The 71602-nt window shown below is 40.0% G+C and overlaps 3 protein-coding genes and 2 long non-coding RNA genes across 11 annotated transcripts; 3 read left to right on the plus strand and 2 right to left on the minus strand.

Annotated features, from left to right (window-relative positions):
• Positions 1 to 6060: 6060 nt before the first annotated feature.
• sgk1 (serum/glucocorticoid regulated kinase 1) lies at positions 6061 to 41674 on the plus strand. 5 transcript variants are annotated; one of them, XM_004541936.5, is made up of 14 exons: positions 6061 to 6461; positions 6902 to 7094; positions 11265 to 11504; positions 24790 to 25005; positions 28583 to 28646; positions 37425 to 37500; positions 37717 to 37792; positions 37900 to 38088; positions 38205 to 38336; positions 39111 to 39347; positions 39468 to 39563; positions 39692 to 39847; positions 39930 to 40019; positions 40220 to 41674. In XM_004541936.5, exons 2-14 carry the CDS (start codon positions 6954 to 6956, stop codon positions 40385 to 40387), a joined length of 1881 nt encoding a protein of 626 aa, XP_004541993.3. In that variant the 5' UTR covers positions 6061 to 6461; positions 6902 to 6953; the 3' UTR covers positions 40388 to 41674. The 5 variants fall into 5 exon arrangements, with proteins under 5 accessions (XP_004541993.3, XP_012772031.1, XP_012772032.1 ...); XM_012916577.4 differs by lacking the exons at positions 6061 to 6461; positions 6902 to 7094; positions 11265 to 11504; positions 24790 to 25005; positions 28583 to 28646 and adding an exon at positions 32380 to 32578; XM_012916578.5 differs by lacking the exons at positions 6061 to 6461; positions 6902 to 7094; positions 11265 to 11504; positions 24790 to 25005; positions 28583 to 28646 and adding an exon at positions 32665 to 35429.
• On the minus strand, positions 9068 to 18024 carry LOC143412593 (uncharacterized). The gene is made up of 2 exons (XR_013093111.1): positions 17759 to 18024; positions 9068 to 11457 (listed from the first exon to the last, which is right to left on the minus strand). It is a non-coding gene; the product is annotated as an uncharacterized LOC143412593 (long non-coding RNA).
• A 4161-nt stretch (positions 41675 to 45835) lies between the features above and the next one.
• On the plus strand, positions 45836 to 47813 carry LOC143412796 (uncharacterized). The gene is made up of 3 exons (XR_013093334.1): positions 45836 to 45903; positions 46056 to 46673; positions 47627 to 47813. It is a non-coding gene; the product is annotated as an uncharacterized LOC143412796 (long non-coding RNA).
• Positions 47814 to 51554: 3741 nt separating this feature from the next.
• On the plus strand, positions 51555 to 62471 carry slc2a12 (solute carrier family 2 member 12). Its single transcript, XM_004541935.4, has 6 exons — positions 51555 to 51681; positions 52449 to 52566; positions 56192 to 57487; positions 58049 to 58171; positions 60212 to 60344; positions 60604 to 62471. The coding sequence occupies exons 2-6, from the start codon at positions 52470 to 52472 to the stop codon at positions 60746 to 60748; spliced, it is 1794 nt and encodes a 597-aa protein (XP_004541992.2). The 5' UTR covers positions 51555 to 51681; positions 52449 to 52469; the 3' UTR covers positions 60749 to 62471.
• tbpl1 (TBP-like 1) lies at positions 62039 to 67375 on the minus strand. 3 transcript variants are annotated; one of them, XM_004541933.5, is made up of 8 exons: positions 67282 to 67375; positions 66579 to 66678; positions 66084 to 66329; positions 65903 to 65985; positions 64752 to 64815; positions 64340 to 64443; positions 63727 to 63821; positions 62039 to 63347 (listed from the first exon to the last, which is right to left on the minus strand). In XM_004541933.5, the coding sequence occupies exons 3-8, from the start codon at positions 66216 to 66218 to the stop codon at positions 63265 to 63267; spliced, it is 564 nt and encodes a 187-aa protein (XP_004541990.1). In that variant the 5' UTR covers positions 66219 to 66329; positions 66579 to 66678; positions 67282 to 67375; the 3' UTR covers positions 62039 to 63264. The 3 variants fall into 3 exon arrangements, with proteins under 3 accessions (XP_004541990.1, XP_004541989.1, XP_004541991.1); XM_004541932.5 differs by having other exon boundaries at positions 67210 to 67323; XM_004541934.5 differs by having other exon boundaries at positions 67296 to 67315.
• Between the last annotated feature and the right edge of the window lie 4227 nt (positions 67376 to 71602).

A 71602-nucleotide genomic window follows, 5' to 3' on the forward strand; every position in this document is an offset into this window, starting at 1 on the left:
GCTGGTTGGGTTACTCTTCAACATCCTTTTACCGTCAGAACTCCTTAATTCTTTGTGGTATCATTCAACAGGTCTCTGGAGACATTCATCAGAGATTTTTGTCCATATTGACATGATTGCATCACATAGTTTTACAGATTTGTTGGCTGCATTTCCATGATGTGAATCTCTTACTCCACCACATCTCAAATGTGCTCTATTGCATGACAATCTGGTGACTATGGAGGCATTTGAGTACAGTAAACTCAATGTAATGCTAAAATACCGTGATCTTAAAAAGAATGGACATGGTCACCAAAAATACTCAGGTAATGCTGTGGCATTTAAACAATGATCAGCTGATACTGAGGTGTCCCTAAAATATGGCACAGATTTATCCCCCATACCATTACACCACTAGCAGCAGCCTGAAATCATCAAGATGAAGCAGGATCGGTCTATGCTTTTATGTTGTTTACGCTAAATTCTGACTCTACTGCCTACCAACCCCATATCATGACAAAGCATCCTAAAAAGAAATTGTCCAATTTTGGTGAGTCTATCCAAACTGCATCCTCTTTTTTGTGTTTAAGATCGGCACCTGGTGTGGTCTTCCACTCTGTTGAGATTCAGAGATGCTCTTCTGCATACCTTGGTTCTAGCAAGTGGTTATATGAATTACTATAACCTTCCTATCAGCAGGAAACAGTCTGGCCATGCTCCTTTGACCTCTGACATCATCTCTATGAACTGCCAATGAGTATTTTCTCTTTTTCAGACCATTCTCTGTAAACCCCACAGACAATCTGAAGATCAGCAGTTTCTGAGTTACTCAGAAACTCCATTTTCAAAGTCATTCAAATCTCATTTCCTCCCCATTCTCATGTTCTGTTTGAACTAGAGATGGACCGATCCGATATTACGTATCGGTATCGGTCCGATACTGACCTAAATTACTGGATCGGATATCGGAGAAAAATAAAAAATGTAATCCGATCCATTAAATATCACGAAAGCACCTCACAAAACTTGCAACACGCCGTAACTCGCCTCAGAACGTTAGCACGTCGGAGCAGTATGCATCACGTGATAGAGCGGCTGTGGGATGCGGGACCTGTGGTGGTCTGGATAGCATTTGGAGCTTCGCTAGCAACCCGGCATTTCATCTCCGACAAAGTTATCCCCGAGAGAAGTAAAGCAAGTATGTAAGTCCATCTCTGAATGTTTGTAAAGCATTCCTGCGTCAAGCTTAACAAGCGATATATGGAGCGACTGCCTCCTCTTGCTGCTACTTCAATCATGAAACTGCTTAACGATCAGCTGATCGGCCTTTCTGTCGCGAGTCCGTCTCTCTTGTTTGCTTTTGGCCCACTTTGCACCAGAAAGAGGAAACCAGCGGCTGAACAACAGCAGCACGTTTAAGCTTGATAAGCTGTTGTTAGAATTTATTTACTTTCTACACCAGGATCTTTTTCTACGTAGCTGACGCTGGTAACTGTGCAGGGGCGGATCTAGCAAAGTTTAGCCAGGGGGGCCGATAGGGCATTGACAGGGAAAAGGGGGCACAAAGACATACTTTTCTTTCTTATTCTCATTTAAAATGTCTAGCTTTTAATAAATAATTATCTGACACCCAAAGTTTTAATTTGATGCAAAATGAATAGAAGTCCATTACTGTATATAGTAACTATTAAGTCTAATATATATACCCTAGTAAGCTATAGTACTTTTTCCTTTGGGAAGGTACCATCTGTGCAGTCTGCAATTTTGTTGAAGAAAGATGTTGAATCTATTTAATATTTCTTGAAAAATAATTGATTTCTGTGCATTTTTTTTCACACTGCATCAAATTAAGGTTGATTACGTCGATTAAGCATCATGAGGTGGAGCGTGAGGGGTGGTTCCCTATTTTTTATTTATTTATTTTTGTTGTTGCTGGCAGTTGGAACCCTATTAGTTAGGTTGCTTAATATTTATGCTAAGTACTCTTTAAAATACCAGAATAGGGAGGATGGTGTAGGTTTAAGTTTATTAGATTGATCAGTATTGCTGAACTATGAAATATTTTTTTTTTGCATACAGGTATAACATAATAGCTTTAGTGTAGTTGTTCTTTTAAACTTGAGTATGAACTTATACAAAATGCAGCAAGATATTTAAAAAAAAAACAGTTGTGTTGATTAAAAAACACTATATCGGATTCATATCGGTATCGGCAGATATCCAAATTTATGATATCGGAATCGGTATCGGACATAAAAAAGTGGTATCGTGCCATCTCTAGTTTGAACGTCAGCAGGTTATGGACTTGCTGCATGTGACTGGCTGATATTTGCGTTGAACAGATGCACATAATGAAATGTGTCTGGTGAGTACTGATCAACTGCCTGCAGATGCATACAAACCTTTATGCTAAAGAGGCAAATACATATTATGCTGATTATGATTTCCATTTATAAAATTACACTACTAATGTTTATTTCTCTTGTTCTCATATCCAGAAAAGACTGCATCATTTTCTTTCCTTTTTTTTTTGACATTTTAAAAGTTTAAAATTGGCTCCCAATGTTTTCTCACTTCTTTAGTGTTGTCGGTGCTGCTTGAGTCAAGTTGGGGTGTTTTTCTCTGTAAAGTAGCTGAAAAGACTTAAAAGGAGATTTTTTTTTCCTTTTTCTTTTACCAGGTCTCGTTCAATATACAATCAAAACATACCCAGTGGAGCTCATTAGCAGTCTGAGATCGCAAGTGCATATTATCTCTGACCATCACAGAGGCTTGAAACAGCTTCACTTGGCTTTTAGTTGAAAGTTGCTGTTCTCCAATGTAATGTCTCATTACTTTCAGTAAATAATATGCTTGAAAAGGCATGTGAACGCCACGTGATATGTAGGGTTTGTGAGCTGCAGCTCCCACACAGGCGATAATATCTGTAAGCTCTTTGGAGGAGGGCCTGGTTGTATATGACACTTCACTGCATTCACATAACTTTGAGGAAATTCTATAATTTATAGACTTTGCATTCATTTTGGCAAGTCTGTGAAACATTTAAGTAGCCCCATTGTCAATTATTTATTGGTCGGATTTGAATTCATAAGAGAAGCACACAATCTTTTGGGAGATCACAGAATTATTCATGTGCCATGCAGCTATATATTTTAGTGAGAATCTGTTAAGGTTATGTAAGTCTGTTGCTGCTGTCAGACTATGTAATAGCACCCTGGAGCCCTTACAGCTCTGGATGAGGAGATATTTTAGCAAACTAGGTTTTTGTCTTTATTCCCCCGACTGGATTCAGTGAAGCAAATCACTGGTGCTTTAATGCTTAAAACCAGAATAGGCTTCTTCCCTTTTTCTTCTATTGACTAGATGCAGTGAGGCAAATATTAAAATGCACATCAAAGAATAAACAATCTCTCTTAACTTTGGTGCTACATATGAGGCTTTCAACCTAAATTACCACTGGTGTGATTTGTCTCCTCTCTCTGATACGATCTTCAAGAGCGCACAAGCAGGAGGACACAGACAAGCTATTAAAAATCAGTGTAGTGCTGTGCCGACAAAGCCATCCACCCTGAACCCCTCCCCACTGTTGCTTTATAACATGCCATTGTTTTCCTCTGTCAACAACTATGCTGTATATACAATCAGAGAGAATATTTTAGAGACCAATTAAATGTGAAGGCATTCAAGAAAAACAAAGCTCAGAGGTTTCCAGATGTTCCTTCCATCTGTAGAAGCTAAGCCCAGTAAAGTCCACACTTCATTTCATCATTAACCATTTTGTGTCATTACTGCTGAGTCATATGACCGATCTTGATTATTCTGCACAGTCACTGATTCCCCTCCGAGAAAGAAATGCATCCCTCTCAATTTGTAGCTGAGGCAAACAGACTCACTTGCTGCCTAATTAGAGTTTCATTTTGTCTGAATGCTTGCCACGTGTACAGCAGGGTGCCTTTTAATTTGCACGCAGTGCAGAGGTGTTTTTTGGTGAAATTGGTTCTTAATCTTTCCTTTCTAATGTTTTTTTTTTCATCAATACAGCCACTCAACACAGTTGCACCATTGTTCTCCGATAAACACAATAGTTAATCAGTAAAACTTGTGTGTTTCACAATCAACTGGTATTTTAAACACATAAAGTACTTTGCTAACTAATGGGTGAAGTGATTCTGTGCATCTCTTATATACAGTGTGTCCTAGACAATTATACTGTCAATTAAAAGAATCCTTCCTCCCTGCAGCTGTCAGACTGTACAATCAGAACTGCTGCCAACAAACATAGATGTTTAATCTGCGCTGTAACTGCAATAATTTAATCAACCGATTTGCACTACAACCTGGTTTGCCTCTTATCTGTAGTTATTTTTATTTAATTTAATAACTGTACAGTACTCTGTTTATAGTAACCATTGTCCTTAATGTAAAAATTTTAATATGTCAGAAAAATTGTGTATGTTTCTGTTCTGTGTCCTGTGTACTGTTTGTTCTATATGTGTCTTTCTGGCTGCTGTTACAACCAAATTTCCCCTTGTGGGACAATTAAAGGATTATTCTATTCTATTCTATTCTATTCTATTCTATTCTATTCTAAATGCACTCTTTTATGTAAACAAACAATCAAAAACAATATGTGTTAGTCTCTGATTAGTTCAAAGCAGTGAGTGTACATCTGATATTTTAGACAGTAATATTTTTATGTCTTTTGTCCTGTCTCCTCCAAATGCTCACAGCAGATGGCTGCCATTCTCTGAGCCTGATTCTTCCTGTTATCAGGGAGTTTTTCCTTCCCTCACCAAGGCCTTCCTCAAACGCAGTCGTCTGATTGTTGAAGTTTTCTCTCAATTATTGTATGGTCTTTACCTTTCAATTTAAAGAGGTGACTGTTGTGTTGGGTTGTGATTTGGGACTTTATAAATAAAATTTAATTGAATTAAAATATCACACAACCAATTATGCTTTAAAATTCTGAAACAAAATTGGAGTTATAAAAACTTTTAAAAAGTAGTACAAGAACAAGAGCGCCAAGATGTCATGTGATGACATCTTGACGCTCACTGCACAGGTCTTTATTTTAGCACGATGACATTCGTGCTAAAATAAAACCCACTCATGTAGTCATGGCTTGGCTTTTCTGTCATAAGTGTATATAAAACACCACCTTCTAAGATGCTACTATGGAGATATGGCAGCCAACAGGTGTTGGATGCTACTTCCTATAATCTTTACCCTAACCTAACATAATCCTGGTAATCGTGTTGGTGGGGTGGGTCAACAAAAACACTGCCTTGTAGCTCTTCCTACTTGTAATTCAAGTCACACGTTGACATTAGCTGCTAGAAATGCCGTTGAGCAATATGAATTTCGAGATGAAGGTCAAGTAGAAAGTAATTTTCTCATCAGTGCAGCAGAGTGAGTAAACATTTGCTTCTAATTGCTACACGAAAAGCCATGAAGCCTATCGTATATAAAGCGTATGTAATGGTTAATAATTCACGTGTTATTGTTTTACTTTAAAGACAGCAGCCAGCTCGCAACTAGAAACACAGCTTTGTTTTTTGTTTTTTACAGGACACAACATCCATGAAAGCGTAACCAGAAAGTGATTCAGCTTTATTGTACACGGGTGTCAGATCAGGAAATTAAACTGCTCCTGCCTTATTGGTACAGAGGCAAGGGCATATGCATAGACGGGATGAGATGTGTGTCAGTGTGAGCGTGATGTCCGGCTGGATCAAAAAGAGCCAGTAACAGTGGTTCACTACCATTATCCCTCACATGCAGGCCTGCTGTGATGGATGTCACTGTCCTCTTTGGTCCTCAGTGATACAGATTAAGAAAAAAGGGGAGAAAACAAGGGAGGACTGAGGTGAGGTGAAGGAGGGAGAGAGAGTGGGAGGAGCCAGCCCTGACTGCAGCAGAAAAATGAGTGAGCGGAGGGAAAAAGGGGGAGGGCAGAGTGGTGATGAGGAAACAGTGAAGGATTTGGAGGAAGGGAGAGAGACAGAGAGAGAGAGATGGGAAGAGAAAGAGAAGGGGAGGGGAGGCAGCATCTGCTTGCTGCAGAGCCTTTCATTGATAAAGTAGCACCGGAGTGAGCCAGAGGACTGCAGCTGGACTCATCACACACACGCTTCATCATGCTTTCATTCATATACTTCGCGAGACTTCCTCTGTGCACCCACCCACAGTGCACCTCAAGTCTTTGCACCAGTGAGGACGCACACGCTCACCCACTAATCACACAGTGACATGCTCTTTATTTAACAACACCATCGCCTCAGACTTGCTTCTGTTCTCTGCATCCTATTTTTGGGAATGTAAGCTTAGCCCAGAGAGGGACACTTGTAACTGGGAGTTGTTGGTGTTGGTGGTGCATCTGATCTGGGACCGGGCTTCGGAGGAGTCTCCGGACAACAACAAATAAAAAAAGACAGGCTGCAGCAGGATCGGGGGAAACCAGCCAGCGCAACGGCATAAAGGTAGGGATGGAGAAATTAGGCATTCATCTAGACTTGTAGAACCGTGCTTAAACACATCCATCTTGTAAATACACTCGTGGATGCACGTGTAAACTTCACACACAGCTGACATTCACTGAGATGCTGAGTGTGGGGTGCTGTAAACAATGCTGTTTCCTGCCCACATCAACAGGAGCCGGTGTATTTGTCTCTCCATCTCTTTCTTTTCTGTGAATTTCTCACTTTCTTCAGCCCGTCTTCATCTCTGTTCTGACAGGTTGGTTTTGAGGTAATCTCATTCATATCACAGTGTCTCACCCTCAAGTTTTTGGTCCATCTGCATCCTCCTGCTGCCTCTCGCTCTCCTCTTGCATCTCAAATCTTCCTCTCATCGCAGAGGCATCACTCCTGCTTTCGTTCCCGTATTGAACTCTTTCTCTTGCTTTCTCCCTGTCTGCCAGTCTGCCCGTCATCCTGGGATCTACAGAAGCAAGCGGTGTGCCGGTGTCGGCCATGAAGCTGGTTAATGGGGGAGGAGGAGGCGGCGGAGGAGGAGGAGGAGGGGGAAGCAGTGGCGTGGGAGGTGGAGGTGGGGGAGAGAAAACTGCCTTCTCCTTTAAGAAGTGCTCAGCCTTCCAGTTTGTCAAGAGAAAGGTGAGTTTGGATAACAAGCAACATTTTGGTGGGGGTGCATCTTTGTGCATATTGGCTGTAAGAGGTGGTGACACAGAGCCAGAGTGTGTGTGTGTGTGTGTGTGTGTGTGTGTGTGTGTGTGTGTGTGTGTGTGTGTGTGTGTGTGTGTGCAAACCAGAGATGATGTCATTGTGAAGGCTAAGCTGCTCTAATCAAGCGTAAGATTGGACTCCCTGCTTGTCTGTGTTTACAGCGTGTGTTAGGTTTTTATCTTTTTTTGCTTGCGTGTTTGTGTATTCCAAAACACTGTTGCACTTCGGGACCCACAAGTGTGTGTTGTGTTGAAATCACTGAGTGGAAGAGAGGTCCTGTGGTTAGGATCTAGTCAGCATATCCTGGGTTCTGCTGCAGTGCTGCCACAAGGCTCATTACTGGTGTGTAATGTTGATGGTTCGTATTAAATGTTTTCTGTGATGGTTTGTTTGTGTAGGTCTAATGAATGTGTGCCCTGGCTTTTATGAAAGCATCACTTAAAACTGTACTCAAAACTCAAAACGGTACTTAGGTCTCACTGTCTAATAAGGTTCACCTCACAAGGATACATTATAACTGTCACCCTCACTAGAGGTCAATAAATCAGAATTATGCATATTGCATATTACTGTTAAATTGCAGAATAATTACATCTGTGGGCTGCAGAACATCTGCAAGACTTTGCATTGCATATTTTAGACTATCATAGCTATATGTTGTAAAACTCAAGTTCTAGCTAAATAAATAATTGAACAAATAAATGTGTACTCATTAAGTTATTACATTTAATGGGGAACTAAACACAAAAGTGAACAACACCTCGTTCTCCTTCTTCTTTCGGCTGCTCTCTTTAGGGATCCCCACAGCAGATAATCTGCTTCCTTCCATCACTTCGTCCCTAGCATCTCTGCGTGTCCTCCTTCGCTACATCCATGAATTTCTCTCTTGTCTTCCTCTTATCCTCCTGCCTGGCAGCTCTATATTTAACATCCTTTTGTCCAATATCCCTCCTCTGCACATGTCCAAACCATCACAGTCCCCACTCTTGCTTCTACACTCCTGTCCTTCTTTCTCTCTCACTGCCTCTAAACATGCCTTCCCTCCCTCTCCTACTCTTTTGTATTTGTTCAGCAGTAGCGCACTATCCACTGGGCCCCTGCTGGTCAACTGCATTGGTTTCAGTCATCGTCAACCCAGGCTTCAACCAGTATGCAGTATGAAAAGCTCATTCTTATTTCATTTTTGCACCAGTTTTATACCGAATGCCCTTCCTATCTGCACTAGCCTAAACCTCGCTTAAAACAATAACGAATATATTACAACAATAGTTTGTACCACACTTTTTCAAGTTTTATAACTGATTAATTATTAGTAAACCAGTCATTAGTTGTAGCCCTAAGAAACTAGCGGCAAGATTTACTAAATGGGGCAAAACAGAAAAAAAACACACATAATTCGTTTTATGGGTGATTTACAAATGTTGTACTGTTTTCTAAACACAAGCACAGAAGGTTCACTTCGACATCAAGCACAAAAATAAAACGTGCTTTTTATCTGCATTACATATCAGGGCAGTTATCAGTAAATTGCATGTCACAGACGTTAATAAATCAGTTTGCATACTTGATTGCATCTTGAGAAATGACCGTGTATGACTGCCGCAGCTTTGTTAGATTTCGAAAAGTCACTGTATGCTGTAATCTGACTAAAACATGTCAATCTTAAAAACAAATTTAATTATGCTCCCTGAATAATTTGCAGTCGATTTACATGAGATCAAAACACAAAACAGCGCGCGGTGCCTGCAGGCCATAACAGGAAGGATATGACTAACATTACTTCCCGCTTGTGGAAGAGAGGTAATGCACTCAGTCAATAATCACATTGCTGCTTTGGGGATACAACAGAACTTTTTTTTTTTTTTTTTTATGTAGTAAAATAATTCAAATGACAAGTTAAGGGCTGATTGCAGCTGTTATTTACTTCATGTTGCCACAATTTCAGCCTTAGGCAGCGAACATCTTCCCAGATAGCAACAAATCAGCAACAATCACTTAAGCTCTTGATTCATATTAGTTTCTTATCCGCTGGGTTACTGGATAGATTTACATACATATCTGATCTGATTGTGTCACTGCTGTGTTTTTATTTTGTTTTTTGGTTGTTGTTTTTTTACTCAGAATATGAGTGGTCCAAAATGTCTGTGCTGGCTCAGATGGAGTACAGTATGGTGTGGATTACTGATGAATCGCCTAGTGAATAAGGACAGATTGCGTTAACACCCACACACACACACAACTACGCATGTACTCCCACAGGCGCTCTATGCTGCAATGAATTTCCCACAGAGTATCTATCGATGTAAACTTAACATTTTTCTTTTCAATTTTTCCAAAATGGTTTCAATTTTGGCTTCCCTTCTGCTCCATCCAAGCGATGATAAAAAAAACCAAAAAAAAAACCAGAACCTTGCAGGACATTCCCGAATCCCGGTTGATGTTATTGCTGCCCTTCAGGGTTTATTTATTTCTCTAATTGCTTCAGAATAATCCTAATTGCATAATAAGGAAAGCATGAGTCCAAACAGAGCCTTGGGTCATGCAGAACAAGGAATAGAAATGTAAAGTCAATACAGCTGCATTCTGCATGTAACTGTACTTTTATCTGTCACTGTATATTTGAACATTTACAACTTGTTACACAGGAGCAAATACGTAACAGCAATGATGTCGTGCAGAGCTTTTCAGTGATCCAAACAAAAGCTAACATTTTCACGTTCCAATGAGCGATGGATGACTGTGTTTTTGTGCCAAATTCGGTGGATTCAGCACCTATAATTAGTTTCACTGTCAGCGTGGCGCGGTGAACAACAGGTATGACAGAACACTGTTTGATCTGTCACATTCCGTTACCTCTTTGAACCTGATCTCAAAAACAACAAAGGGAAAACTCATGTAATTAGATGGAACTCCAATCACGTGCAGCCAGTTCATGACTCGCGATGTGTGAAGAAGCTTGTGTTGCTTTCTTATTTTAGGTGTGCGTCATCCGTTTTCTGTGGCAGCCCTACAGCAGCTGGCTTGTTTTTGTGTTGACCTGCTGGAGTGTTTTTCCAAGTCTGTTTTCTCTTCGACCCGACATGCCTTGACAGGCTGTCGAGGCCGCCCTTCGACTTAGGCGTTCGATCTCAGCGTGTGTGCTGTATGTGTGTGTGTGTGTGTTACTGCATTTTGGACTCTGTGCTGCTCAGCTGCCACAGGCTACAGCCCTGTGGTGTGTGTTTTCTAAATTTTCGAGTCACGCAGCAGGATGAAATTTCACAAGGTTCCTCTCACTGTCAATCTCCTTCTGTTTCTCTGTCTGTTTATCGGTTTCCTCTCCACTTTCACCAAGGTTTTTTTTTGTTTCCTCCACACTCACACACACACACACACACACAAACATAAACACACCAGTGTTTCCTGTAAGTGACAGTGCTTCTCTGGTCTTAGTCACTGAAGGAGCACGGTGTGTACAGTATGCATTGTTCTTGCGTGCACCGACTTGTGCTGCGTTTGTTGACAGCATAAGGGTAATAATTAGAACACGTGCTCATGACGTGAATGCATGAAGGTTTGACTTGTGGTACTTCATCACAAAGCACACTTGAAGACTGATGTTCTCCTCAGCTTTTACGAAGTATCGGTGAAGCAACACTGGTGTTGAAAAAAGACACGAAAGCCAAAAACATACCCGGGAGTAGACAAACAAGGCTGTTCTTTCATTCTTCATCAAAGACAGACTCAACATCATACTTTGCGCCATCAGATGTCTTTGTGTGTGCTTGCATGTGTGTGTGTAATACATATATGTCATCGTGTGAGTGCACCCCCTCTGATTAATGTGTGGCAGAGTGGAGACACAATCTGTGCCTCTCGTAAGTGCATTGTGTGTATCTCATTCTAGCCAACATGTAATCATGGATAAGATTACAAACAGCTGATGATGAGTTGCAGCTGGTAAGGTGTGTGTGTATATGCACTGTATGCACATTTCCGTCTGTGGAGATCTTGCGCTGTTACCTTTAACAACAGAGGAAGAAACTGAGATGTTATAAGTCAGATCAGAGCATTTTTTTTCTTATTTAGAATAAATATTGTTCTTTTTTTCCTGTGCAGGTACGGAGATGGATGAGGAACCCGAAAGTGAGTGTGGAGAAAGCTCAGGGGAAAGGCCTCCTTTACTCCTGTCCAAAGTGTCCGCTGGCTGAAGACCTGTGGTACACCCACTTCCCATCACCGTATGGCTGCTGTCATTATGCAGGACTGCAGGGTGGCCTGTATTACCACCAGGAGCCCTGCTCACCTTGTCCTGCAAATGGGAAAACGAGTGGCCATGAAAAAAGCAAGGGCTGCAAGGTAAATGGAAAAACAAACAGTCGCTAATCGTGAATTCTACCTTGGAATTCCAAGCTATTAGCTATTAGTTCACTTTGGTAATTTGACTACAGAGAAACTGTATCAGAAGAATCTAGTTTGGTAAATAAAAGCTACTTAGAAGAAATTTAAAACTAGAAGAAGTAAAAAAAAATATGGCAAAAGACACATTTTAGCAAAAAATTTCAGCTTGACTAAGTTACAGCAAAGGTCCAATGTTTTTCACAGGTCGCACATTTAAAACGTGCAAGTAATATTAGCTTTTGATCTTTGGTCTCACTCTGGCCTGTCATATATTTGCTTATTCAATGTGATATTTGGAAAGTTTGTCCATGTTGATGTCACTGTGTGAATAATGAACAGAGCTCACCCTTTTGCACATGCAGTACACAAAAGTCAAATTTCTGACCGATGAAGGGACTGCCTGTACGTGGACAATGAACAAACGTACTGTGCCACCTACACATTATCCCAACAGGGGCTGTGCTTCCATGGAAAGCAATGCCATGAAGTTAGTGCTGGAGGAGGTTTGGAACTGCTTAGTTATCGAGTCACCAGTGTGACTTTTATGGACTATGCTGCTCATCACTCTGTAACTTTCCATGGTCTCCCACTGAATTGCTGTGGTTCCTAAATAGTTTCTCTTTGTAAAAATTTTTTCTTTTTAACTGATCAGACAAAACTTGAACTTTTTGGAAGTTTTGAGCTGGTGTCTGGTGTAAAACTAACACAGCATTTCATAAAAAGAACATCATACCACCATTGAAACTCGGTGGCGGTAGTGTGATGGTCTGGGGCTGCTTTGCTTCTTCAGGAACTGAACGACTTGCTGTAACTGATGGAACCATGAATTCTGCTCTTTACCAGAAAATCCTAAAGGAGAATGCCTGGCCATTGAAGCTCAAGTGCTTCAAGGGTTATGATCCAAAACACACCAACAAGTTCACCTCTGAATGCCTCAAAAAATAAATAAAATGAAGGTTTTGGAGTTTACTATATAAGCCAAGACACTTTAACATGACCTTAAACAGGCTGTTGATGTTCAAGAGTGGGCTAAAATTCTCCCACAGCAATGTGACAGATTATTCCCCAGTTATCACAAAAGCTTGATTGCAGGCTGTTCAGGCTAGGGTGACACAACCAGTTATTAGGCTTAGGGGGCAATTACTTTTTAACACAATAGGTGAATCATAATTTAAGAACTGCAATTTGTAATTCCTGCAGCTTTTTGATTTTTATCGATTATCGTACCACGCAAAGTCAAGGAACAAAACCAGCTTTGTGGAACTTTTTGGGCTTGTGCCACTAAATAAGTCATTGTTTACTTATGACCCATTACTTTGACTAGCTTTAGATTAAGTGTGCGCTTTCAACACATTATGGGGACATTTGGGGAAGTTCAAAGGATTTAATGTATTTATTCTAGATCTAAAGAGAAAAAAAATGTTTCCACATTTGAAAATCTCATAAATCAATTTTCTGAGCACCAAATTCTAGTGTCAGTTCAACAAGAATGATTTTCTGCCCCACAAAATTAAAAGTTAATAAAATTCCAATATTTGTCTTTAGCTTACAGAAGGGAAAAAAAACATTTTCAATCTTGAATTTAAATCAAATATGTGTGAAACGGTACAGCCATTACAAGAAACAAGAAAAATCATCACCATCTGTAGACAAACTAAATTGGATTAATGTCTCTGTCACATAAGCTTTATTCGTACATGTGAACAAATTGTTAATTTAAAGAGCAAGCGAGAAGTTAACAAGAAGAATGTGACCTATTTCATGGTAAGGGAGAGGCCGCCCACTCACCTGGTGCCTTTTCACCTAAAATCTCCTCATGCCTGCAGCAGGAAGCATATCCCCGATACACTCCAGAACATCACTTGACTCATTTCACTGATGTCCCACCGAAGGCAAACAAACAAACCAAATTAGGCTTTAGAAGACTCTAGATAATGTTGTGATCCTCATGTTTTCCCTTTAAGCTCCTTCACGAGTGCTGTTATGTAACATAAACAATAAGGCAACTGAAGAAAGGGGTGTTTTTCCAAAGTCCACCTTTGTTGTTGCTGTAAATTAGTGCAGGAGGCCTGCATTTAGCACAGAACACGGATACTCTGTTAAAAATCTTTACCAAAGAGGAAGTAAATTCACACCTGTGCACTGGAGGAAAAGTAACTGTCAACACACACGACTTGCCCAAACATGCATGGCAGGCCTTTTATGTCGATGCTGCTGCAGATGTACTTGGTTATGCAACTACGATTACAATAGCTATCCCACTGCCTATCAATCATTTTAGCCATCAGATGGTTCCCTGCTTGTGTGTTTTTCCAGACCCATGGGCATCAGTAGGGAATGAGTCATCACTATCCCACTGAGCTAAACTGTGTTTGTTGAGAAACCATGCTAAAGGTGTGTTTGGATATGAAACAGCACGCTATTGTTGCCCAGCACTCTATTCCCTTTCCTGTGTTGCTTTTTTGTTTCGCTGACTCTCCATCTATTCCACCTCTTGACCTCAAAACCAATAGATGTGTCTTCAGTAGTACTGATGTGTCTCAGCGGGTGTAATTGGTGTGTGCGTGTTTGTGTGTGGCTCTGGGGTTAAAGAGGAGGGGGCTCGGTGGTGAGTCACAGCTTGTTTATAGTGTAGTGTTTGAGCTGTGGTAGTTGTTCACATTTCAGACATAGTCGAAAATGGGTTTTGATCCAAGATTTAGTTCAATGATTGACGGCATGCAAACAGTAGCCCTTACTATGTGTCTCAATATGAGGGATTCCACCATTCGACTTGTTCTACTATTGCCAAACACTACACAAACATCATGTTTGGTCTTGTTCCCGGCATACTGTGCTGTATCTTTGCACACATTGTCCAAATACTTTACAACTCAGGGCATCAGGCGTAGCTTGCCAAACACTGGCAGAGCGTGATGCTTGTTCAACAAATGGAACACTGATAGAAACATTTCCCTCGCACGTCAAGCTCGCTGCTCTGTTCTCCAGGAGGCCAACTTCAGCCTGACTCAAATTTAAATGAGAAAAATCTTCACTATGAAATTTCAACAGCCCGTCAAAGCAAACAACAATTTAGACAGCTCTCTCAGACTGGAACTTCAAAAAGTGGGATGATGACGCTGAGAGACTGCTGTCACTGCTGACACCAGATGATGGAAACGCTCTCAGGACACTTATCGCGGTCTGATACGTTGCTCCTTGTTCTTCGCTTTTTGTGCTCTTCATTGTTAAATAGGAATGTTCAACTTTAGCCCGGCTTACTGCAGCTTTTCTCATTCAGAGAAGAGCCTTTTGAAACTGTTAATCTGCGCTTGGCAGCAAAATATCATTGCAGTTGTTTGTTGCCAGATGAGCTGTGCTGAACTTGAATTAAAGTTTTAACCAACCCACAAGAGGTCAGAGCAATAAGTAAAATATGAACCGTGCAATATCTGAATTGATAAGTTTAGAAAAGGCAAAAGTTTAAGTGTTGTTCTCTCTCCAAGAGAGTCCTCGCTGACAGAATGCCCACCTCCTCTAATAACAAAGCATCAGTACCATTAAAAATGCAGGTAGCTCAGCTTGGCCTTGACACAGTGCGCTACATCACCTTCACCCCACCACCACAGCGCCTGTGAGCGATGCTAAATATAGACCGAGCTTTATGGTGCTGATTATGTCATAAAGTGTGAGTGTGCTAAATTTATGACACAGCAGTTTTTATTGAGGGGCAATGAGGCTTACTGGAAGCAAGAGGAAGGTGGGGGAAGTGAATGTAAGAAAACAGAAGTGGAAAAAGGTGGAAATATAATAATATTGTTGGAGAGAAAAATAAAAGGGAGGGGCACAAACAGAGGAAAACTGTGATAGAGAGAGAGATGAGAAGAGCTGAGAGGATAGTTTTATTACGAGATTGAAGATGAGGTCAGCGTTTGTGTCCCACTGCCAACGCATGAACAGAAATCAAAAGTATATAAATCCTCCTGATAAGGAGGGCCTGCACTGTCCCGTATACACAACAGCAGACGACCAGATACACTCACGAACACACACACCCGCACACACATGGCTAAATGCAAATACAGCTTTTCCACTAATCTCTTAAATCGAGCCTGCACCATTCTTGATGAAGACTTAATGAAAAATGAAAACAGCGTGAACCTTTGGTGACTCCTGGTTGTCCCAACATGTGATTTCTCTCTCTCGGCTTATGATTTCAAGAGTGCCTAATGTGCTTTATTCAGGTTTTCTCAGAAATCTTTGAAATTTCGTTACATAAATAGATTTAAAAAACCCCAAAACAACTGTCCAAACTGTTATTTTCTAAGAATTTGACAAAAAATACAATTTCACAACATGGACAATCTTATATAACTCATTAATATTTAAGTTTTATACTTAATCTTATCTCATTTAAAGGGCTAATCGTGAGTTTTAGATCAGGGAACTTTAAGGAAGTACTGTGTTGTATTTATTCACAGTTTGGAAGAGTGACTCCTGGATTACCTTGACACTGAAAAAGCCCATATGGAAAAGAAATAGTAAAAACTTATATGATTTAACTCATGAAAGTGGCCACTTTCATGAGTAAATCATATAAGGTGTTACGACCCGGCTCAAAAGCCGCAACATAAAAAAGGAGACGAATACTAGAGTGTAGGTGAAAAGAGGTTTTATCTTAAAATGGACTATCAGGTTGGCTAAAGTGGCTAGTGCCACCAAGGCAAAGACTAGTAAGCTCCCCGGGAAGCTTGCCTCAGGTATGCTTTTATCCACACCTGACTAGGTGTGGCCAATTAGCACCAGCTGAAAACATTGAGATGATTAGGGGCTGCAGAGGGACGTAACAAAGGCTTACATGATTTACTCATGAAAGTGGCTTTTTTCTCATTACTTTTATATATTGTTTTAGTAAGTATCCAAAACATACAAGTTTCATTATATAATTTTTCAAGGGATCTTATATCTGTTTTCACTCTTGTATGCTTTTCATACAAGTTTCACACAAGACAGATACAAACTTTATAAGATTTATATATATCTTTTCCATATGGGAGTCTTTAAAACGAAATAATTATTAAGCAAGTACTGGAGTTTTAAGGGGTCCCTTTTTTGTGTTTTTTGAAAAAGTGTATATTACGTCTGTGCATTGAGATTTGACTACATTTTGACTAACAGAAAAAACCCACATGCAATGTTAACTGCAGCGATGGCAGGATTGAGGATCATAACTGACCTCCATGAGCTAATTGTCAGCCACTGCTATAGAAGTGCATCTCATCCCTGTTGTTTCCTAAACCGTTCTTTCCTTCTACTTATTTGTCCTCTCGCAAAGCCCCTAACATTATACTGTATAAAATAATTACAGTTTAATAGTATAATATAAGAGCAATATATTGTTATTAATCACGAAAAGTAATGTATTACACATTACTTGTTACTTTTCTTAAAAGTAATGCTGAATGTTACCTAATTAGTAAGTTGTTACAAGACTTGTTACTTTCTCATTACTCCGTAAAATGACCTGAAAAGCACTGTCTCATGACTACCAGGTAATTATATAAACCTATAGGCTACTGTCCCGCACACCAACACAATTCCCTATCCTAATGAGGACACACACAAGATCTCTCCTTCAGTTTTTAGGTTTGAGCACAAAGCTGACAACGCAATCTTGGCTAGCTTAGCATTAGCATGCTGGTTGTGCAAATGTAAGCAAAGAGATAAATTTGTGTTAGCAGTATGATACAATTGCTCCATCCTGGATGCAGTTTCCACTTTACCTTCATGCTGTCCTTTTGTGCAATAAAAATAAAAGTAACGTCCACAGTCTTCAAAAGTTGTCTTGCTGGACCAACTTCACCATTTTATTCCTGCAGCACCTGAACTAAAATCAGCTAACTGTAGCGCAAGTGCGCAGGAAGGAGAAAAGAGCATGTTTGTTTGATGTTTTTTTCTTTCTATCCACCTGGTGCGCAGATAACTCAAGAATATACTATTATAACACAAGTTACAACATAATTGTAACTGTAATGTGATTACTTAATTTTGCACAATAATGCATTACTTTGTAACGCTTAACACTGTATATGACTTCATTTCTCATAAGAGAGGCTCTGATTTGCTCTGTGGGATTAGTGTTTAGTAATTTCCTTACATCCTGTTCTGGAAGCTGATCAGGTGATATTGTTAATAAGTCCATCTACTCAGTATGTTTTAAACACCAACCTTACCCAGAATCGCCTGGCCCAGTCTATTCCCTTTTCTGTTTACTGTCCAAAACTCATTCATGCAAGAGAAAAAGAGAGAGTGCATTAGACCAAAGTAGGAAGGAAGGAAGGAAAAAGCAAAAAGGATGAGGGCCGGCCGAAGAAATCCTGAGAGATGAGGGAAGTCAAGAAGAACAGTGATATTTATCTACGCTGATGCATCCCTGTGAGACAGGATTCACTATCCATTAACTCACAGCAAAGCACATTTCAAAAGGTTTCTTTTGAAATGTTCTCGGACCCAGAAAAAAGCCTCATTTGACAGTTAGTAAGTTCTTCTTGTTAATATTTTGTCAGAGTCAGCTAGATCATAGTGTACCTTTGTACCGGCCCAGATGATACTGGTGTCATCTGCATTTTAAAGCAAATGTCTCATGGGTCAGTTGGCCGTGACGTTTTGTTCTCCACAGAGGGAGGCGGTCTATCATAAATCTACCTTTTCTGTTCTCCTTTAGCAAGTGACAAGGCCCTGCGGGCTAAAGTCCTCTTCCACGAATGCTGATGCATTGTATCTGAGTCAGAGAAGGAGATCAGGGAGGAAGCATGATGCTAGAGTTAATTCCTTTGCAAGATCCTGTCAAGCGACTGTAGGGGTGATCACGAGTACAGCTGCATGTAAGGTGTTGAATCACACATGCTGGCAGACTTCAGAGGTAGAAATGGCCCTGTTGTAGGCCCACATATTGGCTGTTGACACTGACTTCTCAGATAAGTGGTATTTTCTTTTTAAAGTGTAAATGTTCTATTGCTGCACATTGCACTCGAGACTCTGGCTCCTGACGTAGTGTTACCTAAGAAGAGCCCTTGCTGTACACTCTGTTACTTTTTGATGACGCTGATAGTTAATGACTTGTGAGACAGATTCCACTGATTTACTTGTGACCTTTTCACTGGCACACAAACTCACTCTGGATTCCAGTCTGATCTCCCAGCTGGGGGATGTGACCTGTGAAAACTGGATAGAAACCCTCAAGCTGCTGCATTTTCAATTAAATTTATAAGTTTACAGTTTTTTTAACAATGCCCTCCACAAAATAACAAAATGACATGATTTATTGCAGGGCTGCTGGCCCTGTATTAATTGCAACTAGGTGTACTTAATGAACTACTGAACTTTGTCCTCTGTTCACCAGCTTGAGTCGCATTTACCGTGAATCGCATTACTGTCGAAATATAGGTCTTAGCTACTACTGGGAATAAGAAGGAATTAAGAGTAACAACCCACAAGGCCCAATTATATTTGATACAAAGAATTACACAGAGAGCACTGGGAGCCAAAATCCCGTTCCAAGTTGTTGGCTTGTCATGCATACTGTACCAATACCAGGGGAAAAATACCTCTCATTCCAAACTTCTGATGGTACTCTTTTGAATAGTTTAGAATAGCCTATGGTCACAAATCTTTGCCATCTGTGTGATGGCAAAAATGTAAAACCACACCAGTCTGTTGAATGCCGCACTTGGTGAGGTATGATGATGGGGTGAGGTAAATAGATTGGTACTTATATATAGCACTTTTCTACTTTAATTGAGCACTCAAAGTGCTTTCCTGCAACAAGCCCCATTCACCCATACATTCACAGAACTTTTTTTTATTAACATTCACAACCTCACAGTGTCTTGGATACATCAGACGCAACTTAGGGTTCAGTATCTTGCCCAAGGAAACTTCAAATTGCAGATTAGAGGACCTCGGGGATCGAACTCAGACCTTCTGACGCTCCTCTACCACCTGAGCAGCCCCCACCACATATGACACCTGCTTAGCACCAGTATGAAGATAGTTGCTGTCAGTTTGGCTTGCTGCCTGCTTTGGCTTGCTCACCTGGAAAAACCTGAAGAAGTCAACTGGTTGACTTTTTTTTGACTGTATCAGTTTACCTACATCAAAGGATGCGTCATATCATTTACAACCTTGATACTTTTACATTATTACCAGTCATGCCAATGACTAATAATATCTCCCCCAATTTAAAAAATATTTAATTAACATATAAATAAAGGAAGTCTCCCAGGGCCCCGGAAAGCAGTTCTAAGCTACCACTGTTTAGCATAAACTTAGCAATGGAAAACTGCTAATCCTTTCCTTTTCTTTTGTTCCACAGCCAAGTGCTCTGGCAGGCGAAGAATGTGGTTGGCATGCAAACTTGGAGTTGCTTTTCTCACATGATCTCTCATCTTTGCTCACAGTGAATGCATATATATGCTCTAAAATGGCACAGTGCATTTGTTTCCATTGTTACTGCAATATCATACAGGCGGGCTTTTTTCTTTGCCAAGCCCCAAGAAAAGATAAATAAACAGAGTGGAGGCACTTCATACCTTGGCTACAGTTTCCTGTATCTGCTGTGGGAATTTTGCTTTGTGGAGATTCAGCCAGATCTATCAATAACAAACTAGAGGCAGGTGAGGCAGAGAAAGTAAGGCAGATTGTTTGTGGTGTTAAGAGGTATTCTGATAATCTCTGAAGTTTGAACAGACATTGAAGGCATTCAAGGTACACAGGAAGAGATACCTGTTTTATGACTGCTTGACATGTAGTGACAGGTTAGTTTGAGGACGTTTTTACCTGATATTTTGAACAAAGAACGATTGAAGACAGGATTAAACAATAAGAGTAACTGACACAAACAAGTATTTTGAATTATGTTAATGCTAATGACTGTCTTGAGATTCCCATTCATGTTACTACATCTCTTCCTCTTTTCTTGACCCACTGGAAAAAAAATCCCTTGTTTCATTGTGAGGGAATTTAGGAATTACTGTTGTTCTAATCTACCCTGAGAACCCCGCTAATCCCATCTTCCCCCTTGCTGTCCCAGAGCTAAAGCCAGAAATGCTGTGCCACAGAGGCTCAGTAGCTCCCTGAGACTGAGGCAAAACATTTGCTTCTCCCAGTAACATGCTCATCTCAGCTGGAAATGATTTTTGTGTTGTACTGTGGCCTTAGTACCCAAATACAAGCTGCTCCTGTTGTGCATTGTGTGCATTTTGCTGTAATTTGTGTCTCAATTTTGGCCTAAATCTGTTAGTACACCCTGTGTAGTACACTATGTGTGTAATGTATAGATTTCAACTGGATATTTGTTGTCCTATGAGAAAACATCCTAGTTTATACTGCAAGAGAAAGTAGCTTCAACTATCTTTAACAAAGTAGCTTCAACAGATCTTTATTCTACCTTTAAATAAATAACCTCCTGAGTTCTCATTTGGGAAACATTTTTAATTTATCCTAGCTATTTGGGATTAGTTGGGCCTGATGAATATAAAAACAAGTCTTAGTCAGGAAGTTGAGCAGGAAGTTGTTATTTTACTGTGTTTTTTTTAAAAAAAAACCCTGTATGTCCTCACATGGGTTCACTGTTTTTTGTTTTTTTTTAAGTATAACACATAAAAGTTAATGTTGCTTAACAAAGTATGAAACTATTGAACAGAATGAAGTATAAGGTGCAGAAAAGCCAACATGGGACAATGAACCATGAAGCAGCATTTTTAAATTCAGCCAGACATGTTGCCACCTTGTTTTTTTAATCAATTTTAATTTAAATGCTGAGGATTTTTTTTAAATGTATAGTTATCAATATATAATATATAAAGAAATGTGGGGAAAAACTTCCAAAAAATGGGAAAAGATAGCATTATATTATCTTTAAAAGGGGCCATGGGCTGAGGCATAGTAAATGACCATGAATATTAATGTATTGCTAAGAAGACAGGGTTCAGAGACCTTGTCACCGCAGTCCTTGAGATTTCAAGATGAAAGCATTCAAGCAAATCCATTGAAAATTAGAATGAGCCCAGATGAAAGCTCAAAAGCAGCTTAGGGTCAATATCCAAATCTTGAAATCCCAAATTTACTCCTTATCCACTTCTCTCTTTAACAGTGGTATTATTCTCTGTCTTGTTTTTAATTTCGGGTCTCCAGAACTCTCCTTTTTTCTCTGGCTCTGGGGCTCAATTTCCAGTTGGATATATTGCACACATTTGGTGATTTTATTCCACGTGGACTGTCTGAATCATAGTTTAGGCATAGCCTGTTCACTACTTGGATCAGATTTCCTACCATCTCTCATTAATTTTAAGACCTGTTTGCCATCTAAGAACGGTTTGGGGAGGTTGGGGGACCTATAATTGGATATTTTATGTAAGACCATCTTGGTTTATCGTTCTGTCTTTCAAACATATTTTTCTTTGTCTTCACGTTGCTGTTCAATTTAAGCCAGGTCGATTTAGACTTACACACTGAGGGGAGCTGGTGAAGGACATGAACGGATAAGCAGGAGAAGGCCACAAAAGGGTTACCAAGAGAGAGAGCTGAGCCGTGGGCTGGCTGTTGACAGCACCAAAAAACACTGTTGTTATCTGCTGTGCAAAAGCCTCTTGACTTGGAGCTTTATCATACAGTTTCATGGCAAAGTCTACTGTATGGGGCTTAAGGGCATACCTTTAGGCAGTTTTATATTAATTTATTACTGGCCAAAGCCATCTTTCTCCTTGCTGACAGGAAGCAGGAAGCTTTAAAAATTGCTCAGATTGAGTTTTCACAGAGCTATGTAGCTGATGTCTCCTGGTATAAACATGGAAAATATTACTTCCTGAGTTGATGAGGTGAAAGGACAGATGTTGTTGGAGAGTGCTTACATAATGTAACCACTGTTTTCTTATTGGTCACAGCACAAAACAAGGTCAAAGGAGCAGGGAAAGGACTGGGAATGTGGAAACGGCATACATATATTTGTATGTGTGCGTGTGATATGCACTCCCTGCGGACATGAATTTTCATAACCCCAGAAGGAGGCTCAGATAGAGGCCATTCAATAAAAAAGCATGCATGATAAACATGTACGGTCCAATCGAATGAATAGCACTCGTTCGATTTAGACTTGCATACCGAGGGTAATACTGCACATAATTAAATATGATGAAATGCACAAAAACACACATTCAGTCACTGACAACTCAGGTCTATCACATTTCCTTTCTAATATGAAGTTAAATGTGTACATCCTTTCATACATCAACAAGTCTCTAACTGGTTTCACAATGGTACATTTAAGTTTATTAAAACCACAGAGCTATGTTCCTGTTTATGTAAATCACTAAGAATAGTCACATTTGGGGAAATATATACATTCTCTGACTATATAAGATGACTGATATTGACTTCATGTCTTTAGCTACAGTAGTTAGCCTAGCAAAAACACAAAGACAGAAAATGCTAGCCTGATTATGTCAAAATACAAAAATAACACAACCTCAGAGACACAAATATTTTTCCCTGAAGGTTTTTGGTTTTAATTTGCATATAAACAGACTGACAGTAATAATTCATGAATTTATGGGGCATTACTTGGAATGCTAACTTATTAGCTTGATTTGTTAAGATATTCAATCATATACAGTTTGCCTCCACTCTAAAAGATTTCCAGTACAATTTCTCTGCCTGAATCTAACCTCATTTTAAGAAGACACTGATTCATGGGTGTGCATACTTACTATTTTACTGAGGTTCAGTGTGAAGTGAAGTTCAGTAGCCATTTATCTGGGTCACCTGAAACAAGTCGACACTGGCAGTGAAGTATTTGTGTCACAGCTTAACAACACACTGTAAAGCACAAAGCTGTTAGTCCTCCTGGTGTGCATGAGACAGATGGGGTTTTTTTTTAAAGAGAAACTGTTTTTCTTGCTACTTACTCCTTGTAGTCTTTTTTTGTTTGTTTTGCTAGCCACTGTTCAGAACAGCAAAACAGCACCTAACGTGACTCTCTCACATTTTTCTACAAATATAAAAAACATAATTTTTCCTCTTTCTGACGTTCTGATACATAGATTTTATTAACTTTTGTTACCGAAAAAAGTTGTTTTCACATATTTCACACCTTTTTTAAAAAATTCGTTTTGCTAAGCTAGACTGTTTGGCTGGTGGCGTTAGCTGAATTAACAAACAGATAAGGAAATCGTATCCATCCACTCTTATGTAAACCTCAGCCAGAAGCAAACACACATTTTTATAAAATGCTTAATTGTTCCTTTAAGACAGTGACTATGACTAAATGTCATTGGAACAGTATGTGACCAGAGAAAACAGCTCATTATGAACTCTCCTTCTAACATTGGGTAACAGCTAAAATCAAGACCTGAACTATCCACATACAGGAAACTTTTTTACACCGAGTTGCAAAATTCACCTCAAATATGCTCACATGCAACGTCACTCACACACTGTATTTCTTCATGCACTCCTATGCAACTGTAATGTTGGGTGAGCAGAGCAGTGACCGCCGATAGAGGCCTTGATAAGATTCATTTGAAATGGCTCCAGTCACTGAACATGTCTACTCTGCATGCCAAGGGCAACATTTCCCTTACATAAGAGCTTTTCTAGGTCACTGGCACATATATCAGTGTGATTTGGCTTCCTCAAGAAATATTTGCACCTTGACTTTAGTTTACACTGTCACATGTGTGATATATTTCTCTCCCAGACCTCCTCTCACTTTTATATGTGTGTGTGACAGAGCTCTTAAATTATTTCTGTTTCTGATATGTGTTCTGGCAGTGTTGCTGGCCACTCACTAAGTAGTGATTGAGAAGAGGATGTTTGTGGAGAAATTGTCCTCTGGAGCATGTGTCACTGTGCAGCTGTCACAAGAGAGAAGATTACTGCTAAGACTGAGCCTGACTCACTCAGTTTATCCAGTGCAAAGCAAATCCGAGTCTCAGTTATTTGATTCATGAATGGATCAAACCCAGTACAGTTTAATCCATCAAATTTAAAAATGTCACTCACAATTTTTTTAAACACATAATTTGAGGCATAATTTAACTAGTAAATTGGTTAAACTGCCTTGACCGGTAAATGTGTCATACTGTAAAACTATCCAGGTTTTTTACTGCTATAACCAGCGTATCAATAAAGTTCTATTAGTCTTGGATATTATTCTGTTTGAAACTTTATTGGCTAATGAAAGAACACGACTTCTCTAAATTTTCAGGTTAGGAAGTGGAAAATGCTGGCTCGCCATCATGGTGACGGTACAGGCAAGCAGAAGGAAGCAGAGCCCGACCTCCACCTGTGTGGCTGCTCATCCTGGGGGATTCACGCCTCACCCCTCTTGGCCAGCCCCGTCATGCTGGAGTGTTCTATTTGCAGCGGGCCCTACATCAGCTACGCCCTAGAGGACACCTGGCAGCCACGCCAGCGTACACAGGCAAGTTTATTCTACAGCTACTCAGATTATTGCATCAAATGCTAACTTGTTGAGATAAACAGTGGATCCAAGAGTGATGGGAATTCCAGGTGTATTAAGCAGGAAAATTAAGGAAATCTCCAAAGAAATCATTACCAAAACCGTTGTTATATAATATCTATAATACCTGTATGTGGAAATAAAACATTTCAAATCTATATGTTATATGTGAAAAGACTGATTAAATAAATGCACCACCAGGCAGTAGGAGTAGTTACTGCTACAGTGCTCCCATAAAGTAGGCAATGGAAGTCTTTGTGGTATTTTGCAGGATTTCTAAAGGTCTCTGTCAAATCCTCCCCAAACATTAATTTCAGCTCATTTTCTTTTTTCTGTGGTGCAGTGTGTTTTCCGTGAATGTTGACATGATTTTAGAAGATAATTCTCTACATGAAGATCTGTTTTCCACGGCACCTACAGTTTTATTATGGATCATTTGACTCCTACTCTCTGTAGTGCAAAATGCTGATGGGCACACTAGTTGCATTGCTGAGCCTCCCTTTTGTATTCAGAGTAGAGTTCACCTTTGTAGCAGCGTTAAGGACCTTTACCAGATAAGTGCTTACCAGTTTTTATTACCTCTTCGCCATTCTTCGTCTTTATGTAATGAAAGTGTCATTCACCTGCTTCAAAATGTTGCTACTGAGGTAAATGTATAACAAGTTAACATGGTTTAATATTTGCCTCTCTCCCCTTGGATAATAGGGCATGCCACATTCCTACTGCCCAAAATTATTCAGGGAACTCAAGTTCTTATCTGCCAGCTTAATAAATAATTAACAGTTTACTGGTTTTACCTAGCTATGGTAGCGGTAAGCTGTTAAGTTTAAGAAAGGATGACAAGATTTTTTTTCTGTTGGTATAAATGAAGTTCTGTGAGTAACTCTATTTTTTATATCTTTCTTTTGCTAAAACGAACCCAGATCAGAGTTCCTCAGTCCTTTGTTGGTAAAAGTCGAAATGCTTCTTTTCTTTTTTTGCTGTTAAATGTGCCTCATCCGATGATTCACTGTCAAGTTACACAGACCGCTACCTCCCCTTGATCCCAACACAGAAAAAAATAAAATTAAATAAATTCTTCAACCTTGTTCTCTCTGCTTCAACAAGCCACACTGGTCTTCTTTTGGAAAATATGATGAAATATTAATGAACAGAAACCCCAGATTCACCATCGCTATGGATACATCTCCATCAGACCTTCGCTGAATCAATAAACAACCTGAAGAAAAGGAAAGTTAGTCAGGAGGGGGTTAACGGGGAAGGCAGAAAGACAGATGCAAGTGTAAATCCAAGGAGAAATGAGAAAGGAGCATGAATGGTGAAGCGATTGTAGACTGTAGAGAAAGATGTTGACAGTATGAGGGGATATGAACAGTGAGTCATATATTTGTTTACAGTATTCGTGTCTGAGAGGAACGATGGAAAGATGCAGCAACTGTCAGCTATATAAAGACTTAGAGGTTAAATGACTGATGTGACAGGCAAACTGCTCAAAGCTTTGCCTCTGAATGAGTGAACAAACTGATGGGATTGGAATAACTTTTGTGCAGACACACAGGCACACGCACACACATCCTTATCCCTCGGCTTGTTTCGATCTTGAAAAAACACTCATGGGAGACTACTAAGTTTTCCGTGCTGCAATGTGGAACAACAAAGTAGGCTAAGATTGTGTTTACCAGGAGCCACTTTGAAAAGTTGATGACAGACGGCAACATCATTGAAAACTAATATCTGACAAGGCAGTGCACTTTGATGGGAATGCCCTGAGATGCAAATGCTGCCGGTCCTGTGACAGCTGCCGGTTATGTTGTATGTGGAAAAAGAAAAAGTGGGACAAGCTTAAGAAGCTACTATTGGGACTTGTGTGTTTACACTCGTATGTGTGAGTCATTTCTGCCTGTCACATGCAGAGAAATGTTTTGACAAAGTAAAAGACATCCAACTTCAGATGCGGATATGTTGACTCCATTACATTTATTTATGCTTCCCAGATAAAGGTTTTGCATTAAAAATACATTTTTCCTTTTATAGTTATCAATCTAGTCTTTCTAGTCTGTTGCCTGGTCTAGTCAGGGCCCATTTTTCATGTTTGGAATATAGATGAGTTTTAAGCAAATTTATTAAAGAGTCATTTCCACATTCAAGTTGTTAGCTATTTTTGTTTTAAGCAACAGATTCACAGAAATCCAAATAAATAATAGAGAAAATTCTATGAAAGCTTACTTATAAAGAGCCATGCACACAGGAAGAGACTAGAAGTGGTGTGATGACCAAAGACCATCAAAACTCAATGAAACTGAAAGACCTGGGTAATTGAACAGGTTAAATAATCATTTAGAAGAAGAAATGGTCAGATATTGAGGTAAATACAACTCAGCTTTGAGTCAAAAATTAAAGTGGCTTTCAATGGAAGCAAAGGATACATGTGATTGATAAATTATAGGTTGGAAAGCATATTAGACATTTATTAACTAAGCCCCGTAGCTATATAATGCATAATCCATTATATAAACCCTGCATTTTGCTTCACACCTAGTCGTAGGTCAGTTAGTGGATACTTTACTCCCATTGGTACCCTTTGAGAGTATGAGAACTGTGTACCCATCCACAGTGATTACTTTTGCCTAGTCATCCCAGCCCCTTCCTGTGTGCATTGCTCTTTTAGAAGCAAATGTAAGCTCCAGTTTGTAAGTTGACTAGCTCATCTTACCTCAACAATAAAATGCTATTTAGACACCAAAGTATCATTAACAATTAAATTCTATGTATCAATATGTAGCATAGTATATCAGCTTCAGAGGCACTTTTTTCTCCCTGCAGTCTTCCTGCAGCAACTCTTGTATCCTGTAAATGTCTTTGGCCCAACTGAACGAGATGAGTTTCATTTTGGCATTCTGTCTGACTGAAGAACAATGATGCTGTTATACTGTCGTTTAAAGCAAGCGATCCAACCACTTTTTAGAACAGGAAACCAAGAGAATCAGTGAAGTCTCACACTGGGAATCCAGCCTTAATAAGACATGTCGAGGGGAGCTAGCTGGAATGAAGGCCTAAATCAGTGTGGGAGAAAACCAGCGTGCTTTAAAATGCCAGCAGTCAAAAAGGTCACACCTCATATAGTCACCATTTATATAGTTAAGAATATCAACTTAGACTGATGATTTCAAAACAGCTTAGCTTTATTTTATTGCATTTTCCCCCCTTTATATTTTATTCTAGCAAATCAAGCAAAAAAGCATCGACTAAAGGGAAGGAATGGATTTTGACCTTTTAATCAACTAGCAATGAATCGAATTTGTCTTGATATGGATTATTTCACTGTAGATAGATGTTATTTTGTTGTACTTGGGTGTTATTCTACTGTACATAGATATTATTTTACAGTATATAGCTGTTCCTTTAGTGTATTTAGATGTATGCCATAAAATGGATTTTAAAACACCAACTAAAATAACAAGAACAATCTTACTTTTATATTTGTTTCTCTTGAGTATTTGACTTGCTTTTTCTAAGTGGTGCCATATTTTCCCCCCAGGCTATGGACCTGTACTACCACAATGAGTCAGACCCAGACAGCTACTGTTGCCCTGGTGACAGCAGTAAGTAACCAGCAACTAAGCCTGTTGTTTTGTATTCTTCCATTTCCTGCCTCCTCCTTCTTTCCCTCTGCTTTCCTACTGTGACTCCACATCACAAACTCGTATTCCTCTGTTGTTTCTTTCCACCATCCCACTCCAGCAGTCCCAGCTCATTTCTCTTTATTGTCGCCAGTGACGTTTATTTTTTTCTGTAAGTCCAAAGTAATCTTCATTTTGCTCTACTTGTTTGTTGTTGCGTCTTAGTCCAAACCTAATGAGGTTGTGACTTCACCTTACCTCACCACTTTGCCCTCTGATCCACCCTCTAAACTCCTGGGATAATAACTGTTGTTCAGAAACCAAGATTACTTATTTGTTTTGTGGAAACTTGCAAAGCAGTAGTTACAGAGGCAATCCTCAGGACCGATCATTATGCACACAATGCAGTGACCTTTTCTGTTTACAACCTCTCGGGCGCTTGTTGCTTACATGTGTACAGTTGGGTGAAAGTCTACCTTGGTTTATGGCCAAAATGACAGTAAGTGACTGTACTTTAATTTTCCATCATGCTTCACAGTTGTGCCACAAATCAAGCTCCAGTACAAAGTGCATAGGCTGTATGCGTGACATGTTTTGGCACACACTGCCTATCTTCTTTCAGTGGCTGTCAATTAACACAATAGCCAAAGCATAGGCTCCACCGAGTATGTCCGTGTGTGTCTCTGTGTGTGCGTTCCCACGAACCACTTTCCTCCCTCTTTGCAAATTCAGTTTATTAATTCTAAGTAATAAATATCAGATGAAAGGCAACATTTAGCATTTCCTGCTTTGCACTGGAATTGTACAGAATCTTTAGGAGCTATCTGTTTCCAATTAAATTATTTGCTTGTACTATCATTAACTGTGTAGAAAGTGAAATTTTAAGTAATACGTAAATGTCACTTAGTGCTATAAAGAACCACAAGAAGAACCATATTGCATTTAAATACCAGTGTTATATGACTGTTACTATATTGTTGTTTATTATTACTGCAGAAATAAGCTTTTAATGGCTAAGGTTGAGCTCATTTTAACAATTCTATACGTACTTTTTTGTATGTCTCGTCTAACATTCACAAAAACACACTGATGAATGCATCAGGGGCAGCTCAAGGCTCTGTTTCTTTGGGCTGTATCCTTGCTTGACTTTGACTTGTTGGAGCAGCTAAGATTTGAACCAGTGACCTTCCAGTGATTAGACGACAATCAAAGTGCGTCATTTGCAAAAAGCTTATCATATAAACTTTATCTATACAGAAATGTTCTCATTCATAAGCATTTGTAGTGCCCAAAATATTTAGAACAAATATTTTTGTTCTAAGAATTAAAGGTGCAGTACAATGGCGTGTACTACACCCTACACAAATCTGACTTTTGTCATCGGAGGACCTGTTAGAGGTCTGTTTCTTCTTGTCCAATTGCTCATTGATGCAGCTTATCTTTCTGCTGTGGTTTGAGGCAGTTGGGCTGCTCTGTGAAGGGAGTAGTACACACTCTCGTATTGAGATTTTAGATTGCTTTGCATTGGAGTAACCAACAACTTTGGAGTTTTAGAAAAATGACTAGCCATTTTGAAAGTGTTCTCAAATGTGTGGAGGCTGATGAACCAGACACTTAACTAGAGTTATGCTCACATAGTTTAAAAAAGGGTTTTCAAATGATCAGTTAACAATTAATATGATAAATTTGCAATCGATAACAGCGGTGTGATAGTTGCTTATCAAGGCCTGTACAAAACCTCGTAAAATTCAGTGCTTTTATAGCTAAAAAAATATATTTTCCTTTACAAGAGAAAGGTATTTCATAGTCGGCAAAACATTTTAAATCTGAAGTTTAAGTGCCTGTTTGAGCTTAAGCACAGTCCTGAAGTAAACTTGCATTCTGTACTACTGCAGCAACTGTGCTGCAGATCTGCAGGTAAGAAATGTGACAAGAACCGTATTCTGGTTTGTTTTTTGTTTTTTTTGGCTGGCAGTAGTGTGCCTGTTAATAATGGGAGTTTTCAGCGGATGGATAGAAATCCAAGCAATTAGCGGAGATGGTGACAAGCTGTTCCTGTGGCCTCCGCTGTCATGCTGCTACATCCTGTCGATCCACATTGAGCAATTAGTGGCTTTTGGAGTACTTAGAAGTTGAGGACCGTCACATATGAGTCGTTTACAGTGATGCACCGATGTATGTGACACATGAAGCGGTGCAGAGAGACAAAGACTGAGGGATTGCTCCAGTAATAATAATAATTATAGGGAGCAGGGATCTGACTGGCTAATTTTTACAGAGGAAACCATGCCTGTGTTATTTTTTTACTCCTCTCAATAAGGGCAGTCTTATGTAACCAACACTACTTGCAAAAGAAACCCTTACTGGAAACACAAATATGCTAGTGCTATAAATCAGCATGTACACATTGACTTATGGTGCTTTTCCCTGTGGCAGCAGGTTTATATAACATGTTAATTGCTAAGCCTGGATTTGAGTGTGTGCATGCGGGGGTGCGTGTTCTCAAATTTTCCTTTTGTTCTGATGTACAATATTATCAAAAGGTCTGTTTTAAAGCTATTATTTACTCTTTTTTTTCCCTGCGTGTATGACGCATCATTTACCTGTGTCAACCTGCCTTTCAGCGCTTAACACACAAACATGCTGCTCACGCCTACACACAGCACGCACATATTTGCAAATACAACACAAATATATGCATATAATTCGTAATATAACATACAATTCCATAATAACACTGCAAATCCAAAGTGATATCACAGGACTGAGAAGAAAGTCTGAACACATTAATTTGTATTACACCTTAAAAATTAATAATAAGACCTTTAATAGAAATATATATAGGTCGAGATTAGCTTGCTCCACTTTTCTCAGCTAAGCTACTAATCACAGATAAAAATAAAAATGTAACAGTGATGTAACAGTTTTCTAGTAAAACGCTATGCCATCTCTGACACTATCATGAGTGTCTTCCTGGAGTTACATAAACATTTCAAGGAAATGGGAATTTTTGGTGATTGAGTGACTTGCCATTTTACTTCAAGGAAGTGATTAGGAAACTTCAGGGCCAAACATATACGCCTCAAATGCCACAGGTGACCCAGTGGACATGTCCATCAAAGCAAAGATCAAACCGGGAAGCAAAGGATGCGGTATCGATATTGATAGTCAAGCGGGCCATCTGACAGTCCTCCATGTCCAAAATAAAAGCCTAGCTGTCCTCTGTGAACAGCCGAGGACTTTATATAACAGTGTCATTTGGTTCCTCATCGCCAAGGCTCATTCACATTCATCACCAGATCAGCTTTACTCACAAGCACCCTCACCATCCTCGACACACAAAGAGTGGACATTAGGACATGGACGGATGAGAGGCTGAAAGAGATGAGCGTATTTAATAAACGGATGCCAGATGCCGGAAACAGGATGAAAATGGGCATATGCCGGTCTTTGTGTATGTGTGGCTATGCTAAAGGTGGGTGGGATGAGGCAGCAGGATTGTGTTTCCATGTATACTACAACTCTAATATCCTGCACCAAGTCAACCCCATCCTGTCCTTTCATGGCTCACAGGGTCTCTGTGTGAGTCAGTTATTTCTTTGGCATTGATGGCAGTGCCACTCACGGGTTACATAACATACTAGTGTCTCACACACATAGGCAGCAAACACACAGCGTGAGTATTGTGGGAGCCTCCTCTTGTTCAGGCCTGAGCTTGGAGCAGCCTGCGAATCCTGAGGCGAAAGCAGGCCAGATAGGAAAAACACTGAGAGAACCTTTGTTACAGCCGCTCCCTCGCTCCAATTTCTTCCTCTCTTCTGATCTTCGCTCAACACTTTGCTCTCATTTCATTCGACTCTTGGCTATGACCAAACAAGTGCAGAGTGAAGATCAATGCTTACACCCTGACGAAGGTAAGGCAGCGTCTTCTTCTTCGTCTTCATCGTCATCTTTTTAAATCTTCTCCCTCAGTGCAGAAATGGCTATATTTTCAGCCATTCCTCTGAGGACAAAATGCAAGTCATTCTGCTAAAGACTAATTTTTCAAGTTCAGCACTACAGTAGCTCTCTCTTGGTATGTCATTTTCCTGTCATCTTGCTATTTTTTGAAGGAAGAAATATTAGATGCTTCAACTTGTGTGGCATTTCTGAATTTTCTGAATGTTGATAAAAGATGTCAGTTTTAATCCCACGCGGAGTGTTGCTGAAGTGTCACGCAGAATCGTAGATTAAATGCCCATTGAAGGATGTCACTACCACACAGCACCTTGCACTGCCTCAGTAATAAATATCTTTCACTCAGTTCTTGGTGGTGCAGTGAGGACGGGCATGTGGAGCAAATTTAGGATGTGCTTCCAAGTACTCTTGTGCCCTTTCTCCCTTTTTTAGAAAGGGTGCTCTGTGGGTCTCTCTTCAGGCTTGTGGGTGCTTGCATGTCCTTTCAGACTCCCTGCAGGTTTGTTTTGCCCTCCAGCTCAGCGTTATGTGTATGTGTGAGTATGTGAATCAGGTGGCTGTGGTGGGCAGATTAATAATAGATTTTGCCCTGACTTAAGGGAGAAGAAGAGACAGCAGTAAAAAGTTGAGGCTGTATTTAAAAAACTGCAGAGTCACCCATGGAAACAACCTGACTCTGCACAATTCTCATCTTTGAGTGTGAGACTAGAAAGTTCGATTCAGAACACCAAGACTGGCAGGGTAGTTTTATAAGTGCCCGTGAGCAAAACTACAGTGTGCAGATTCCTAATAGCCAACATATCAATCAGACTCTGGGGGAAATAATTATTTGATCCCCTGCTGAATTTGAGTTTGCTCACATACAAAGACGTGAACAGTCTTTAATTTTTATGGAAGTTTCATTTTAATGGAGAGAGAAAGAACGTCAACTAAAAATCCAGATATAAAAAACACATTACATAAAAGTTATAAACTGCTTTGCAAGCTACACGGGAGGAGCTTGTTAATGATCTGAAGGCAGATGGGACAACAGTCACCAAGGACACGAGTGGTAACACGCTACGATGTAATAGAAGCATATGTACAGACCCTTAAGTTTGCCACTGAACGTCTAAATGATTCAGAGAGGCAAGGAAGAAAGTGTGGTCAGATGAAACCAAAATGGAGCTCTTTGGCTTCAACTCGACCTGCTATGTCAGAAATGCTGAGCATGTCCCAAAGAACATCTCCACAGAACATCTCCACAGTCAAGCATGGAGGTGGAGACATTATGCTTTGGGCTGTTTTTCTGCTAAGGGTACAGGACGACTTCTTGGCACTGAGGGTCCATGCACCATCAAATCTTGGCAGAGAACCTCCTTCCCTTAGAGAGAACACTGAAGGTGGATTTTCCAACATGACAATTGAAACTGAAAGGTTTTATAGAGTTTCTGTAAAGAGGAGTGGTCCAAAATCCCCCCTAGTAACATGTGCAAACCTGGTGTGCAACCACAAGAAACATCTTACAGCTGCGCTTGCCAACAAGTGTTTCTCCAACAAGTACAGAGTTGTCATGTCATAACATGCAAAGGAATTTATAACTTTTATGTAATCTGTTTTTAACCGACTATATAAATGTTGATGCTTGCAGCTGATCAAAAAAGAGAAAACGGCTTCTCAGAATAGACCAAGGCTAAATAATTTCATGAAAAGCAGACATATTCAGGCTCCAAGGTTTAGCTCATTAATCGATAAGAACTCGGCATTGCTCCTGTTGCTCCTGACACAGGTGTGCCAAGGCACTGTTAATAAATACCCACAAAAAATTAAGATAAAAACAACATAAACTGCATTGCACAACTTTTTTTTTGAAAAAGGCGCAGTTTACGTCAGAGTTCGTGCAGAACTGCAATAAATGATCACTGCCTTGTCATTTGTATCCTCACCTCCCCTGCTTCCTTTCACTTATCACTGAGATGCCTTATCTCACTCACTCCCAAAGACTCCCAAAGAAAAAGAAATATGGGAAAATTCATGAAAGACACTACCGTAAGAACATATCAGGTAGATAAAAGTACTCAGGATAATGAGAAAGCATTTCATCAATAGACAGGTTAATTAAAGGCCCAAACACTGGCAACGGCCAACTTGCCAACTCTGTGAATTTCTGCATCTTTTTTAATTCTGAGCGCAGCGTGTGAACCTCGGGTGGCTGGTGGAAAAACACTGGATGTGAAAATGAACTTTTTTTTAAAGGGGGAAATGTTATTCTTCTTCTACACTTAGCCTTTAACTATAACCCAGCTTCGTAATGCTGTCACAGGGAAGTACAATCCCAAGTATACAATACAGATGGATGATGAGGATTATTAGCTCATACTTAATATTAGCCTTACCCTTAAATCCATATCAATGTAGGGTGGAAATAAACATGTGCATTTTTGTGTGGACACTTTTATTCATCCATTCATCCTTTTCCACTTATCATCAGGATCACGGGGTATTTTTAAATTAAAGTTCAAAGTTTAAATGCTTAACTTACAACTCGAGCAAACTCAAGGGGAGCATTTGAAGGCAGCAAAACCCCCGCCCTCGAGAAAAGTCATGCAACCATGCAACGAAACACAAAACTTGGAGAGTGGAAGGAAATAGAGGCGGGACGTATCCGCCCTTTTAAAGAAAGAAGAAAAAAAATGCTGGATGAAGGTCTTCAAGAAAAGGAATGCGGTGTAGTTCGATTACCTCCCTGCCGAGGAGCCAAACCTTTGTTCTAGTAGTGATTGGGATATAGAAGCATCCACATGAAAGACAAAACGACATCTCTGACGTGTAAGTACGCTCAGTATACTTTTGAAAACACCGGCAATCGTTTTACAAAGAAAGAAAGAAAAAAAATCGCTGTTGTATTTGGATCGTACACTTGTAGGAAACTACAAATCCGCAGTGGGGTTTTTTTTTATACACTTACGGCGCAGGTATGCGTATTTTAATAGTTAACTAATGCAAAGCAAGCGCTTCTAACACAGTTTGTGCATGTCTGTGTGTGTCAGTGTGTCCTGCGAAGAAAACACAGGCACACATACTTGGTGTATGTGGGGTGGGGTGGGGGGGGGGGGGCTCCCATTCATCCCATAATCCCATGACCTGGATTTATGATGCTCATATCTATTTAATTGTCTTGCTGATAGAGAGTCTCTTTAAAAGCGCAGGTGAGAGCTTGGTAAGTCTCTCTTGCAACTTGTTGAGCTCCGGTGATGCTGCAGGTAGACAAAATGAAAACTTCCGAGCTGAAAGGTTTGTTTTCTGTGGAATCTTATTGCAGTGCAGTTTTTTTCTTTTGATATTAACTACGGAATTGAGATCTTTTAAAAATGCATTTTTCTTGTGTTTCAAAAATTGTGCGGCGCCACTTTGGTACTTAGAGTGCGTTTGTCTCCGTTCTCCTCACGCACAGTGATCGGCGTCTCGATTAAGTGCTTTTGGCCTTCACATGAGATATCATCTTACGCACATTCCACGGAGGGGTGTAGATAGAACTTGAACCAGGTGCCTTACATAACCGTGTATAACTGAGCCCGTCTGCTCTTCAAGTGTGCCAGCGCAGAAAACTAATCATTTTCTGCATTGTTACACACATTTTTTCAACCCTCATATTCTAATACTTTGCTTTTTTCTTACTGGCAAGTTAAAAACACACTGTTTCGTCTCTGTTTTACTTTGGACTGACTGTGTACAGGAGTTTCACTCTGTACTTTTCCACTACCAGTGGCTTTTCTTGGCATCTGGCCTCCCTCGGCTCAGGCTCTCCCTCTTGTCCTTTGTGTGCCGGGACAGCCTGCGTCACTCCCGACGGTTTTAAAAGAGGAACAGCCAAAAATTGAACTTGATAGTCCTCGTGACGAGGCTATCAAATTATTTGTACTGAACCTTACTGTACACTCAGCGCGAATACACACGGTGCAGGAATGACAGAAATAAACAGGGACTTGTGGAACAGTCACGAATGTCTCGATCAGTTCTGTTTTAGTGTGCACTCATTTGTAAGACAAAGTCCATCCTGTATGCCTGAAACACTAAGTGGCACCATATGTTAGGCTGTTTACTGGATACATCTGGATTTCATTTGCCCATAGGGTTTGTGTTTGCAGTTTTTGTGTGTGTAGATTGAAAATGTGTTTATTTCGTGGTCGGTTCAGACTGCCTGACTCTCGCCTTACTCTCGGGGGTGTTAAAGTTGGAATGGTATTGCACAAACTTATGTGCAAATACCATTCCAACTTTACAGTGAGTACAGTAGTAATCACATCTTTTTTTCTGCCTTTTGTCCATGTTTTTGACGCAAGCACGGCTGATGTGCGGCCATGACGCGTTGGGAGCGCAATGACCGCTGATTTGTCGAAAAACGGGATCGATCGCCTTCTCTTGGTTCACTTACCAAAGCTAAATGTTTACCAAGGATCACGCCCACCCGGGAGGTGGAGTAGGGGGTATGGAGTGTTGTGGCGTATGGGGTGGAGAGAGACAGCTCCTCCCTCTTCGTAGCCCTATGTAAAGCGAGTGCCAGGGCTAGATGGAGTTTGGTTTTTGGCAGTCTGGAATCGCGGAGCTGCTTTTTAACTCATCATGACGATCATAACAGAAACGCAAGAGCCTGTGCTGACTTACTCGAAGTCTAGAGGGCTAGTGGCATTAGTCACGGGTATGGATAACAACAAGATTTTAATTTATGATGATGATTAGTGGAATCTCTATGTTGCTTTTTTTCCTTTTTAGTCCAGTGTAAATAATCTTTCCATCCGTCTTCTTTTTTCCATTGTTTTGCAGCTTTTATGAAACAAAGGAGGATGGGTCTGAACGACTTCATTCAGAGGCTAGCCACAAACTCCTACGCCTGCAAGCAGTGAGTATCAACTCACATCTGACTCATATTATTGTTCTGCGCTCAGAGTGGAGATTGAAACATTGGGAAACCCAACCAAACATTCTAGTTATACTGCACTGAAGAAATATTTGATGTGTGGAATGATGTTAGTCTTTTCATATTAGTGCAAATCTTTGGTCATTTGTGTGGAGATGAACTAAGTTTGAACTCGGTGTGGTTGTTGTTGTTTTTCAGTTCCGAGGTTCAGTCCATCCTGAACTTGAGTCCTCCTCAGGATCCTGAGCTCATGAACACAAACCCCTCTCCTCCTGTAAGTAAAATGAATTGTGCAATATACGGGCATATCCTCTGTTTTCATGCTTATCATACATGTTATGGCTCCAACTTTTTTTAATCATCTCTGTCCTTCCCTCACAGCCCAGTCCATCCCAACAGATCAACCTCGGCCCATCATCCAATCCTTCGGCCAAGCCCAGCGACTTCCACTTCCTCAAGGTTATCGGCAAGGGTAGCTTCGGAAAGGTTTTGCTTGCACGCCATCGCACGGATGACAACTTCTACGCTGTGAAAGTCTTACAGAAGAAGGCCATTCTCAAGAAGAAGGAGGTATGTGTGCTTGCAGACATGTTTTTGAATTTGAACTCGTACACACAAATTGCAAGCATACCACGCAAGGTGTGTTCATGTCATCCCCCCTAACCACCTCTCTTTGTTTCAATCAGGAAAAACACATTATGTCAGAGAGGAATGTGCTGTTGAAGAATGTCAAGCACCCGTTCTTGGTGGGCCTGCACTATTCTTTCCAAACAGCGGACAAACTGTACTTCATCTTGGACTACATCAATGGCGGAGAAGTGAGTTACTAGCTCAACTGCTGACACGTAGAAAGATGGACAGTCTGATCTATTTAATGCTGGAATTAAGGTCGAATAAATTAGAGGATAACTTTGAGATAGAGGAAGAAACGAAAGGGAACAGAGGCACCAGACGTGACCTGTAAACTGAGGAGGAGTTTAAAGGAATAGTAATGCCTTTCCAGATCAGAAACAAAGATGAGACAGAGCAGAGACAGACAGAGGGGATATCCTGTCATGAGAAGAAGAATAGAAGCTGCTGCTCTCTGTTTTTTTTTTCTTTTAAACTAAAGGAAACACCTCTCAGGAAATCATCGAGGAGGGGGGGGGGGGTTGGGACAGCAGAAAAAACTGTGGGCCAAAAATAGCAGCGCCATTCAGACTTGGTGTGCCTCTAATCGAGCTAATTTCCTGTGATTGTTGGACGAGCAAAGACAGTGCTGATTAAATATGGGCCTCATCAGGAAGCAGGATGCATTTACTCTCTTTTTCTCCTTTCTCTCTTTTTCCCTCCATCCTGCCGGTCTCTCACTCCACCTTTGGTCCTCAATTCATCTGTCTTCTCTTGTCAAACTTTTTAAGCTGTCGCCATCCTGCCTCTTAATTTCCTCCCATCCGGTTTCCTTTCTGTCTCTGTCTTTTTTCATCCATTAATTTCCTACCCCTACTTATATATATAATTCTAACAGTGTAATCAAGTTTAGTTATCAGGAACAAAACTGCTCTCTGCACTTGTTTCAAAGACACTTTTTTCTGTTTCCCTCTATGTTCCAGTTGTTCTACCACCTGCAGAGAGAGCGCTGCTTCCTCGAGCCCAGAGCCAGGTTCTATGCAGCAGAGATCGCCAGCGCACTGGGATACCTGCACTCACTAAACATTGTCTACAGAGACCTGAAACCAGAAAACATCCTGCTGGACTCCCAAGGACACATCATTCTCACAGATTTTGGACTCTGCAAAGAGAACATTGAACCCAATGGGACAACATCAACTTTCTGCGGTACTCCAGAGGTAAGGAGAAGCTGTTCAGTGTGGCTCTGCTGTTAAGGTTTTCTCACAGTTGTCTGTAATAGCTGACCGTTTTAACTTACCATTTCTTATCATCTTTTGTTTTTTTTCCTCCCTCTGCAGTATTTGGCTCCTGAGGTGTTGCACAAGCAGCCGTATGACAGGACAGTAGACTGGTGGTGTTTAGGAGCTGTTCTCTATGAGATGCTGTATGGCCTGGTGAGTACTTCTAATCATATTACATTACTTTAAATTGGAATAAAATTAGATATTTACTGTTGTCTTATTTGGAACACTGAAAATATTACAGGCATTTATGCTAATTTCCTCTTTTATTCTGCCACCAGCCTCCGTTCTACAGCCGCAACACAGCAGAGATGTACGACAACATCCTGAACAAGCCACTGCAGCTGAAACCCAACATTTCCAACTCGGCTAGACACCTGCTGGAAGGCCTGCTGCAAAAAGACCGGACAAAGAGACTGGGCTGCTCCGACGACTTCGTAAGTCTCCATCTCATTTGATTGTTTACACACCACACGTGGTGACGAGCATCATTTAATTGTTTTGTCATTTCTTTTCCAGATTGAAATTAAGAACCACATATTCTTCACCCCCATCAACTGGGATGACCTCAATGCAAAGAAGATCACCCCTCCCTTCAACCCCAATGTGGTATGCTCCCCTTTTTTAATACTCTGTTAAGCCCTGAGAAAGTCAGCTTTATGAATTTTCACTGTACCCGCTCTTAGTATTTACACAACGTAACTAAAGAGCATGAAACATCGTCACTTAATAAATTTCCAACTATGGTAAGGTATTTTAAAGGTTGGCTAATTCCTGCTTGTCTCCCTGCTCCTTCCTCTCTCATGCAGACGGGGCCCAATGACCTACGGCACTTTGATCCGGAGTTCACAGACGAGCCGGTACCCAGCTCCATCGGTTGCTCCCCAGACAGTGCACTCGTCACAGCCAGCATCAAAGAGGCGGCCGAGGCCTTTGTGGGCTTCTCTTATGCCCCATCTATGGACTCCTACCTATAGGATTTAAACACAGGCACTTATCATAGACACTAGTTTAGACTTATTGGGCATGAAACGAGGCATGCCCGTGGACTTGCATCGTGACCCCACTCAATGTTTACCATCAGAATGATGGACATCTCCGAAACCTAACCCCGCGACAACTCTGCATCTACAAAGACTTTAAACATGTGTACTTTGCCACATCCTCTGCAACTCTTGAATGCTTGCCACAAGAGGATGCCCAGTTGGAGTTCTGATCCTCAAGCTTTTACTTTCACTACCTGCAGTCCCCTTTCAGCCTTCAGTTGTTCATCTATTTCCTGATAGTGGAGGTCGTTTGCACACAGGCAGCTTAAAAGCTCCCCTTGATCCCGACGCCACGAGATACAAGCACACGTCCAAGTTCCCACCTTTTTCAAAGAGAGGAAGGCCGGACCAGGCCCAGAGAAGATTTCCATTTTCATCTCTGTAGCGAAAGAACCTTCCCTCTTGAGATTTCTGCTACCACCTGTGAGGACCTTACCTTTTGAGCGCGAATGAGTAGCTTGGAGATGACATTCATTTTGGTGCTTTAGTTTCTTTTCATGTACTTTCCGTGTGTTTTGAAAAGGGAGTTATTTAAAAACCGAATGTTACAGAGAGACAGATGGGGTAATTTAATTTTTCTACAAGGTGCCTTTATATTTTTTTCTCTCCATCAGAACTTACATCATTTGAGTTTGACTGTGTCGACACTAACATCAGAGTTTTATCTGCTCTGCACCTGATTTTTTTTTTGGTTTTGTTGAAGTCACTATCGAGGAAAGATGTAGCACTAAGTTAATCCAATTCTTCTGTCTTTAACATGTGACATGTTAGAACTCGAATGATGTTTCACGTCTTCTTTTGCACATAAAACAACAATGCTGATAGATGGAAAGAGAGCGCACTGCTGCTGCTAGGTGGCGACAAGAGGGATGTGTTGTGCAATGTTTTGGGGAGAGCTGCTCGCCGACCGAGTTCCCCCTCATTCCTCCAGTCTTCCACCTGCCACGCAGTAATGTTAACGGCAGCCCGCGGACGGGCTGACACTTTAACTGAACATTCCATTTTAATATTGCTGTAATGCAGTTTGACGGTATTTAAGTTTGTTTGTATATTTGGAGTTCTGTGTACTAGTTTTAATGTATATTCAACAACAAAAAATGACTAAAGGTATGCTTAAATATGTATACAGTATGTAACAATGTTAAATGTACTGTAAATTGTAAAAATTGTTTAAGATTTACGTGACCATGTTTGGTTTGCAATAAAAGTTTAACTTTATTACACCTTACAAATGTGTTATTATTATTGGTAAATGACTTGTGCACAGAAAAGCTTAGCTGATTCCCCTTTGGCTTGAAATGTCTTTGCCTCTACAGAAAATAAGTACTTCAGAGTTAAAGAAAAGCCCAGCATGAAGAAACATTTACTAGTCCTGGTTGGAACACATTTGAACTACTGAATGTCCCACTTTAGGTTAGAATGAACTTTATCCTCCTCCATGCGTCAGCAGCCTTACACAACAGTGACTATGACATTCAGCTGTGTCTGCCTGGGTGTGTGAAGGGTCAAAGTATTTGCTAATAAAGCCAGTACAGGTTAAACAAAAGTCAGTGCACCCATGAGCAATGCTTTGCTTTGAACTAGAAAACAGGCACATAGGTGAGAGGCATTTTGTTCCAGTGCTAATAAACTAATATTAACAAAATAAACTAACAGGTTGGCATGCTGATGAGCTACTATGTCCTTCTGCTAGAGTTCAAGGTTGTGTCAGTACTCAATAACATCCAGGGGATTGTTGTGAAGGTGAACCCTGACCTCTACTTTCCTTTGAGGGGAAGAAAAGGAGAAAGAATTGGCCACCAGAGACAAGTGTTATAAGGGGGCAGAGGTGGCAAAAGTACAGACTTTCTTTGCTTAAGGAGTACAGATACCTGGGTTAAAAAATACTCCAGTAAACGTTGATGTTTTTTTATTCCATTAAAAGTGAAAAAGTACAGGCTCTGAAATGCACTCAAAGAAAGAAAGTAAAAAGTATCTTCTTGAAGGACAATTATACGAGCTATTTCTGTACAAAGTTAACTGAGCCTTGTGCTACATTAATATGTTAGTAAAATAATATTGCTACATGAAAAACCAAGAATTATTCAAATTTAAATTCTAATTCTAATGAATCTGTTATGTGTTAAAATTCCCTTTACTGAACCCTTTACTTCAGCAGGTTGGAAAACCCTAAGATCGGTTGAAGTAGATCAGCATAGGGAAAAGAATTACAGCTCACAATAACTTCTAATGTGAGCTCCAGCAGATTTTCTTTGTGTACATGGCGTGATCAGCTGACCTGCTGTTCTTTGTGGATTTACACAACTGAATTAAGCAAGATGTCAGCAGTTTCACAAGCTATCATGGCTGATGTCCATCCCCTACCCGGACACTATACTGTTTATACTGCCTTTACACCACACGGTATAAAGTAAGAATTCAGCGAATTCATCTAAGCATCATCAGATTATATACAAATTAATCTCTGCTACACTTGCCGTAACCTAAATCTGACTATCAGCACCTCAGCCACCCACTGTGCACCAGTCCAACACAGTGCTTCACTGTGAGTTCACATCAGTACTGCAAACTAACCTGTTTATCTTGCACATAACTACTAAACAGTATTTTCGTGCACCATTTGAGTAACACAACATTAGTGTAGCTTTGTTTGTTTTGCAGGAACGTTTCACAAAACGAAAATGCATAATTAATCAAAACACATCATATATAAATCCATCATGTTATTAAAATTATGACATCACACGTAAGCCTTAAATTTGCCATTAATCAAGCGTCACTGAGAAGTTCTTATCTTTATATATAAAGTCTCTCCTTTCTGTCTTCCTACATGTTTCTACATCTCTGAGTGAAGTTATCGCGCACTCTTTTCTCTCCCTGTGAAATACAGCAGCTGGACCTTTAGTTACCAACACACCGTGAGGCAGAATGCACACAGACAGTTTGTGTGTTTGCTGATGTTTGTTGAGCTGATAGAAACATCTGAATCTGAAGTGCCACGACCACAACTTATGGACACCTGGACCTCTTCAGGGCCTACTTTAACCCCCGAGTATAAACGCTATAAATGATACCGTTTAACCTAACGTAACAAGCCTGTTAAAGAAGCAGAAGGTACAGATATCTGTTTAAAAATGTAGGAAATAAAAGTAAAAAGTTTTCAGAAAAATAAATACTCAGTTAAAGTGCTGATACATCAAAATTCTACATAAGTACACCTCTGTAAGGGGGCTCAGAAATGTTTCCTGGTTGGTTTGTACCAACAGATTGCCATGTTGGCCTGAAATCTTACATGAACACATTTCAGAACCACATGATGTCTGCCTTTTTGGATGAAGCAGAATTAGACAATCCTGATTTGTCTTTTGCAAATGCTACTTTCCTAACAGGTTATCACACAAGCACATTTCTCTAAATCCCTTTAATCTCTGTGAAATACTCAGAATTCAATCCCCGTATACTATACGTGGCATTTGCAATTCATTCTTTTTTGTCTCATTCATTTGTTCTTCCTGCTGTATTGAGCTGACTGTGATGACGCTGCCTCTGCTGAAATAGCCATTGTCATGCACTGCCATCTGCTGGCTAAATTTCTGAGCTACAGGTGCCAACATCGTCTTTGTGGTTGATCAGACGATGCTTCATTATCACCTGGACAATGTTTTATCAGACAGAATGATGTCACAGCTATACAGAGAACTTCATTGAATTCAGCTTGTGCACTGGGAGCCAAACAAAAGGTAAGGACTGGAAGGATGACTTAAAAAAGTAACAAGAAAGTAGAGAGAAGGCTGAAGGAGGTCAAAACAATTAATTTATGACTGTAAAAACCTTTGCTATACAATACTGTGTAAATGTTTTAAGTAATCACTCATTCCTTTATATTTTGCTAGGGAAATATGGGAAATACATGCAGGAGTTTACGGAAACTTGCAAACATAAATGGCTCTGCTGGAGAGGCCATTGCATGAGTGATAGTGTTTCATTCTGTATTTGTCTATCCAGGTATGCTTTACTGTAGTGATGGGTTTGGGATCATTATCATGCTGAAAATGCATCCTGTTTCTTTGGGACTTACTTTGTGTCTGTAAAATACTACTTTACGCCTGTCAAAGTGCATTATCATTTTTTCTTTGTGTATTCAGCTGAAGAAATTGGAACAAAACGTGTTTTTGCAACAGGCTGCAAGTAACAAACTTCCTAAAGATATAATTTAAAACAAACACAATACTGGTTCATCCCTTGAATTAAGTGATTTTTTTATTGCTCGACTGATTCAAAGGTCAGTGTTAACTGGCTTAAAAAACAAAGAAACAACAACAAAAAACATTCCTCTGAAAATAATTGGGCACAAGTACTGCATGATATAAAGCAGCCAGTGTTCAAAGAAGCCCTTTGAAAGACCTTCAGAAAGTCTGAATGTCAGGGTCCCTGTGCCTTCCCGGTCGGCTCAGTATGGCTACATATGTTTTTATTTTCATTTTTGTTCCTGCTCTCTCCCTTTCTCTCTTTCCCTCCTCCCTCTGCCTGGGCGGAGCTCACCTGTGGGCTCCCGCCCTTGGCCCACGCACCTGTGGCTCATCACCTGAGAGTGTTCCAGCTCCTTTATAAGATGGCAGCTCTGTGTTTCTCGTCGCTGGACCGTTGCCGACCCTCATTCCCTGGACCAACCCCTGTGTTACCTGAGTGATCGAGTGTGCGAGGAGTGGAGTAAGCCATGGTGTTTTCTGTGGAGTGTGAAGAGGAGCGTGAGGAGTGGACGGAGTGTGTGTGGACTTTCAGCGTCTTTCCCCATTTGTGTGTGGACCCCCGGAGCCCGGCTTTCCCCTCACTTTTGTAAATAGATCACCTGGTGTTGCTGTAATAAAGACTCTTGTGTTTTCAAAACTTAGAGCCTGCGCGTGAGTCCGTTCAGTCCTGTTGTGACACTGAAGAACTATGGCTCAAGACCACTTTAAAAATTACAAGAAATTCTGGCCCCTTGGAAGCAAAATATAAATAAAATAAAGGGTGACTCGAGACTTTTGCACAGTATTATAGAAAAAAAATGAAGATTACAACCCATCCATAACCTCTGGTGTTTTAGCTTTCAGGGTAATGGTTAAATAATGTACAGGAAATGTGCTGATTGCTTATTTTTGTTTGAGATGTGTTTTAACTAAAAACATTTTTTCCTCTATTAAAATGAAACGTTTGGTTTCAATTGGCAGTCCTTAAGAAAGCTTACAAAAGCTCTGATGAAGGCCATCAGAGTTGGCCTTCCTGAGATGGAATTTCATGGAACACTCATGGGATGGAATTCTAGTCATTCTTATGACAGCTATTGCACAGTTACAATGCAGGTTTAAATGTTGCAACTGAAACTTATTCTTCACTTCAGCAACAAGCAGATACGCACACAGCTGAACTAGGATCCTTTCATAGAGCAGTTTCTTTAAAAAAAAAAGGTGAGTTTAGGGGAACTGCTTTATAATTACACTTAACTTCGATGCTGTAACATTGATAGCTGATGGTAGATATTTAAAGTGAGATTTTTGAGCTTGGAAATGTACTGTTTAACTTGAATAACTTATTTCTTTGTGGTATCTTTAAATCTCAGATGATGGGACAAGGAGATAGGGCCCATTCTCAGCCTAATGAGGATAAGAACTTGGTCTGTTATTGCACAAAAGAAAAGTAATATAGTGTTGAAGTTTATTTTGATCAGCTGTGACTTTGTTAACTGATCTTTCACGTAGAGCAACCACATGAAACGGCTGAAGATGGTGACGGGGTAGAGAGGTACAACTTCATTGAAAGTCCTGTGTATCTGTTTATAGCCATTATACCACGTTCAGCTGCAAGACCGCTGCAGCTTCACAACAACAACAATGATGATCACATCGATCTGGAATTTTTCTTCAACGTTCATTTTGAAATTGATGACAACAACGCTGATGCTGAAAATGACCACAATAACAGCGATATTGAACATGACCACAATTATGGTGATAATCAAAATGCTGACAGCAGCAACAATGAAGAAGAACGCAATGAAGGTCATCAAGATGAAAATGCCCTTGCTGCTGCTGAAGCTGACTATGAAGTCAACCCGGATGCAGGAGAAGCAGAGGAGGATCTGCTTCCTAGAGGATTTAGGAGACGGTTTAGAGAGGAAGACAGTGAAGATGTGACAAGTCAAACATTTCCGCTGGCCTTTTGTTGTGGGCAGTCTGAGGTACACCTGTGCACTACTCATGATGTCAGATCAGCATCCTGATGTGGCACACCTGTGAGGTGGGATGGATTATCTCAATATAGTAGATGTGCCCACTACCACACATTTGGACTGATTTGTGACCACTGTTTGGGAGGGATGGTTATATTGTGTATCTGGAATGAATTTTAGGTCTCTACGTCCATCCCATGGGGAATGGGAGCAGTAACAAAGGTGTTGCGTTTATATTTTTGTTGAGTGTAGAATGTCATATGACTGAATACATCTGCACCACTCAATATAAACCAACAAACCAACAGAACGTCCACCATTTTCCTTCCATAACCTTTCTTAGCCCTAGAACACTATCGCCGGGTGATTTTCACCTGAGAAGATATATTTACATGATTTTCAATATGTTGCATTTGTCTGAGTGTCATGAGTCCTTGGGTAGCTTCAGCATTGTCTTTGACGTATTCGAAGGTGTTGGTGTTTCCCTACCCCAAAGCCCGCTTTTTCCTACAAACATGTGTTCGGGTGATTTTCACCCAGCAATAGTGGTGGAGGGTAAAGTAGGTTTTGGGTGGATTTCACTCTGTGATGGTGTTAGTGTATAAAACTTCACGTCCTGATCTTTAGCATGCACGACATCCCTATCCCTGGCACTCTTGCAGCTGAGGCAGGACCAGTGGCAGCAGAAAGCAGTAGTCCCTTAGTGAGGTGTGCTGACTGTCTTGGACAGGAAGTGTATCCACACCATTACTACCCTGCGTGTATTGACTGCATGTAAGGAATTAAGGAAGTAAAAGTGGTCCTGGAATTTGCACGTTATCCTAATTTATTGCAGTGGTTATGAATACATATCACAAAAGTGTTATTTCCAAGGGAATTCATATGATGAAAAAAATATTTTAGGCAAATGTTCATTTTTACCCACCAAAAAGTGCATTTTTTTTTGTTTCTCTCTCCTGCAGCTGTTTGCATGTCGAGGAAACTGTGCTTTCACCAGAGAAGTCTCAGATGTCCCAGGAATGGGTGGACCAAAGACCAACTTTCCAGTGTCATTAATTTTTTGATCAGGAATTTTTTGTTCTCGAATTCCTAATTTTTCAGTAATTTTGGAGCATTTGTTTTTGGAGCATGGCACAGCTGAAAATAAAAGAAGACCACTCTAATTTGTCATGTGTTGTCATATTTTGATATATTTTGACGCCAAGTGCTTTTTGTTAGGTATATTATATCGGGTAAAAATCACCTGGCATTAGTGATGGTGTTACTATTTATAGCAATAGTGTTCTAGGGTTAAAGGGCACAAATTGTACTAATTTGTTTTTAGTTTTATTTCAGGATCTTCTTGAATAGGTTTAACAATAACATGAGTAATAATACAACATTCATTATAAATACAGAGAGAATAGAATGCATGTGATAAACAGATATGATCTGTCTCCTGCTCACCCTGTTCATAAGAGTATTTAAGCCAGATGCCGGGTCCGTGGTTTTCCAGTTTCTATGTGAGTTGTATATGTTTTTGGGGTTTTTTTTTTCACATTTACAATGATATTTATAAAGGCTTTATAAATAAATCCTATCTTCAACATCTTCCTTGGATCCTCAAAGATCTCAGTGCTGCCCCCAGGTGTCCCTTGGTAACATTTAATGAAGCCCCTCTAGCAACAAGGAAAGAATGGCCCTACTCTACATTTGATTCAAATTCAGTGGGTGTCACAGCACGACACACAAAGCAGCCAACAGCAAAACATTTGGTGTTCTTAGTTGATGGCTGAGGCATTTTAGAGGTAGAGTTAGCAGAAGCAGTTGGAATGTATGTACAATGTACAATGTAATTGTAACACTAATAAACTCTAAGAGGTGTGTGAAAAGTGGCAGTATTTATTTAATAATAATATTAACACATTTTATCTTAAGCAGCTTTCAGAACACTGAAGGTCACCTTACACAGAACATAAAAAAGAAGAATAAAGAAAAAACTATCAATTCAATAGGACCTGTTTATAATATATTAAATCAATCAAGAACAGAGGATTCATCTGACAAATGAAACCAGGACGTTTTAGGACGATGCATTAAAATCAAATGTTTTTGAACCAAGTTTCCAGTTTGTCTCCTTCGCATTTCATTACTCTGTTGTTTACAGCCTCTGAAAGTTGATACTTTGGGCAAAATCACATGTCATATTTCTAAATCAGTTGATAAGATGTGTGAAGATGTTCTTGTGCAAGTGAGCAGTCAAAACAATTTGTGCACATGCGTCCGTGTTTAACCCTCCAAAAGATTATTGATGTGTTTTATACATTATTGATGCACGCTCGTACGCACTCCCTCATTAGTCACTGAATATAGCATCAACTTCAAGTAGCAGAACTTAACTCAGTAACTTTTCTTAAGCATCTAAAACACGGTTGCACTTTCTTGTACTTTTTTCTGTAATGTTGTTCTTTCTTCCCTTCACTTATCAGGTAGCATGAAAAAACACTTTTTAGTGATTTCAGTCAAAGTACTGTCGAAGTCAAAGTATGTGACCAGTCTTTAAAATAGTATTGGATGCATGCTATCCATTCAACTACAACACTACATGACTTAAATAGACAAACAAACAGATTATAATGCAATCTATCATTTAGCTATTTAAGACAAGGGTCAGTCTTCTGTTTATTTTGTGCTTTTGCTATAACACCTTCTGTATGCTACATTATACAAATAGTATTTGAATATGTTTACACAACAACATGTACCTTTTGGCCTTTAGACTATCAATAGGTGCGCTTCCTGATTATTGCTGAGAGATAGATAGGGGCAATCGTGGCTCAAGAGTTGGCAGTTTGTCTTGTAATCGGAAGGTTGCTGGTTCGAGTCCCGGCTTGGACAGTCTCGGTCGTTGTGTCCTTGGGCAAGACACTTCACCCGTTGCCTACTGGTGGTGGTCAGAGGGCCCGGTGGTGCCTTTGTCAGTGCGCCCCAGGGTGGCTGTGGCTACAATGTAGCTTGCCATCACCAGTGTGTGAATGGGTAAAGCGCTTCGGGGTCCTTAGGGACTAGTAAAGCGCTATACAAAATACAGGCCATTTACCAACAACTTAGGAATGAAATTAAAACATAGTTAAAACATAGTCATAGTGATAGCAAAACACAATGAACCAAGCATAAATGACTAACATGAACATGAATCAAAACTAAAGGCCCATTAACATCAAACTCAAGCAGAAGAGAAACCAAACTCCAGAAAACTCACAACCCTCGGTCCAAGGCCATCACCTGATGTAACCGCAATGACAAAAGGGTCGGGTGAGATTAGATGTGCACAAAGTGTCCTGTTAAATTCTAAAAAGTATCAGGAGCCCAAAAGTTTACAGTTAGTGTTTAGTGTCACTTTTATTTTAGATTTACCTCACTGGTTTTGGTATAGCAGCATCTTCTTCAGCTTTTCATCACTTTTTCTGATTCAGTGCTGCCGAGCTGTTAGAAATGCAACCACACAGTGACCAAGAACCTAGACGTTAACATCAGGTTGTTTTTGTTGTAATGATGTATTTTCCTATGCCAGAACTTCTCATATCCAAAATCTCAGTTTTTAATAAAGGCATAGTGCTGTAGTGAATCAAAAAAATCTGCTAGCATGAATGTTTAGTTTCGAATTGTAAATATAAAATAAGTAAATGTGTAATTGCCTTTACTGTCCTGCAATCTTAAAACAGAAATTATCTGTTAATTTACTGGAAAAAATGTACATCACTCTTTCAAAGCAGACCGACATACCCCAAGTTACCAATACAAGATGGCAGTACTGAACACCAACAACAGCAAACCTGTAAACTTTTTAATCTGTAATGCCACTGTTGTGCATTTTTGACTCACTAAAATAAGGCATACACAGAGACACGGATCAGGCTCTAACCATGAATCTGTCTAAAGTGCAAAAAACGGGGAAAAAAGTATTATGCTGTATTGCAAATGATAGCTGTATAATTCTACCTTTCTAGGAACCAAAACAGATCCTGTTTTTCCTGTTATTTTGTGGAAAGCACTAACTGGGGAGTGACAATGTCTGAATGTCTGGAATGTGGCATTTAAAAGTACAAAATATATGTTGTCCATCATATTTACCAAAGCCACCCCTGAGACAGATTGCAGTCTTCACAAGGCTGCTTCTGGTTCTCTGGCCTTATGTTTGACATTCCGGGGTTATATGATCAGATAACTGGTTAAATTAGGCACCTCGGGAAATGAGACGGTAGATTCTTTATAACAAATATCCCCCTTTTCAATAGAGGATATGAAAAGTCCAGTATTTGCTGACTCAAATATTGTCATAGCTTATGAGCGCAGGCATGTGTGCACACCTTTGGCAAACTTCTAAGAGGATCAGATGATGTGTTTCAAAAAAAGGTCAGACTGGATCATATAGGTCGGACCATCTAAATACATATCAGTGAAAGTAGGCCAAGCACAAACAGAGCTCCCCAGGCATGTTAGGCCACATTCTGTCATCTGTGAAGAGCGGCAGGTGTGACTGAAGCAGTCGAAGAAAAAGGGCATGGGAAACTCAGTAAACAGCAGGTGGCCGGACTGCTTGTTGTCACATGCATCCAGTGCCTTTATGAGTGACTGAGCATTATTGATACAGGTGCATTTTTTTATAGCCTGCTTTATATTAGGAATCACAGCTGAAACCACTACATCATATTTGTCTGTGATTACAGCTGGAAGTCATATCAAAGAAAGATCAGAAACTCGGGTGTGCATTATTCATTAGGAGGGGCACGTGGAGATACACTTTGGTCCAATAAGAGGTCACGATAGGAGGTCCAAGGCTAAGGAGAGTTTTCTATTGGTAGTGCGGGAATAAGTGTGCGGGGTTATGCAAATACTTGAGCAAAAACAAGCCGAGAGCGTGCAGTAACACGAGCGAAAGAGGAGTCCGGGGAACTCTGGAAGTGTGGACACGAGAACGAATGGACCGACAGACTCGGGCGTAGGCCAACAGCAGAAAGAAAGCCTGTGGCACCAGGTAGGAATAATGCCACTGCACTCGGCTGTCATTACAACCTAAATGTGTGCTCTAAGAAACTTTTAGGTAGCAAAAACGGTTTGTTTGCACATAAACACACCCGTATTTGAGCGCCGTGGGCTTTTGCACTAAAGACGTCTGTGATTCCTGGTACTCAGTGCTGTCTAGCCTCTACAGAAGTGCACTGCAAGGGTTTAGCTCAACTCTTGTATATTATATAGGCAGAAAAACACGCGATCGTGGACTTTGTCTGTAGTATCACTAATTATAACAGTGATCTGTTGCAACATTGAAGTAGCATTGATCACAGTGCAGTATCTGGTCACAGGTAAAGGAGAGAGCACAGTTTCTATAGCTATTTCCAGAGATTTTCAAAAAACACGTGCAACACTTTCAGCTTTAAACAACTATATGCCACACAGTCGTCAGCTCTTTACAGATCCAGCTGCAGCTGTCCGTGGTGAGCTTCACACAGCTGGTTTGTATGACAGGGAAACCTGGGTGCGCCCAGCCAGAGCCACAAAGAGGCATCAGCTGATTCTTCACCTGTGACTGGGGATCATGTTTGATGATTAATTATGTTTTTCTGTCTGGATCTGTTCATGTTACTGTATAATAAATATTTTATAATGATGCCTGGGATGTTGATGTGAATTAGAATTTCATGTATCTGTCCTTGTGCAACATGAATAATATCTGCTGTATTTTTTCTTGCCTTTGCACAATGATTTGTTTGTTTAAATACGCTGGTGTGTACTTGTTTGTAGGTCTATTGTTAGTGGCGGTTAATGATGGAGTCCAGCAGCGAAACCAAGAGGATGACCTCTTACCTCCCAAGCAAACCCTCAGCTGAGAACCAAAAGCTGACCTCACCCAGAGAACCAGGTATGAACAGCCACTGATGTTGTCTTTTATCAGGTTTAAAAGTGTGCATGTGCATGTTCCGTTTAGAGCTTATATCTTACGTCATTTAAAAGACTAAATAGGGTTTAAAAAAAGGGGGATTCTCTGCTGAACATTGCTAAACACTTAAATCCCTAAGAATGCATATAGTGAAAGTCAGTGTTGGCTGTCCCTTAGAGAAAGAAGATGTAGATGATTGCTCAAGGAATACTGTCTAGATGTGGAACTGAGATGTAATAATTTGGCTCAACATCTGGAAAACTCTGCAAACCTGCTTCTTAGAATGGATACATGAATCCTATGATTATTAAGCTGGAGCAAAAGAAAGGCATTTGCTGCATGAGCAACTTCTTCACATTAGCTGTTGCTCAAACACTCATTTATGATTAAGCCAAAACATGTTTATGACAGCTTTTTATGCTTGAGTCCTGGTCATGCTGACCTTGGTTGCACAATAGCAAAAACGTTGCACGGGCTCTTCACAAGTATCCATCCATAATGTTAAAAACATAACCCAGTCAGCTTCATATGTGACTAAACTACACGCTAGAAATATAAGTCACTAAACTGAGATATATTGATTCTCCAAGTAATAATTTGCATCAATCAGGAGCTAGGTTTAGCTCAGCATCCAGATAACCTGACAAACCCGCTTCTTAGAATAGTTTAATGAATTGCAGGATTACGGAGCTGAGCTTCTCGAACAGTGATTTATGATTAAGCCAAAAGGTGCTGATGTCTGATTTCTTGTGTCTCAGTCACGACGTATTTATGTGCCAAAAATGTGACACAAATTCTTCACATAATGCCCACCCACTGTTTGGAAAAACATCAGTCACCTTGCTATTTGCCTTCACTACATGTTGGAAAGAGTGCATTTTATGATAATCAGATACTGAAGTGTGGTACTGCCAGGCTTACACTTGACCTGGATGCAGAAGCAAACACTTTGCTTTCACTGCACTGGCTCTGCTGTACATGGACTTCATTGGTAGTCAGATAAGGACAGCTAACAGGTCACGGTAGGCCAAAAAACATTTCCCAGTGGTGGACCCTCCAGCCACAGTAAACGTGTGTTTGTGCGTCTAAGGTAGGCTAGCATATGGTTGGAAATAAACAATTCCTTGTTTCAAATTAAAAAAAAGTGGGGTTGTTCTCTAGAACAGTATTAGCAAGTGCGCCAGTGTGAATTTTGAGTTAAGGTATCACAGGCTGTGACATGCTAACAAATGACATAAAATCCTATTATTAGACAACCATTTCATGGAAATGACTGATATGAGGCTGAGTGCTGGGGTTGCAGCTGAACTGTCAAAGCAAACTTCGTAGCATTTAATAGTTTGCAGCTGTGTTAGCTTTCCTTGAATCGTGTGTAATAAAATCATATGTAATCATATCTAATAAAAGCTCTCACTAGTGTGGTCGTTAGATACACATTTGTGTTTATAGCTTTAGAAAGTACAGTTAATAACAGGTGCAGGGATATTATCACCTAATGTAATATAACTAATGATGCATTATGTAAGATAATGCTAAAGTCATCTTCTTCCTCTTTCATCTGTAACAATAATCTATTAGTCAACGTGAAGCACTCCTAGCACATGTTCACAAACACACAGCCTTACCAGATTGCTTCATTCTTCTTCTGATCCTTGACCACTAATTCCACACAGTCAGCACTAATAAAGTGACTTCATGGTCGGGTGAACCTTCTGAGGACTCTTCGTAAACCCTGACTTGACTGAATATTTGTTACTTAAGAGTTTTTTTGTTGTGGAAGGTGAACGGACACAGTACCGCATTAGCTTACGCAATATCATCTACTGCCCCTCCACACTCTGTTTACCAAGTTCTTAATCCTGCATATGAGCTTGACAAGTTATAAACAAGAACATATTACAACACTCTGATTCTGATCCATACAGGTTGTTTGTATTACTGTTTAAATGTGAGGCACAACAAAGCAGTGTTAAGAAGATGGCATCCATTCTCGAATACAGTTATTTTTTTAAATCTAAATGTTTAACTATTTATTAGTTTGCAAGTAAACCTTTTTCAGATCAAACATGTCTAGGACATACTAGTTCAAGATGTTAATATTTCCTACTAGTCTTTGCAACAGGCCATAACCACCAAATAAAAAGGACCAGCGGTTGCTTGTAGCTGCTTAAGGGATATTATCAAGTATACATAAAATTCTCATGAGCCTTTGTTAAAGATACAGAGGTTAATCTGTTTAATCGAAAAATAATAATATTGTACTCACTAAGATAGGTAAGTTTATAATTATATATCCTAATTTTGTATAAATTATGAATTGATACATTTGCAAAAACTTAGAATTAATACATTAAAAATACACAGAAACAGTTTGTGGAAGCAGCCATGTCATTCCACCACACTGAATAAAGTGGTCGTCCCTTCTAATTGTGTTTTGGCAGGACAGCCTAACACGACTGCACCCCCGTCAACTGCTGGTTATTAGCATTAGTATCTCACGGTCCCTCTGGCAAACAGTTTGATTACATTCACACATCGTATGAGAGTTTATTTGCTAAGTGTCCGAATCCAACACTGTTACATTCACACTCACTACAACTGAACAGCAGTCAGAGACATTTGTTCTATTGTGGCCACCATAGCTAGGATGGTGGACTTGAATTGGGAGGGATAGGAAAACAGTTCAGTTGATTGCAGTCTCCAGTCTACAGACATCTAGTGGTAAGATTTTACACACTGTAACTTTAATAAATGAAGCCACAGCACTGTGTCCTTGCATAAGAAAACATTAGATGGTATCAGATCACCTTAAGTGAGTTTTTAATCTTTTGAGGTAGTCAAATGCTATATAAAAACTTTTAATCTTATCCGGTTTACAGGCAGATACATGTGTTCTGGAAGCTGTTTTAGGAATTGGGTAACATGTTGTAAAAGCATTTTACCTGGGGCAGAGTCCGTTTTGTGGCCAATCAAATAAGGTTCAACCTGTTCCTCCATTCTAGACTAAATGGCTGTTTCTGGCGATGGCATGGGGGTGCAGTGATTAGCACCTGTGCAGGAAACATCTGGCTTTGTATGTTGAAACTCCAAAGTGATGTGTGTTAGTTTAGCTGATTTATTTCTAAGCTGACTGTAGGTATGAGTGTAAATGACTGTTAGCCTTGTCATGGATCCCACCTAGAATGAACAGGGATGATGTCGGGACACGTTACTAAGGCCAAAAAAGGCATTATTGACACATATTGTGACTTCATTCTTACATGCCATTTTCCCTGTTGAGCGGCATTGACTTGAGCCAGTCCAAATGTGGAACTTTGTCACAGAATGTGGGACAAGAGGACCTGGATACTCTAGACGCACCTCTTACCTTATGTAGCCCACAACCCTTTCTCTGTATTTCTCTGTATTACTGATAATGTTCGAAAAACACAACACAATAAAACTAGGCCCACTTGCTGGGTTAACCTACAATCTTGGTCTTGTTTTTTTGGGACAAAAAGTGAAGCTAGGAGATTGGAAACTTGCACTTGGCGCTTAATTCAGTATAGCTATCATCTTAAGATACATTCTTTCACTGTGTTCTCTGTATTTCTGTCCCTTTCTGCAGGCTGCAGCTGGCTGGTGGTGGTTGCAGCCATAGCGGCCTCTCTGAGCGGCCTGATGTTGGGCTACGAAATGGGGCTGACTTCTGGGGTCCTGCTGCAGCTGCGGGGCCTCCTCTCTCTCTCCTGCAGGGAACAGGAACTGCTGGTCAGCTCCCACCTGCTCGGTGCACTCCTCGTCTGCCTGGCCGGAGGAACATTTTTAGATCGCTATGGCCGACGCTGCTCTTTGCTTCTGAGTGCTGTTCTAGTAGTTGGCGGCACCGTTGTGCTCATCGCTGTGGCTTCTTTTGTTGCACTGACACTTGGCCGTGTAATTGTGGGCATGGGAACATCTCTTTCAGGGACAGCAGCTTGTTTGTACATTGCAGAGATCTCACCGAGGGAGAGGAGGGGTCTCCTGGTGACGCTGTACGAGTTGATGTTGGTTGTTGGTGTAATGCTGGGATTCGGCTGTAGTTACGCCTTTGCTACCGTACCTCATGGCTGGGTCTATACATTTGGACTAGTAATTCCTCCAGCACTCCTGCAAATAGGTGCGCTCATATTCCTCCCACCCAGTCCACGCTTCCTCGTTGCTCAGGGCAAAGTGGAGCGGGCGAAGAAAGTGTTGGCCAGAATGAGATGCGTAAGTAAGGAGCGTGTGGAAGTGGAGCTCAGGGATATCCAGGTTGGACTGAAAGAAGAATCAGAGCATAGCTTCTTGGAGCTTTTCAGTGCCAAAGCTAATCTGCGTTCACGGCTCCTAATAGGTGTGGCCTTAGTCTTCCTCCAGCAGGCTACTGGACAGCCCAACATCCTTTCCTATGCTTCGCCACTTCTCCGCAGCGTTGGCTTCAACAGTGATGCTGCAGCAACCCTGGCCTCCACGGGGTTTGGAGTCGTAAAAGTAGTTGGTACCATCCCTGCCGTGTTGCTGGTCGACCGATTGGGACCCAAGAGCTTTTTGTGTGTGGGTGCTGTCGCTATGGGATTGTCGCTGGCTGCCCTTGGTACATTGACTCTACAAAGTCACACTCACCTCACAAGCCTGTGCAATAGCCAAAGCCCTCTAAACAACACGCATATGCCATGGGATTTAAACGAAACCTTCACAGACTTTGAGAATAGTGGCACTTTGTCTACCCACCTGGAAAACCAGTGGAACACTGAACAGGTGCAGGGGCTCAAAACAGAGAATGATGCAGTGTGGGAATCAGTAGGAAGAAGGACTCTTGTTGAAGTGTCTTCCTCACTGAAGTGGGCGTCATTGATCAGCCTGCTGGTGTATGTGGCAGCCTTCTCAATTAGTCTTGGACCAAGTAAGTACCCGTACATTATGGTTCACATACACATGCAGTGTCTCTGTATTTATCTAGAGACTGGATATATAAGAGGGACATTGCTTCTGAGTCTGAAAAGTGAAGCTAACTCATTTGCTTCAAACATGCATTTTTTCTAATGGACGACTTCCGTGGTTGCAAAAACCACTTCCTGTTATTTAGAAGTGTATGGAAAGTTAATCCAATGTTTTCGGCATTGGTAAAAACACTTTCCTGGGCTCAAGTCAAGTTTTTCCTCTTATTAAAGTTTGAATTAATGAATGATCATGACATCTGGTTTCAAAAATCTGAGATGGAAAGCAAATATAGTCAGCTTATGGTAAGACAGTGAGATTTCATTAACTCTCATTAACCTTAAATGGTTAAGGGAATGGTTATACACAGTCTTCCATGTGTGAGCATTTTGCTACACTTACATTTTTTGGCATCCAGCAGCAGGGCATTCCTTCCCAGTGTTAATCCTTGTAGTGCTATATAAATAAAACGAGTTAGACTGAGTTTCTTATACCCCTCTTTTTTTTGTCCTTTATCTCTTTTTAGTGGTGTACGTCGTTCTCAGTGAGATCTTTCCGATGGGAGTCAGAGGTAGAGCTGTATCGGTGGTGTCAGCTGTAAACTGGGCCACAAATCTGCTGATCTCCATGACCTTCCTCACCATCACGGGTGAGTACTTTATTACTTATAATTTATAAATTGTAGGTTCTAGCTAGTTGTGGTATGTGCTATACTTACAGCAGCTATACTTACACGACACCAACTCTCTGCCACCTACAATGCCGCATTGAGATCCTTTCCCTGGTGCCTCAACCCCCACTCACATCTTACATCAGGTGATCTCATTGGGTCTCACAATGGTTTCACCTAAAACCTCTGGTGATAATGAGCCATGCCTTTTTTCATACCTTGCCTCATGTGGTGAGACACATGATCAATCAACAAACCAAACAGAAATTTCCAGCTGGGTTTAAATACCTGGGACTCTCAACCATTTGGTTTTAGAACTGAACAAGTTTCTTGGATGAGAAGTGAAACATCTTTAAGAAACTTAAAGACTTGAACTTAAAGTCGAATCGCTTTCTTTTCCAAGCTCCTTAGACTACCATGGCCTGAACGACTGAGAGCCTACACTGACATGTATTTGCACCAGACATGTTTAAACTAGTGCAAGAATTCACAGAAACTCTGTAAAAATTAACACAGAGTTTCTGTTTGACAAGTGATAATCATTTTAAAAAACACATTTTTACAATTTTACTATCCTCCAACAGAACTGCCAAGATCAAGCCCAAGACCACACCTAACCCAATTAGTTAGTGTTCACATTTTGGCATCTCTTTATTTTAGCACCTGGTTGGCATTGTTTGCCAAACATTTGCCTATATAGTGGACCTAAACTAGGTTATGCAGCTATATTTTAAATGTTACTTTATTAGTAACATGTAAAAATGAAAATACATAGTCGTCATACAGAAAGAGACAGGGTAAACCCTAGACAAATTCTCATTATGTCAGAAAACAGACAAACCCAGACTTTTATATTCATACTTGTGACTAATTTGACTTTAAATCGTTAATCTTGTGGAAAGAAACAGAAGCGTCCAGAGGTTTTTAAATAAGAAACCTTACTATGAGCGTTACCAGTGCATCGCTGTGTTGCCCAAATGTCAAAAATGAGAAAAGTTCAAAGCAATTGCAGACCTGTTGCTCTGGTTTCCTAAAATGCCAAATGTTTGTGTGTATCTTTTATGATTGACAAGTCTGGACTGCAAGAAAGAAGCCAGTTTAGCTCCTGGACTCTTTTACTTTTTAGTCATACTATTGTAACAATGCGGTATGTGTATGTGTTGACATTGTCTTTTTTAAGTAAGCATAGCATTTAAATACTGCTCCCTGTCATATGTAGGGTGGCTACACAAACAAAGCTCAAAGCAGTCCTACCATTCATGCTAAAGGGCAAGTTCCAAACTGTATAATTACTGCTGCAACATGCAAATTAGGGACCTTTTGTCTCCTTATGTAAGTCAGTCTGTAAGTCTGACAGGTAAATATTTAATTAAAAAAAGGGAACACTCAGAGGTGTAGTAGCGCTATTTAGTGTGTGACAAGTAGTGTTGCTATGGTAACACAAACAGTCAAACATTTTTGCTTAATCAGCTGAGTTACTGCGCTATACTGTTTGAAGATTTTTGTTTAAGCGTGGTTTGGCAATGGCTTGCTGAAATAAGCAAGAACTTCCTTGAAGTAGATGTTGACCAGATGGCAACATCTGATGTCCTTGTATACATTGCTCAGCTATAATCCATTCAAAGATGTGCAAGTTATGCATGTCATATATTGTAGTGCACTCATATGGTCTTACAAATTCCTGAACTCATGGTGCAAATTTCAGTTTTTGCTTTTAATACGCTGCTGCCTGAACATTGTGGGCAATCATGGAACTTAATTGTTATCCCAGGTTTCATAGTAAGATAGTGGTATATAGCTTGGACGTGTTGTTGGTCTATTGAAGGAAAATGAACATGCGTATAAAATTCATCAGTATCAACATTTGGACTTTTTAAATTAAATTTGGATGATTTGCAAATCATTTCTTATTTATTTTATTTTTTTACATAATGTCTCAATTTTTTGGGAAACGGGGTTGCTTATGCAGCAAGTATGGTATTGCATTATATTAATTGTTTCGTTTTTTGTTTTTTAAAGAAAACATCGGTGTGCCCAATGTTATGTTCCTGTACTCCACCATGAGCTTTGTTCTGCTGGTATTCGTCGTCCTCTTTGTCCCTGACACCAAAGGTCGCACACTGGAGGAGATCTCAAAAGAGCTAGCTAAGAAGTGAGTGGTAACACTTCCTAGCTAAATTTACCCTTTACCCTTCATTTTAATTTTCATATTTATTTCCTATCCTATTCAGTCTTTTTTTCTTTAGGTCACGAGCAGTCTAAGCATTTCACTGCATATCGTACTGTGTATGACTGTGTATGTGACAAATAGAATTTGAATTTGAACATTCGACGTCTATGCCATCAACATCTAGTAAACTGGTTTGTGAAAGTGATTTTTACCTTCTGTTTCTCCCCTCCCTGTTTAACAGGAAGACTTTTAAGGTGAGAATTTCCAGGCCGGTTCAGCCTCAAGAGAGCCTGATCAGGGACAGCAAACCTACACAAACTGTCCTGAGAGTCAAGAGCAACGATCAAGACAATATACAATCAAAAATATCCATATATCTAGAATAATCCTTTAATTGTCCCACAAGGGGAAATTTGGTTGTAACAGCAGCCAAAAAGACACATATACAAACAAACAGTACACAGGACACGGAACAGAAACATACACAATTTTTCTTACATATTTACATTAAGGACAATGGTTATTATAAACAGAGTACTGTACAGTTATTAAATTAAATAAAAATAACTACAGGTAAGAGGCAAACCAGGTTGTAGTGCGAATTGGTTAATTAACTTATTGCAGTTACAGCGCAGATGTAAACATCTATGTTTATTGGGAGCAGTTCTGATTGTACAGTCTGACAGCTGCAGGGAGGAAGGACCTGTGGAAACGCTCCTTCATGCATCTAGGATGCAGCAGTCTGTCACTGAAGGAGCCTGCAGTTCAGCAACAATCATCTCATCTACGTCGCTATATTGGCTGTAGTTACAGCTGTTTCTTGATGATGATGATGCCCACATGTGATCCCATCATGGAGCCTTTGATTTTTTTTAAATGAGCATAGCTAGTATTATATTCTAGTATTAATTGCTATATTCAAGAAAAAGCAAATCTTTTTCTCAGATTTCCATCAGTTTTTACATTTTTTTTTCTCCGTTTTGAGTAAAAAAAAAATTCATCTAGCAAATCTGGCATTATATTAACTAAAATCAAACACCAATAGCCCAAACTGGTACTCGTTCTTTGGAGGAGGGCAAGCTTATTCCTAAGCACAGTGTCATTTTATTGGTGCCCATTGTTATATTTAACGTGGTACACAAGGGCCAAACCAGTCATACCAGTTATGTTAGTGGATGTGTTCAAAACCCACATGAAATATGGAAGGAATTGTTTGTCTCCTCATTTGCATTTTATGGGAACACGCAGCTAGCTGTGTAAGACCGGCTACTGAATGTTTAAAAAGAATCGGCGAAAAAAAGCAAATCACGAGGTTCAGGAGCCATGTTTGGCATGAATTGTGATTTAGACCGATTCCTTCTTTTATTTTTTATTAGTACGATGCTGTAATGAGTTTAAGAATACAAATTCTATAGCGGATGCCCTATGCACGAGTAAAACATTTACATTTTATAACCTGTACTTTGACTTACATCACCTTTTAAATGTTGCAATGTGTGTTTGCAAAGCCTGACATGGAAATCTCAGTCGTTAATGACAGTATGGAAGACATTCTAGGGAAAAAAAAACCAAAAAAACAAATCAACTGGGAAGTGCCTTCTCCACAAGTACTCGGGATATGTTCACACACACAAAAACAATGTCATGCAAAGGGGAGCAAACACACCACACAGTAGTCCACTGGTTGCCTGTTCACTTTTATTTTTTTTTATACAAAATACAAAAATCCAAGTGCCACAATTTTTCAGTTGACACTAGTTCAAAAAGTACTCCATCATACACACATTTAAACAGCATGTCTAAGCTTTTAATCAACATTTTTTCTATCAGATGCATTTATATACATACATACATGTTGCCTTTATGCCTGTCCGAACACTCATGGTTGCCTCAAGAATTCACATGAATGTATTACGAAACCTTTTCGACAAGTGTTAGTGCTGCCATACAACTTTGTACGACTCCACAGAGTGGCTGCTTTTGTAATTATGAGTCAGTTACTTTTTCATGTTATGTTTTTGCTACTTTGTGTGTGTGTGTGTATACTGGCAATTGTGGACAGTGTTTTAATGATTTCTTAGTCCTCTGCTAATAAAAAAATCTCCTCAATATTGTCTAACAAGTGGTTGTGTTCAATGAACAGCTTAACTCGTCACTTGAAAACTGAAAATATTCTTAACCTTTGAGAAGTGTTCAACATGTCAAAACATTAAAATACATCAAGCATATTTGCAAAATGTTCTTAAAACTATTAAGAAACAACAAGAAATGAAATGTGCCTTATTGTGAACAAAAGGAAGTAAATTTGAGGTGTGTTTAAGTTGTAAGTGGATGTGTTTCTGCATATCGGCCTGCTCTTACATTGTGTACACTGATAATATTCCACTTCTCTGTCTGCTGTTTTTCTCCTTTAGCAATAACACGGGTAATACAGAGTACCTGTGCAGGACTTTTACAAACCTTGGACGGCGGTTTATATATATATATATATATATATATATATATAGCCAAATCTTAAATAGTTTCAAAATGGTCTTTAACTGTCCATGCAGAGACATCCAAAAGCAAATAAGCTACAGCAAATAACTTCCTGCCTCTTCACTGTCAGGTGAGGAGGACGGGTGCCTGCTGAAGGATATTAAGTTTGGAAGACATTTGCAGGTTTAGGCTGTTAAAATCACAAGATCCCAACAACAACAACAACGTTAAAATTTTGTAAAAAATAACGAGGACATTTTAGGACGTTACAAGTGTGGTATTCCAAGCCCAGCCTATGAATGAGTTCAGACGTTTGTGGCTGTTGCCACATAGTGATGAAACCAAAGCAAGCAATTCCAAGGATAAGGTGCTTCTTCGTCCGTTTTGAGTACTCAATAGCTCGAGTCCTTAGTCTTGTATCGTTTCATTTGCAGCGGGGTTTCTGACACTCAAACAGTAGCGGGTAGACTTGCTCCACTGCTGTGGCCACGTTCTGGACATTTGGTCCTAAGCCATCCAGTGATGGTGTGAAAGCAGAAAAAGATCAGCAAAAATATATCAGGACAAAGAAAAAACAACAGAACTGGAATAGAAGCTTTAAAAAAAAAAAAAAAGGAAAAAAAAGACCGCCTTGGGTTTCAACTTTAGCCTGATAAACAGTGCACCACACGAAAGGAAGCACAAAAAACAATTTCGCTTGAGTAAAATTCTTGGAGGAATTGGGTTATTTACAAACCGCTTTCCTCATTGAAACAAGTTATAAAATGCTTTCATTTTACATGACCTCAATCCCTTAAGCCAATGTGCCTTCTTAGCTGTACATAAAAAGGGGTAAGATACTTAATGTATTGTCTGTGTGTGTTGAGCCTCGTAAGGAGTGAGATACCTGTAACTGTGAGGCTGCCAGTTGAGAACACTTGTATAGTCGCCTTTAGATTTTTGATCCTGTATGTAGCAGCTGGGTGGAGCTCAGGTTCATAACTGTAAATGGTAAAAAGTTTTTAGTACATGTGTGCACATCGGCAAAGTTATACCTACAGCTTTGTGAGTAACGGACTTGATGCATGTTTAGATGCCAGCCTATATTCTGTCAGATAGCATGTACAACAGTAATCCAAATCCAACAACTAGAGTACACACACACATACTTCTTCAGCCTGCTTGCTCCACTGTAGTGTCAGGTACATGCACTCAATGCGGTGAGGTTTACTCTAACCACTAGAGGTCATCCTCCACTAGCAAACATTAAACTTTTATTCCCCGTTCACTTTGCACATTATTGCTGCTCATGTCAGGACTTGAAATCACAGTTGTCACTATTTTCTTTCAATATGGTATCACACCATGAAGCTAACGACCCAAAGAAAACAGCAGAAAGCAATAAGACTGTGGATAAACATATGCTACAGCTTGATCAGGATAGTTATAATGACGATGACAATGATGGCATTGATTTTAATTAATGTTGCAACAGTTGTGACTTAGCAGCACTGCATTACCTGGCAATGGGTCGGTTATTCTTCGTGAAGTTTATAAGATTGACTGCAAATGGCATGGAGCACACTGCCAGCACATTCACAACTTTGAAGGCTGAAAACCTCACCTGAACAGACAGCATAAACATATGAGACACAAAATACACGCATTTATGAGTTTACACTTCTTTTTATTTTAGGTCCAATAATTAAAGGAGAAATCCAGTTTAGGTCTTATGGCCTTAATGTAGATAACTGCAGTTTCAGGTAGTTTGAGCTTTGTGACACTGTGCGTTACCCTGCTAGTAACAACCATCAGAAGATGGGGACTCTGTGGTCTTAATAGTTGGGACAACGTTCAGGTAGGCTGAGTTTAAACAAATAACAGATTGACTGTGTATTTCCATGCAAAACCAGCTGCTGTGATTATTCTTACCTTGAAGCCTAGTTTCTGCAGACAGCGTGCTAACCTGCGAGCACCGAGCTTTGCCTCATCCTCACTTTAAAAAAAAAAAAAAAAAAGAAGGAAGGAAGAGAAAAGAACGGATAAATGGCAGCATAACTCAGTGAAATGAATTCCTTGGTATACAAACCATAATCAGAAACTAACATCTTTTTGAGTAATTAAGTAATACTTACAATCCAAACCTCTAAACTGGGCTAATACAGATGAGGACAGAAGTATTATTCATGCACATTCTAGTTTTACTTGGGCTGCTTATATTATTTGACTTTGCACAGAGAAATAAAAATATTTGACAAAAACTACCAGGGTTAAAATCATTAGCCTCCCGACGCCAATTTTCAATTGCGTGGATGCTGCTGGATAACAGTCTCCAGTCATTAATTGGAGTTTTCAGTCCTTAATCTGACCAAAAAATTCACTTTAAGTATGTATAATCCTTCTCCAGGTTGTTCTTAGCATGTTTCAGTTTGCCCTAAGATGTCTCTTCTGCAGAAGTAGAGCTTTTCTTGGTCTGTATCCTAGTGAGTGTCTTCTTTGTTACCACAATTCTTGACTTGGCTAAGTCAGTCACTAGTGTCTTTGGAGTTGGTCTTTAGACACATCTGTCACGACTTTTCTTTCCAGAGTGTTTGCAATCTTTTGCTTCCTACCTTTGCCACACTTGTGTAAGTACTCTGTGGCTCTCTTTGAATTTCTTGATGATATCCAATGTGATAACTTTGTATATTCATTTCCTGCTTTGTGAGCATAAACAATTCTTTTTCTCAAGTCCGACCCGATTTCTTTTGAGTTTGGCATGATGCTTTCCCAAGTGACAGCTCAAACCCTTGTTGAAATTTCTACACTGCTGATAAATTGAAACATAGTTATATCAATTTAGTATTTAGTTTACTCTGTACTTTTAAATTAAATCAAAACTTTTAAATTTCATTCGGGGGACTAGTAATTCAGCTCTCATGTGAGAGAAATGCTAACTGCATTAGTTACATATGATAAGGGACGTAGCAGTACAGCCCCACAAATAAAGTAGCAAGACTTCTGAGGCCAAAAGAAGCAAATAATTTGACATTTAGTTAGGTATAGGTGTGTGTATCCATGTTGCATTATGAGTGTCAGTCTACCTTGTTGCTCCAGTGCAGATGATTTTCCCTGAAGACCAGATTGAAGCAGTTATCATTGGTTTACGAAGCTTCATCAGGACTTTCTGAGGACAAAAAAAGAGAAGTCACAATTTCATGTCTCAGTTCTAACTGTTGACATGAATGCAGCATTCTCTAGTTTCACCAATAACAATACACTTACCCCTACTTCTGGCTTATAGATGACATTTGTTCCTTCTAAGGCAATGGTGCGGAGGTTGAGGTGACACCGAGTCCGAAAGGTTGCCACCACATTGGTGATAATAATATCAAGTGCCTCATCATTGCTTGAATCCATGGGGAAGTGTGTGGTGCAGCAAGAGGACCACAGAGGTTTTTCTTCTCACTTATTCATGAAAAATGCCACCCCTCACCATTATTGCACCGATGGGAAAGGAGACAAGATGGGCTAAAAAACAAACAAACAAAAAAAGACCCAAATGAAGCCATTTTTCAAATATTTCTGAAATTTAAAATCAGAAATACTTCAAGGGGCATTGCACTACACGAATGAATATGTATTCATTCATTAATAAAAATATGTATTGCGGTGCCTGCTCTATATCAGAATTTTGCAGATGTATTTTGTGTTTGCTGAATTCATGAGTCCAGTTAGTATGTTAGTGTAAGTAAAAATGCTAAGAAGATTGGTTATCACCTCAGTTGCACACCACCATCTAATTATCTCCTCGCCCACAAGGTGTTCTCCTCCACTTGAAAGACTTGACTGTGTCTCAAAGCACGAATCACTCAGATATCTGCAAGAAAATATTATTTTGTCAATTATTATTCTTTTAGCTGAGCGTCCAGCTAATTTCCCGACAAAAACCGATACAGACTAACACGTTAGCTACTTTCTACTGCTACTAACAACCAAGAAAGTAACAGCAAAATATGACCCTCGACGTCAATAATTCGTTACTTATAGACACGTTTAATGTATAGACCGTTGCTTTGTATTATAAACTGCGTTATAGCTCATGCAACTGATAAGCTTGCTTGAGGAAATGTTGCTAGCTAATCGGCAACTAATTCAACATAACTACATGCACTGAGTCGGTGTTTGCGCTAATAACTGCACTAATATGGGATTGTAAGCAAAACAAAGAGGTAACGACATTTCGCAACTGCTCAGCTAGCTAATGTTGTGAAGAGGTCTTTCCGTTAGCTAGCAACAAAGAAGAGTACACAGGCAGCAATGAATGAAAAGTTGTCAGCTATGCTAACTAGCAGACTAGCTGTCTAAAGCAAGTTAATGGCTGGTGTTTGTATCTTAAGAATCCAGCTACCGCTTTCGCTTTTTCTGTGATGTTATTCCAAAACACAAATAAGGCGGATAATAGTAAAATTTGTGGACAAACCACTTCCTCCGCACACAAACAAGCAGTAACAAACACGACACCTTCCGCTTCTGTTTTACAAAATAAAGCCGCTCCTAGTGGGCGCTAAATTAACGTCAACTTCCGGATCGTAAAATAAAATATAATTTAATCAGAATCAGAATCAGAATACTTTATTGATCCCTGGGGGAACTTCAAATGCCTATATATTTCTGTTGCGAAGTTGTACCTAGCTGCTTACATTTAAAAAAAAATATATATATATATATATAAATAATACTAACACTGCAAAACAACTGTGCAGCAATAATACAGTTTTTTTTTTTGAAAAAACTATAAACCATCAAAAAAATGAAAAACAAAAATTTAATAAGAACTCCTAATATATAGCTTTGTGTGTAAGTGTGTGTGTGTGTGTGTGTGGGGGGGGGGGGGGGGGGGGGGGGGTGAACACAGACACACTGTTGATCCAAACAGTCAGAGACAGAAACTTTTTCATGTTTATCATGAGCTTGTCAGGAACCTTGGCATGATTTTGGATGGCGATCTTAGCTTTGATAGTCATAATAATAAGGTCACCAGAACTGCATTCTGCCACTTAAAAATATATGAAAATTCTGAAAATTCTTACCTCAAACTGACTCTGAGAAAGTAGCCGATGCATTTATATCAAGCAGCTTAGACTACTGTAATGCTCTGTGTGCAGTATTATCCAAATTATCAGTAGGGTGACGTAAACTCATCTAGAATGCAGCAGCCAGAGTCCTGACATGCACATGGAAAGATTACACCAGTACTGAAGTCATTTTATTGGCTTCCAGATCAATCCAGATTTACCACCAAAATACTGCTATTAGTTCTTTAACCAGTCAGTGACTTTAGCCCCCAGTACAAGTCTGACTTTCTCAGTGTCTATAACTCGATTAGACATCTCAGTCACCATGGATGGAGGTCTTTTAAATTCCCAGAATTAGATCCAATTGGGTTGAGGAGGCTTTTAGTTAGTGTGTGTGTTCTTTAATTTTGTGTCAGTTTGTTTGTTGGTTTTTAACTCGTATTCTATTTCTTTGTAAAGTTTTGTTTTGTTGTTTTTATTGCCTTATGATATTGTAGACCTACATGGATTTTGTTATCAAAAACATGATAATTACATGACCTTTTCCCATCTTTGAAAAGTTAAAGACAAGGTTGTTAGTACCTATACTGCTCCAGGTGACATGAATGTACTGAACCACTGAAAAAGCCTTAACAAAGCTCACTTTAACAGCACATGGAATCACAATCACCTATGACTAATAAAGCATAAAGCATAGTAATAAAGCATATCACAAATATTTAATATTTCATGACTGCCTACCTGCCCTGCAATAGGCTGGGTTACAGCGCATACAAATGTACTGCCTATGCAGGCAGACTAACTGTATGTTGGTTTAAAGCTGTTTGGCACCACCTTGTGGAAGGTTGGCTTTCATAAGAAGGAAAATGAGGCAAATTTAATTTTCTGCTGCTGTGTGCAACCTTTGTCAGTTTTTATGATGTGTTGACATTTAAGACGTGCGGATTAGTGGCATCTCCAAGGATTGTGAATCAGTAAACACTCCCCAGGGAATTCTGAACGGGATTACAAAAGCAGACTGAAGTTTGGAAAGTTTATGTTATCAATGAGAGCGTTTGCAGTCGCTCTTGTGACTCATGAATGAATTTAGTCAATGGATGCTGAGGTGCCTGCATGCTGTCGCATTCTGTGGGGACTTTGACCTTTAAGCAGACTGATAATTTATATATGAATATTGTTGGTCTGACTTGAGCTCTTTTTAATTTATTTACATTTTATAAACTTTGCACAATACAGCATAAATGTTAAACTGATAAGAACAACATATCATCTTTATGAGATAATGTTGCCTAAAGCAATCGCAGATTTCAAAGTTTCTGTGTGTACGTGTGCGCATGTGTGTTTGTTTGTGTGCTTTAATACCCATTGACTTATGACTTGCTTATGAACACGTGCGCATTGTGAGCCGTGGCCCAGCTTCTTCATCTTGGCTCGCTGCAAACACTTCTCCTTCCTGGCTTGCTCCCAAACAAAACAGCAAAATAACTTCTTTATGATTCAGCCTTGTTGTTATTGTTCTTCCTCCCTAGTTACCAAATTGTGTCTTCCCCTCCTCTCATTTAATCATACAAGTCTTCTCTCGGTGAAATATAGCCTTGTAATTCACATCCATCCCCGTATAAGAAGCTTGTTCAGATGTCCCGAGATGTTTACTATAAAGGTTCAGATTTAGAGCAGGTTAGGAAAGTCAGACCACTCGCATTGTCGTCGTGCACTCGCTTGTGTGTGTTGTGAGATAGCTGACGCAGGGCGCAGGAGTATGTTTACAATTTGTTGGGCCGCATATCACTGGGGCAGCCTCTTCCCAGGGGAACAATGCTCTTACTCTCATTAGGTCAGATGATACGGCATGTAAACGCACAGATGCAAGCACTTACGGTTTAAGAGATGCAAATATGTCTAAGAATAAATAGACGGTCCATCACTGAAACTGCTTTGTGTGTGCATGTCAAGGAGATAGTTACAAAGGGAAAGTGAAAGATAAATCTGTCTTTTTTTTTATTCCTGGGAATACATATGTATAACCCTCCAAAAGCAAAAAGTAGTATAGAAGGGTAATAATTTTGGTCAAGCATTTATTATTGGGTGGAAAATATATTTCAGCTAACAAGGGTGAAAGTTGTTTGCGTATCCATAAATTCCCAAGCCCCAAGAGGTCTGTTTTCATCAGAATGCCCAGACGATCTGGACAGTTTGGTATTCTTTCGACTCAGTCACAAAAATCTCCTGGAAACATTCCACCAAAAAGTCTCTTCCTGCCTTCTAACGTCTACCAAATTTCTTTGAAAAACTTGACTTCCTTATGTTAGTGTCTTTTGCAGAGGGTGGGTGGGGGGGGGGGGGGGGGGACCTCACTTTTCCCTGTAAACTGGGAGTGTTTGTTAGGTTCTGTTTATGTTGGGTGTGCATCACAGGCCCATTTCAAAAGGACTTAGAGAGCTTTTAAGAGTGTTTGCAGGAGTGTTGCACAACTGAGATCAGCATTGGTTTGATGGCTTTGTGTGGAATGTTTACAGTAAGAAAAAGGTCTAAGTGATAAGCGCAAGGGGAAGGAGATGCAACAACAGAAATGCTTAAGTAACATGTGTGTAGGTGAATTTCCACTTTGACGCATGTACGCTGTACCTCCGTGCCGGTGTACTGTATGTGTATGCTTGTGAGTAATGGTTTCTGTATGAGACAGAGATGAATAGTGTGCGAGTTCGCTCTGAAGAGGGAATCCAGTACCCTGTGTAGTGCTGCTCTGGGGTCTCCCAGTGTAAACAGAGACGTGGGAACAACCAGGCCTGTTTATATCAGCTCCACTCTTTACTGGGACCAGTCAGCCAGGCATCAGGGGCACAGCCAACACACTGGTCTCAAGCACATACACACTCATACAATTTATAGACGCCCTTATGTGAAATATTTGTACACAGGCTTGCTCGGAGAGAGATGTACACAATCCCTGACAAGCCCTAAATGCAGCAGGTGTTGTTGGAATCCATCATGTTTTATAGGTTTTGCATGATTTGAGGAAAATCCTTCCTAACTTAACTAACAACAGGAATGCAGCAGCTGTTTTATTTGCTTTAAGGCAATGTTTTAATGTTTTCTACAGACACAATACTGCATCTTTTTATGCTCTTCTATAGAGTTCATATAATGAGGAGCTGATTTTTAACACTAAACAGTTGCAAATGTGTCAGCGGAGCCCAATTCTGCTCTCTGCTCATTCACCTAAATAATTGAGGAGAACTGTAGAGCAGAAAAGTCAGACAGAGCAAACTTTTACTGTCGATCACACAGCAAAAAAAAAAAAAGAAAGAAAGAAAGAAAGAAAAGGGTGGGGGATAAAAAGGGTATATATAAAGAAGTAAAAATCTTCTCTCCTCTCATCACAACTCCAGAGGACAGACAATCAGCCCAACACTCATCATGTCAGATTAACAGCTGTAACATTAACACACCTGCAAAAATGTTACAGAGTCAGCCATGTTTAGACTAGTTTGGGAAAGGATGACATTACCATGAGCATTATCTGATGCAAGCCCACTCCTCAGAGAATGCACCTGCTATTTTCAGATTAGAAGGGGAATAGTGCTGCAGCTGGTTCAGCATGAAATCCAAGTTTCTGAAGTAAAAAAAAGAAGTCAGGCACAGCAGTTTTACAGTTCTTGCCCTGCCCTTGTTTTCACATCATTAGCATGCAAATTGTGGTAATGATTTTTTTTTTTCTTAACTGTT

This window comes from Maylandia zebra, linkage group LG15 (genome assembly GCF_041146795.1).
Source record: "Maylandia zebra isolate NMK-2024a linkage group LG15, Mzebra_GT3a, whole genome shotgun sequence".
Lineage (NCBI taxonomy): Eukaryota > Metazoa > Chordata > Actinopteri > Cichliformes > Cichlidae > Maylandia > Maylandia zebra.

Coding starts and splice junctions, on each gene's coding strand:
- sgk1 (XM_004541936.5), top strand. CDS start 6,954: ATGAAGCTGGTTAATGGGGGAGGAGGAGGCGGCGGAGGAGGAGGAGGA. Junction 37,793..37,899: donor ACACAAACCCCTCTCCTCCT/GTAAGTAAAATG, acceptor CTTCCCTCACAG/CCCAGTCCATCCCAACAGAT. Junction 39,848..39,929: donor TGGGCTGCTCCGACGACTTC/GTAAGTCTCCAT, acceptor TTTCTTTTCCAG/ATTGAAATTAAGAACCACAT.
- tbpl1 (XM_004541933.5), bottom strand. CDS start 66,218: ATGGATTCAAGCAATGATGAGGCACTTGATATTATTATCACCAATGTG. Junction 65,986..66,083: donor TCTATAAGCCAGAAGTAGGG/GTAAGTGTATTG, acceptor TTTTGTCCTCAG/AAAGTCCTGATGAAGCTTCG. Junction 64,444..64,751: donor TGCAGAAACTAGGCTTCAAG/GTAAGAATAATC, acceptor CTGTCTGTTCAG/GTGAGGTTTTCAGCCTTCAA.
- slc2a12 (XM_004541935.4), top strand. CDS start 52,470: ATGATGGAGTCCAGCAGCGAAACCAAGAGGATGACCTCTTACCTCCCA. Junction 52,567..56,191: donor GACCTCACCCAGAGAACCAG/GTATGAACAGCC, acceptor CCCTTTCTGCAG/GCTGCAGCTGGCTGGTGGTG. Junction 60,345..60,603: donor TCAAAAGAGCTAGCTAAGAA/GTGAGTGGTAAC, acceptor CCTGTTTAACAG/GAAGACTTTTAAGGTGAGAA.